Raw genomic sequence first — 72,089 nt, 5'->3', positions numbered from 1 at the left:
GTTCACGGGTCAAGAACCTGTATGCTCTTGAGGTTTAATATGCATGCAAAGCCTTGAGCAGTGAGGCAACTGATGGAGACTTGGTGGTTGAGAGGGAGCGTATATTACCTCTTAACATGTAGAGCTAGAAGAAGTCTTAGACGATTGTGGAGGAGCCACGATTGGTGCAGCAGCTTCAGGAAGTTGTGGAGCAGCCACAACAAGGGAAGCTGAGAGGAGATCGAGTAGAGACATCTACTCATGCAGAGACCTCCAGTAGGGGGAAACTTCGAGCCAGGTGGGCTGAGAGATCACATGCAGCCATACCTCCAGGAAGGAGGTGGGGCAATATAGAGTGATCGTCCCAAGGAGGAGGGGAAGGATCCTTGAGGTACCCAACCTCTTGGATGAGACCTTGCTACGGGAGCCCCGATGTGGAGTAGCAGGAACTGACTGATTGGGTAGAGACAGATGTGGATGGAGCAGCAGAGAGAGCGACAGTGTAGGAAATCCCAGGACAGCGCATAGCTAGCAAGCTGCAGCAATGCGAGAGGGACAAGTGTTTTGCACAGTGCTATGTGGCACAGAGAAGTGTGCAATGGTGCGAGATGCATGGAGATGTTGCAGTAGCGCAGATGTCAGAGAGGGAGCACTTGTTAGCAGCAGGTAGAGCTTCAGCATCAGAGTATGTTCCTAGCCCAACAGAGTGGTCAGCTGGGAGTGTTTTTGTTCCAAGTGTTGTTGGAGCAAGTGGACCGGCAAATGTGTTGCATGCAGAACATTCCAGAGTTGCAAGATAGGGGTTGCAGATAATCCATATCTTGTTGAGAGGGAGTGTTGAGAATGCAACAAGATGATGGAGCTTAGTGGAATGGAGTCGCCTTCACTAAGTGGGCCCGCAAGCTATTTTTGGTGCAAAGTCTATTTTTAGACTATGTCTATTTTTAGACATATGGATCATGGTCTATGAGTTGCAGTATGTTATTTGTGGATGATTGGTCATGTTGGTAAAAATAGATGGACTTCTATTTCTAGACATATGGGCAGTTTCTATTTTTAGACTGCCAGGCTAAAAATAGAACAGTCGAATATTATTGTCTCATAATAATATTTGGACTATAAACATTATCTTATCCTCTTGGAGCACTTCAGTTTGAGCTACAGATGTGCCACATGCAGCTGTCAGAAGGAAATACGCTTTTCTTATGGGTTAGTTGAGTTATTGCATGATGGACTTTAGTTAGAACTCAAGTGGTTGAGTTTGGTGGAGTTGATTGAGGAGTTGATGGAGTTGTGTTCAGTTTGACTTAATTGAACTAGTTGTATTTAGTCTAACTGCAGAATACACTAGTGATGAGTGATGTGAATTAATTATTAATTAATTCACTAATTATTAACTCATAAAGCAACTAAAGAATACATCAGTTAACTCAGTGCATGGACGGTTCAGTGGAGACAGGTGTTAGAGGTTAGTGAAAGGGCAAGACAGTTGTCAGTTGTGACTATAGTTGTGCATGAGATTTGCACAATCAATGGATTGAGTATTGCCAATGAGGATTGCGTGGTTCAGCCAAGGAAATATGAGTTTGCTTTAGCCATTCTCATGCAGGATTGCGTAGTGGAGGCAGGCAAGCAACGGAGGAGATTTGAACCTGTGATTGATTCAGATCTGAGCTAGTTTGTGTGTAACAGGTGGAGATAGTACTGAGTACTTGTGAAGAGTATTGTACTATGTATTGTTACATGTTCTCAATCATTATAATATACAGATAGTGTGGGGTTTTCAACTGTATGCTTTCCCCGGGTTACATACTATGTTAATGTGCACATGCAATTGATGTTTCATTGTTTTTAATGCTGCAAAACTTGATGATCAACGTAGAGGAGGTTATGTATTATGCATGCATTCCGCAATAGTGTATAATCAAGATAATCTTTGTGAATAAGTGTCATATTATTCAAAATTTCTACAATAACAAGAAACAATAACACTTTAAAATGATAACCTTGAAAACTATAAAACACATAAAATAATGATTAAATTCCTAAATCTCAATTTCTTAACAAAAATTAAAATCTCAAATTATGAAAATACATATATATTCAAATATATAAAAATCTATTTCATTAAAAACTATACTTTACCTACAGTGAAAACAATATTAAAAATATCTCCTCATTAACTTGTAAGATGGTGATAATAGAAATACTAACCTTGAAAACTATAAAACACTTGAAATGATGATTAAATTCCTAAATCTCAATTTCTTAACCGAAAATTAATTTCACAAATTATGAAAATACATATATATTCAAACCTATAAAATCTATTTCATTAAAACCCATACTTTACCTACAGTGAAAACAATATTGAAAATATCTCCTCATTAACGTGTAAGATTGTGATAATAAATTTTAATAGTGATAAAAACAAATCTGTACTTCATTATCAAAGGGTTAGTATTGATGGCAAAATTTCATATATTAGTTTGATTGCTTTAAAAATGTTAAATCAATTTTATCAAAAATCACTTTGGCTTGAAAAGGTGAAAATGTCTTTTCCCCGGCTTATGAAGCTTCAGTCATAAATTTATTCAAAATGCTAATAATCCCTGAAACAGAATGGTACTTTTAGGATTGAATGGTCAGCATTGTTGGATGAAATTTATAGAGGATAAATTAATGATATATTAAAAGAATTATTTTATATATTTTTTGATAAAAAAATTCTCGAAAATTTCAATATAAGGATAATATAGAAAATTTATGAATATTAGATGTTAATTTTATATAATTAAGTTATAGTAAAGATATTTTAATATATGTTATTTGTTTTTATAAAAAATATAATTTTATCAAACTTAAATTAATGGAAATTATAATTTTAAAATGTTTATTTTTTTATTTTTATTTTATCTTAAAATAATTTAAATTATTATTTTAGTTGTGTTTACAAAGTAAATTGTTAAGTTGTCGGTTTAAATTTATGTATAGAATTTGGATTTGGTGTAAAGTAGGAATATTTAGAGGTTATAGTGGTAGTCATTAGAATCAACCTTTGTCATGTTTTACAAACTAGATTCCAACACAGAATTTAAATTATAAAAAAATCAATTAAATTTTGAAGTTAAAGTTTATGTAAAATTAATTATAAGGTGAATTGTTAAGTTGTTAGTTCAATGTATAACTATTGGATTTGGTACAACATAAATTATAGTTGTAGTGATCAAAATCAACCTTTATCATATATGTTTGGACACTATAAAAAAAATTCAATTAAATTTTGGAGTTAAAGTTCATGTAAAATTAATTAGAAAGTGAATTGTTAAGTTGTTAGTTTAATATATAGCTATTGGATTTGGTAAAACATAGATATATCTGGAAATTATAGTTGTAGTGATCAAAATCAACTTTATCATATATGTTTGGAAATTATAATTTTAGTGATCAAAATCAAACCTTACCATATTTAATTGGATTTCGTACAATATAAATATATTAATAAATTATAGTGATAGTGACTAGAATCAACCCTTATCATATTTAATTAACAGGAACCAACTTCCAATGTTAATCTAAATTATGAAAATTCAATTCAATGACAATGTTGTAGTCATAGGTAAAAAAGATGGGTAGTGGTAAAAAAAAACTGCAAATGGTCGATCCAAAAAAAAATGGTGACAGAAAACTACAACTTCAAGTGGCGGGTCCTCCATTTCCTTTAAGCCCTGTGTCTTCTCAGCAAACATCTACTCGTTGCTCACCCTGTATTTGTTGATTAGGTTGAGAGTGCGTTGCTCTCGAGCTCTCAATTCCTCTGTCACCCCTGCATGCGACATGTGAAAAATCTCATTAGGGAGTGTTGTTATGTTCAACCCAACATTCTTGAGTGTGCTTAAGATGATGTGATCATCTATTGATTCCGCGCGAAGGGACCCTTCTAGTAAGGCAATAGTTCTAAGGTTGAGGGTCCTTACCAGCTCGGCTGCTTGACTCGTCCTAGGTTCCAGGCTCGCTTCTTTTGCGCTCGCTTGACCGGCGCCCACCTGTATTCTACTGCCCTGGATGTACAACTTGCATAGATCCTTTTGGACGCTCCCCAGTGTCTACATATATTATTTCTCGAACTGCTGCAACACTTCAGTCGTAGTGTCCCTTATTTTATCCCTGATCTCATAAAGATTTCCCTCTGTCAAGACCATGAGATCACCCATTGACTTTTCCGATTTTTTCTTTCTCTGGGGACCTTCCGTCTACCCCTTTCTGAACTTCTTCAAAATGAAGGGGGTGCTCTGCCCCTCATCTCCTCCGCCACCTTGTTCAGACATTTCTTCCTCCTCGGTCTCTAGTGAAGGTGATTTTCCACTTCTTTCTAACTCGTGCTCCTCTTGTTCTGCCTGCTCCTTGGCAGCGTGCTCTTTCTCCATTCGAGCCTTCTTTGCAGCTTATTTCTTTCGTTGTGTGGCCAGGTTCTGCGTAGCCTACTTAGCTACTTCCTTTCTCTTCTACGCTGCTGAAATGCCCACACCCTTACTGGTTCCAGCATCTAACTCTGGGGGGGGCGCCACTCTATTGGCCATCGCGTGATCACCTCATGTACATCCGTCTCCGTCACCAAATATGGAAAGTCATGCCATTTCTGTTTTGGATCCTTCTGCACTTGAATCTAAACTCTGTGGAAGTCAACTTTGAATGCTACATAAGTTGATAGTTGTTTATACAAGGTCGGGGACAACCTTAGCCATTGATTGATGGCCATGCAGAGACTCATTTCCATCAGGACCCAAAATATCTTTGTCTCTATGATCCGTGCGGGGTCCTTTGTAGCCCACAAGGAGGCGAACTGCATTGTGATGAGCCTCATAAATGGGTAATTATATGGGCTCATTTTACCTCCCAACCTAGTCAAATCAAACATTCTCTTAGCTTATTGTATGATTTTCTGATTATATTTATGCTTATGGAGTGAGTTGAGTTAGTTATGATGCCATGTGGTCTAACATGTGTTTAATGCAAATTATTGATGAATTTTGAGGTCAAAGTCAAGGATCCAGTGGAAAAATGGCAGCAATAACTCGAAGTGGACAAAGGAGAGGACTTATAGGAGGGAATCCCCCTCATTTATTACTCCTCACTTCGAATTCCCCTTCATTCAGCTCAGAGTACAAGAATCCAAGTCATGCACTAGAAGGCAGCCGAGCAAGTGGAGGATGACTGAAGACTATCTCGATTTTTGGGAGTCAAACCTCTTTGATTTTAAAGAAGTTATTGGTAGCTTCATTTGTATAAGTAGAGAGGCCTAGGGCCTCACTAGGGTCAGATTTTTGTTGGATTTTTGCTTATGTAAACTCTGCTCAACTTCGAGCTTATTATTTTGTGATAGTTCATGTAATCTTGCTATTGTTTGGAAATAAAGATGGAATCCTTTTTGAGTTAGCATCGAGTTCCCTCAGAGGGATGAAGCTCTTGGGTTAGGGCCCAATCCAAGCATCCAATCTCGTCTTTACTTGTATTTGTATGTTTTATTCTGGTTTGTAGATTAGATTGTTGTTAGATGTATTTCTTTTACGGTTAGGAATAGGTTGCTTTTGATGATTCAGTAGTTTGCTTCCATTTGTGCTTTCTATAGCAGGTTAAGAAGTGATAAAGAAAAGATTCAAAAGGCTAGAAATAGTGCCTTGGCCTCTCTTCCTCCCTTTGGGACCATGATTTGAGGCAAAGACCCTCTTGCTACCCCAAAAACACAGATTTTCCTCATTCATAGGACTTCTAGTGTTTGCAGCTTTTTAGTGGTTAATAGTCTAGTTTTTCTTTGCTTCAGAACTTCTTCATCATGCTCACTTATTTATTTACAATATTCTTCTTTCATGCTTTCCTTTCTTGTAGCAGTTATCAGCATTTCCTTCCATAGATCATAGTTTAGACTATTTTGATGCAAAACTCTGTTTTCCTAGATGCACTCATTTCATTGCTTGCTTGATTTCCTTGGTTGACTGTCAGTTTTGTTATGTAGAAGATCTCTTCTAGTATTAGGCCAGCCTATCAGCCATCCCATCCTCCATCTGATCCATGCCCTACAAGTTTCCCAAGTCTCCCCTCAATTCCGTCTTAGTTTCTTGCATTTTCCATAGAATTTCTTCCTCTCTCCTTGAGCAAATCCAATCATCTTTCTCTCTTTTGATGATTCTTCATAGACCTTAGGTGCCCTAACACCTCATTACAACCTTCACCTACCTATTCCACCCACTCTCACACCCTCAAAACAATGAAAACTATGCTCGGCCTCCTCCTGTAGGCCTCCTGTAGTTCTTTATTTTCCTCCTATAGATTTCCTGTGTCCTCTTGTAGATTTTCCTGTAGGCTTTCTTTTGAAGGCCGAGTGTGGGAAAAACCTCCAGAAGGCCACCTGAGACCTCCTAGGACCCATCCACACCATCCTACATCCTCTCAAGTCCTAAAACCACCCTCCAACGCCACCTATTCGCTGCCACATTCACAAACAATAAATTACATGCATGTCAAATTCACATAAAAATACATAACAATCCAAAAAGAAGTTTTTTGCTCATTTACTTCCATAAATAGCTTTATTAGATTTTTTTTACTTCCTTTAGTAGGTAATGGCATTCTTTTCATGATTTTCATAGTGCTTTCTGCAAAATTTGGATTAGTTGGTTAATTTGGGTTTACTAGTTTTGCTTTACATTTCAGACTTTCTCCTTTCTGCAGTTAGAATAGTATCTGTAGAGTAGTCTTTCTCTCCTTTCATCACATATAGAGATTCTTCTGGAATCCATAGAAGTTGGCTTGAGATCCTAGTGATCTTGCGCCGGCTGACCAAGTGACAACCTGTAGTAAGAACTAGTACTTGTGCATACAGCACCATCACTTCCAAGTTTGTTACGAACTATCAGGTTGATACGAATAAAGTAGGTAGCCCAGGAGTTGCAACATTATTGTTGCAATACTGGTGCTCACCACTTTTTGGCGCCATTTCCGGGGAAGCGTCAAAGTATTCTGTGATTGCTGCTTTCTTCAATTTTCTATTGCAACATTCTACTAATAGTTTATTTCAGCAAAAGTAGACTAGTCATTTCTCTTCTTTCAAGTTCTGCATTTCCTTGCTTTCCTCTTCAATTCTGCAAATTTAATTTTAGCAAAAGTAGACTATTCATTTCTCTTCTTTCAAATTCTGCATTTCCTTGCTTTCCTCTCCAATTCTGCAAATTTCATTTCAGCAAGTTCATTTCAGCTAGTTGCAATTTGTTTTATTCAATCAATTTCAATTTTGCAGGTACTACCAGTGTGGGGGAAAAAGAAACAATAACCAACCAAAACGATTTCCTTTCATGCCTCGTAGGAATAGAGATAACTCAGAAAAAAAAAAAAAAATTCCCAACACCCCCACCACTTCACACAACCAACCTTCTCTCTTATTCGGTGGTTGCAATCAAGAAGAACCCTTAGGTGAACAACCAAACATATTTGAAGAACCTATAGGGGATGAAGAAGAAGAAAACATTCCTTTGGAGCCAATGGCTAAACACAGAAATGCTAGGGGGAATGGAGAGAGAATAGAGGGTACCTTTCCCATTCGGGAGACCAATGGGGACACCAAAATGAAAAATATAAGCCCTTCCACCCTACCTCATTTCCATGGTCTGACTACAAAAGATCCTGACACCTTTTTGTTTGAGTTTGTTGTTATCTATCGAACCTATGACTATGCAGAAGATGAGAAAAAGTTGAAATTTTTCCCTTCTACTCTCAAGGATGCAGCATTGCACTGGTTCATGGGATTACCTGGCAATAGCATCACAACTTGGGCTCAGATGTAGCAAGCCTTTAACAATAAGTATTGAGACTATTGTAGGTCAAAAGATACTAAAGAAGAAATTTTCCAAATGACTATAGGAAGTGATGAGTCCCTGGAAGACTATGAAGAGAGGTTCCAGCTCAGTGACAAAAGGGCCAGGTGTACACTCGAGCCTGAGTCGTTGAAGCTGGTCTTGCTCAAGGGAATTCGGGAAGATCTTTTAAACACCTTCCATCTACTGGCCAAGGGAGACATCTACCAACTTTCCTATGAGGACATAAAGATTGTTTTTAGAAACCATTCTAGAGAAACTAGAAAGAAAGGTAGGGGGAGTCAACCCATAGCCAGTGCCTCTTCCTCTAACTCATCCATTAAAGGAGAAATTGGAAACATGCTGGAAGACTTCAAGAGTGAGATGCTACAAACTCTTGCCATGAAAATGGATACCTTGCATATCAAAAGGAAATAAGAGGAAGCAGAGAGGGCTTTGGCCATTTTTTTGCCCTAGATGCACCAGGAGGCATCCTAGGAACGAATGCCCATTGAACTCTATAGAGGTTTGTTCAGTCTATGAAGAAAATCATTCTACAGATAAGTGCCCTTCCTTACCCGGACTTAAAGCTGTATATCAAGGGGCTGAGGAAGTCACTGAACAGCTCTATTACATAAACCAAAGGAGGTGACATGGACCTAGACCATACTAGAAGGGGATGCAAGGGACATCTCAGGCATAATACAACCCTAACCAAGTTACTTCCATACCTTCTTGGGGCCCCCCTGCTCATCCTTCCTGGTCCACGCCTCCGCCTTGGTCCTCCACATCTCAATATCATGCCTAACCAGCCAACCATTCATTTCAATCATATGCTCAGCCACCACCTCATTGGAATACACCTCATCAAGGGTGGAGGCCCCAATACAACTCTCTTCCCGCTCTTTTGCCTCCACCACCTACCCAACCACAACCGCTACCTCCTACTCCTCCAAAGCAACCCCAAATGCCCACCTGGATGAATCTAAACCCGAACAACAGACAGGCTCAGCAAGTGTATAGTGGGGAACCATCACACCCAACTTATGCTATGGAGATTCAAGAAATTAACTTGCGATCTGGGATAGTTCTCCCAGATAGCCAACCTCCATCTAGGGAGGTTGAGGAAGATAAAGAGGAAAGTGAACCTAAAGCAATTCCACCCTTTCTTGAGAGACTATCTGTGACAGTCCAGCCTACCCCAGAAGAAACTGAACTCCTGGGGGAATTGAAACATTTATGTGTGAAGATACCACTTCTCCAAGCCATAAAAGATGTGCCTATCTACAATAGCTTGATCAAAGTCTAAGAAGGCACAAGAGAGATGCCCCAACCATCAATGTCATAGGGCAACTGTCTAACCTGATGTAGGGGCAGGTAATTTGTCCAAAATATCTGGACCCTGGAAGCCTAGTAGTTGATGTCCACATCAATGGCACCATGATCCCACACACCTTGATTGATCTAGGAGCTGCCATTAACGTGATGAAAAAGGACACAATGCTCAAAATCAACCTCTAGGGCTCCTTGAGGAAGACCACAACCGTGCTGCAGCTAGCAGACCACTCCATCGTGACCCCTAAGGGGATTGTGAAAGATGTGATGGTCTCCATTGATTCTTGGGAATACCCTATTGATTTCTTAGTTCTCCAGCCAAAGGCAAAGCTCACTTGGTATCCTCTCATTCTGGGAAGACCTTGGTTGGCTACTGTCAATGCCCACATCAACTGTCAAGTTGGGAACATGACCATAAAGAATGGGCATATGTCCAAGCAGTTAATCCTATATCCTCCTACCCAACCCTTGTTAGAACATGATCTACCTCTCTGTTTGGAGGAGGAAGATGAGGATGAAGTCTATTCTGCACCGCTTTGTGCATTAGAAATCGCCATGGGGGGGAAATAACAAGATGAGGATGATATGATTCAAAATCTGATTCAAAATCCACCTCCCAGTGTATCACCATTAGAGGACATAGTAAGAGAAACCCAAAACAACCCCTCAACTAATCTTTGTGCGGTCGACTCCACTTCTCTCCATGTTAAGAATATAGAGTTTGGCCCAGAAAGAACCTTGAAAATCAATCCATCCCTATCCACTTCCCAGGAGGAGGAATTGTGTAGCCTGTTGATAAAACACCTAGATGCCTTCACCTGGAGTTATAAGGAGATGAAGGGAGTACACCCTTCAGTATGTACTCATCATTTATACATCAAGGAGGGTTGCAAGCCAATCAAGCAACCTCAAAGGAGGATGATTCCAGCACTTAAATATATTGTTAAGGAAGAACTGCAGAAATTGCTTAATGCAAGATTCATCTATCCCATCTCTGACAGTGAATGGGTCTCTCCTTTGGTGCTAGTGCCAAATAAAAATGGTAAGTGGATAATCTGTGTCGACTATCGGGAATTGAACAAAGCCACTAAAAGGGACCATTTTCCTTTACCTTTCATAGATCAAGTGTTAGACGGTCTGGCAGGGAAAAAGTTTTTCTCTTTCCTAGATGGGTTTAGCGGGTACAATTAGATTCAAATCAGCCTGGAAGACCAAGATAAGACCACTTTCACTTGTCCTTGGGGTACCTTTACATACCGAGTCCTTCCTTTTGGTTTGTGTAATGCTCTAGCCACTTTCCAAAGAGCGGTACTGAGTATATTTTCTGAATTAGTTCATGATGCAGTAGAGATATACATGGATGACTTTACTCCTTATGGCTCTAACTTTCAGGAAGCTTTATCTAACCTAGGAAAAGTTCTAGACAAGTGTATTGAGATGAACCTGTCCCTCAGTCCCAAAAAATGTGAATTTTTTATGACTAAAGGGACCATGCTAGGTCATGCAATATCTCAACAAGGACTACAAGTGGACCCCAACAAAATTACCATCATCCAAAGGGTCCCACCTCCTCAAAAAGTAAGAGATGTCAGAATTTTCCTAGCCTTAGCTGGGAATTACCAAAGATTCATTAAAGATTTCAGCAAGCTAGCCTCTCCTTTGTTTGGCCTCTTAGGTAAAGATGTCGAGTTCATATGGTCGGAAAATTGTCAAGAAGCCCTAGATACCTTGAAGAGCAAGCTCGTGACTGCCCCAATTCTGAGAGGCCCAAACTGGGCCCTACCTTTCCACATTCACACAGATGCCTCGAACAAAGCAATAGGAGCAGCCTTGGGACAAATTGATGAAAATTTGCCTTATGCCATATACTTTATAAGAAAAAACTTGTTAAAGGTGGAGTTAAACTATACAGTGACCGAGAAGGAACTCCTAGCTATCGTGCATTCCTTAAACAAATTCAGACATTATATCACAAGTTATCAAACATTTGTGCACACTGATCATGCTCCAATTAGATATTTAATAAACAAACTGGATGTAAATGCTCGCATTATTAGATGGTTGCTTTTACTGCAGCAGTTTGATTTGACCATTATTGATAATCCTGGTAAAGAAAATGTTGTTGCTGACTTTTTGTCTAGAGTAAATTTGCCAGCAGGTGAAGAAAGAACGGTGGATGACCAAATGCCAGATGAACATCTATTTGCTATCTCAGTACTCTCTCCATGGTTTTCTGATATAGCAAACTACTTGGTTTCAGCACAGTTCCCACCACACCTGTCCTCAAAAGAGAAGAGCAAGATAGTAAGGAAAAGCGCCCCTTTCACCTGGATTGGGGGAAATCTCTTCAAACTTGGCCCAGATCAGATCTTGAGAAGATGTGTCAGGGAGGAGGAAGTCTTTGACATCCTCCTGACCTATCATGACGAGCCTTGTGGAGGTCATTTCGCAGCAAAAATAACTGCCTTCAAGATACTGCAAGCAGGCTACTACTGGCCCACTCTTCATCAGGATGTGAGGAGATATACCAACCAGTGTGATCGGTGTCAGAGGATGGGGAAACCTACTCCAAAGGATGAGATGCCCATGCAACCTCAAGTGACCTTTGAGCCATTTGAGAAGTGGGGCATGGACTTTGTGGGGCCTATCAACCCTCCTTCAAAGCAGAAACAATACATCATTGTGTGCACCGATTACCTAACAAAGTGGGTAGAGACAAAAGCAATCAAAGCAGTGACAAAGGAAAAAGTAGCTGAATTTTTGAGAGAGAACATATTCTACAAGTTCGGGTATCCAAGAGAGTTGGTCACAGATCAAGGTAGTCAGTTCACTTCCAATTTGATTGAAGACCTGCTCACACATCATAGAATCAAGCACAGGACTTTGACCCCTTACCATCCACAAGCCAATGGGCAGGTGGAGGTCACTAACAAAGCATTGGAAGGGATCCTGACAAAGGTAGTGAGTAGCAGTAGAAAAGACTAGGTGGACAGATTAGTTGAGGCCACTTGGGCCTACAACACAACATGGAAGACCACCACAGGATTCACACCCTATGAGCTGGTCTATGGGAAGAAGGCTTTGCTGTCAATAGAATTTGAATTCAATACCCTAAGGATGGCAGCTCAGCTAGACCTAGACCTCAACCATGCATAGAAAGAAAGATTACTTCAGCTCAATGGATTGGATGAACACATAATGCAGGCCCTTCTCCATACAGAGGTAGTTCAACTTCAAAGAAAGGTATGGCATGACAAAAATATCAAGGAGAAGAAATTCTAAGAGAGATTGGGTACTACTCTATGATTCAAGATACAAAGATTTCAAGGGCAAGTTAAGGACAAGATGGCTGGGACATTACACTGTGGAGAAATGCAATGACAATGGTTCAGTTCTAATCAGAACCATTGATGATGAAGCCATCCCCATCCTTGTCAATGGACAATGGTTGAAAGTCTACAAGAAACCCCTCTCCAAGTGAGAGTTCATTGAAGATTTGAATAAGACAGTGGTGATAGTGGAGCATGTCTTAGCCTCCACTTTACCCACTCACTGAAGAAAAAGAAAAAATAAAAAATAAGGACTTAAGTGAAAACCTCCATGAGGTGCTTGAGTCCCATCATTGGGTTGAAAACCTCTTCTGAGGCGGCCTAGTGATGTCAAAAAGAGAGAGAGAGAGAGAGAAATAAGATCCCTGGGTGAAAACCTCCCTTGGAGGTGCACAGGGCAGGCAATTAGGGTGAAAACCTCCCTGAGGCGCCCTTGTTGGTTTCAAAAAAAAAAAAGGAGAAAAAGAAAAATGAATTTTCATTTGCATTGCAGGTTTGCAGGAGGACTAGAGGAAGCAGTAGAAGGTGCTAAGGGAGCCCTGAAACCAACACCAGCACCTATCCTACCTTCCCACACCTTTTTCCATCATTCTTGGCATTTCTTTCACCTCACTATGCTTCTTTTTCAAGAACTGTGTTTTCTACAGGAGGCTCTTGTAGGAATTACAGAGAGCCAAAAATGGGTATAAAAGGAAGTTTGAGGGACAGAGAAGCTTCATAAATAACCTATAAACCCTCCTACAGTCTTCAAACCTCCTTTCCATCATTTCCGAGCCTGCATCACACCCCAAGCATCATTCTTCTTCATGTCCAAGAAAAACACAGAAAAAAACAGTTTTTCAGGAAAAGAAAAAAACACAAAAAATAAGAAAGGAAACAACACCATCCACCTCACCTGAAGCCTACCTATTACCTCTCCATCTCTATCTACATCTTTGGCATCATCCTCATAGCTCCAACCATAGAAAGAAGCTGAATTTTCAAGGGGAGAAGCAACTACAGGAGCTCCTGTAGGAATTCCAGTAGCATTTGATCCCATTAAAATCTAGCATCAGCAGCAAGTGAGTGAAAACATGAAGGTTGAAGAAGACACCTGAAGCTCAGATCTAGCCATAGAAGAACCTGCAGAAGACACAGCCACACATCAACAAGCATACAAAAAGCATCAAAAGAAACAAAGGCATTCAGCAGAGAGAGAGAGCCACATCACCTCACAACAAATACATTCGGATCTCAGGTAAGTAACTAACCCACTCCTCTATTTGCATTTGTGTAATTAGAAGGCATGAAAAAGCAACGAGATGGTTGAGGTTGAATGAGGGAAAGGTGGCTAGTTAACTTGGCCACCTTCATCTACTTGACTCCACTCATCTGAAGATGTCACCCACATGTGCGCACAATCAACTCAAGAAAGATGTCAAGGACAGGTAGTGGAGGAAGTGTGAACTCTGATGCAATCATGAGGGATGATTACGAGGAGGGGCCATGATGACAAGGTAGGTGAGAACCAACGGTCCGAATATGGCCAACGTATACTTTTCCAGCTCACCCTCCATCACCGGAAATGTCCATAAAGGGCAATAAGTACTCCTCCCCGAGCACTCTCGCCACCTTTTCCTTCATTCTCTCCTTGAAACTCAACTACATTAGTCTCCTCGTGCCCCCATAGCCTCATAACCATCATTCTCCATTGATCTCTCCCATATTCCTACTCTCGGCATTTTCTATAGGAGCACTTACAGGTTCTATAGGAGCTCCTACAGGAATTCTACAGGAGGGACAACAGTCTTCTACAAGAGGGGCAGTGAGTTGTTTTGAAGGGAGAAAACATGGGCTTTAGCACGATTTTCGGTCTGAGGAGGTAGGTTCTATGATGTAGGAAAGTGTTCCCTATGTAGACAGAGGCAACCCCTCTAGCCCTAGAGTGGGTCTAGTCACAAACAAGGACAGATCAACACTAGTTTTCCTTAAACAGTCATAGTTGGAGGCCTACCTCAACCGGTGGTCGATGGAGTTCTGTTGCGCTGCTCCAGCTTCCGTTTCCTTCTTCTAATGAGTGATCAACCTGAAACATTGCAAAGGAAATACAACAAAGCACGTAACCGGAAAACAACAATGATCTATTTACTCACAAAGTCAAGAAGTCATGAGCTATCAAGTAAATTACATACAAGACATAGGAAAACATCATTGATTGTATTAATAATGAAATAAGAGCAAGCTTACAACCAAAGTCTTGACGTCACAAGCCTTCTCAGAGGGATCCAGCGAGCATGTTATTCAAGCATTCACTCTTTGAAGATGGATCTCCCAACATACAAAATCTCTCTCACTCATAAGTTTTACACAAGATTAAGGGCACTTCACAACCTTCCACAAGCTATCACAATCCCACACTTGTCACACTCACACCAGCTATCTAGCAAACTCACAAACACTAACAGCACTGCTCAACTAGCCAACTATTAGAAACTAGCAATGAATAGCAATGGTGAAAGTTTAAATAGGAGAAGGAGTCTCCATGAAAGGTGGAAGAGTGAGCTTATCTCCAAGGAAGGTAGCACAAATGATGGAATAGCCACGCCAGAGAAAGGAGGGCGATACAAACTATGCCAACAACCAGTCTGGAGTCATCTGGAAGGCCGACTGTTGGAACAAATTCACCCAATCTAGATCATCGGGGGGGCATAACTGATATATAGCACTGACATTTCTAGTGAGTAATGTAGCTAGTTAGATCATTGCTAAAGATTATAAGTAGCCTCGCACTGGGACATGAAATCAGACCATCGTGGGAATCAGATGTACTTCTGCGCTAGTAGTGCATTTGGACTATTTATGAGCGCCCTTCAGCGCATATATTTATTCCATAGTCGCGATGAGGCATATAACTTAGGAAAAGTGGGTCATTTGGCAACATCAGAGAGCATTTGTTTAATATGAGCATGTTTGACTTGGACACATGACACAGTAGAAGGACTGGAGTGAAGGCAGTGACAAATTACTGTGTAACAGATGCCCCCTAAAGTATGAAGCCTGAGAGAGTGGGAGGTGTGAAATGCTTTACAAAACTGACTGAGCTAGAACACCATCTGGAAGAACCTGCACGCAAGTACAACTAATATCTCTGATAATGAAGTACATGTAGTCTAGGCATGGGCACAGCCATCCAAAAGACATATGAAATAGGTCTGTGGCATGGACGCAACCATCCAGCTAATGAGACCATGATAATGATAAAGGTATGGTCGCATCCATCCATCAATGAGTCATGTAATCATAAACCAATCCACGCATCCCAAACATATGTCATCTGAGTTCGGGGTCTTGAACCCATCCGATCATAGTACAAATTCTAGCATGCGAATAGATGAGCTGAGGTCGAGCATGATAGAAAGTCACTTGATTACCGGTCAATGATGAAAACCATTAATAAGCGTGAGAGAAACCACCAATAATGCCAATAGTTCTCAAGGTACTGTCTAGCACAATCCACGAAGTGTGAAAAGGAGCTGAAGTCGAACACTCATGGAATCACCCAATCGACGACCAATGATGAAAGTCGACCGTCAGGTGCGAAGAACTTGGCATTGAGGCATGCAAGCTCTAAGGTACCAAGAGGTATCTCTAGATCAATCTCCTGGAAAATGAGCTGATGTCAACAGGAGATGACCCATCGCAGGAGGGCCATAATGTTTCCCCCATCAATGACACAAGATAAGGAACAAGCAGTAGATGGAAAAATAGAGTATCAGAGGAGAAGGAAAGGATGTAAACTGCAGAAGGATTATACTCTTGAACATGTCAGTGACATGACTCCGGAGGGTGGCAACATTCAGGTACCAAGGGATTAGAGGCTCGATGGAAACGGCATGAATCAGATGGAATGAGACTAAATGACAACCCAAACTCACGGAAAGCCAAATGACAATGTATGGATGTCCCAACCCGACAAGAAGCAAAAGTGTTGATGTTTAAGAGTGACTAGCTGCCAATGATGATTTCCAAATTTCCCCACCATTGCTAGCGAGTACCCCTATTATTTTTGAAAACAAGCTTGAAGGGGATAGCATATGCTTTTAATGTAAGCTCGACCGTTGGTTGAATCCAACCTAGTAATGGTTTAATGAGCCCTAGGGAGGAGAAGCTCGGGTCTCGTCATGGTGACGATTCCAATGTCGTTAGGGTTTAATAAGTCCGACATAGGTAAAACTCGGCGTATTTTTCATGTTTGGGGAGTTTGAAAAAGACACAGAAAAGAAAACTCCAGGGGGGTCCTTTTTCGTAGATTTGTGTCTCTCGAGCCCGAAAAAGTATAAAACGATACTCGAAAGAACTACCTGATCACTACGATCGAGGAGGACTTTTCGTAACTAGTGACCTCGACCTGAAAAAGTAGAAAAGCGATTGAAATCACGTCGTTTTGTAACCAATAACGAGCTTGAAATGACAAAGGCCCGGCAATCTTTTCATGTTTACACGGTCGGAAAAGAGATTAAAGGCAACCGCCTCTTATTTCTTTTAATGATTCAAGAGGAACAACTCGGCTATCTTCTCATTTTTCAAGTCGGAAAAGAGCGTTAAAGACGACTTTACGGATCAAGTGTACATGAAGCTGACATAACTCCACTACCTGTAGCTCTACACAAAGCATGTCAAACATAAACCCATTCGACATAAAATGAACAATATACATAGAAATATAGTTAAAAAAAGACAACTTTAACTAATCATGTGATAAAAAATGAGAAAAAACCCACATTGATAAAATATAATTTTTTAATTTCCAAAAATTACTATAAAAGGGGAGTAATTCATTCATTTTTACCATTGGTACTGTTCATTTCATGTTGGAGCAACTTGGAGAACCAAAGTTGGCGAGCTGATTTCTGTCCCATTCGTCCACCATTCATCCTGAAACTTCTTCCAGGTAGATAGACTTCGTCCTGTGCTTCAATTCAGTGTTTTTTTCATGCATTTTGAAGTTAGATGTGTTAGTTTAGGCAGATTTTTTGAGTCGGGTTCCGCCGCTCGGTCATCGCAGGTATACCACTCGGGTCCGCAATGACCGAAAAAAATTACACATAACGTTCTCCGATCATCGCGTGAAAGTGATGTACTTCCGCGATGACCACGAGAAATTTGAACTAGCAACCTCGCATCATCGCGTCTGTTTTAAAAACAAACGCGATGGCGACGCAAAATTATGTTTTCATGCAAATTATGGATTAAAATTTGGAAACGAAGTGCTAATTCATTTTTTCTCGTCATGCAAGCCATAATGGCGTTTGTTTGGCAAGAACGAATGCATGATGATAATGATGTGGAAGCTTTTGCTGATGTTGGATGTCGAAATGCATTACGTGCATGCGGATTGCTAAAATTCTTCCTTACTCCGCACCTTCGGTCTCAACCCGATTTACTGGAGCTACTGATTCGAGCTTGGAATCCCACAGATGGGAAATTCATTATCCAAGGCCGGGACATCGAGTTCGATGCCACAGACATATATTTCCTGACCGGGCTATCCCGTCGTGGTGAGAGGCCCATTCTAGAGGGGCAGCAACCCGGGGGTGATTCTCTAGAGATGCTGATGGCTCAAGTGTGCCCACGGGCACACAAAACGAGGAGCGGGAAGGTGGAAATCCCGACAGTGGAGGACATGGTTCTTCACACTATGCTATTCATGGTGACACAGGCAGCGGGCTCCCAAGCCCAACATGAGGCATCGAAGACCCATCTCCGGTTGGCTCTCGAATGTCTCAATCCAACCATGTTTAACTAGGCAGAGGCAGTGACGGCCAATATGAAGAGGCAACTTACCAACTGCCATCGAGGAGAGATGAAGCAGTTTGGCTACGGGTCGATCTTAGTCTCGCTCATGCTGGAGCGGGTGCCAGCATTGCAGTTACAGGACATGGATTTGGATTTGCCCAGACCACGTGAGACTAGGGCCACACGGTGGGCACACGTTATGCCCCGAGGAGGTGGCGGACGACCAGTGTCGTGGGGGACACTGTTTCGAGAGTGGTTGGGACACCCGACGATCTTCGTTGAGGATTGGCCATATGCTGGCATGGACTTCCGCAAAGATCCTGACATGCAGCTACCCGCTAGGGAGCAGTGGGATGATGGTGGTAAGACACTTGATCACATTATTTTTGCATTTTATTTTTTATGATGTTTTTTTTTTTTCATGTATATGTCCTAATGACGAACTCTATGGTATGCAGATGTGGGACCAGTGAGACCCATCGGGCTGGCTCCAGAGGCACGAAGGGATGCGTAGGGTATTGCAGCATTGGACTTGGCTCCTCCAGCTGATGATCCAGTGGAGACAGTGGCCCGAAACCTTGAGGGCCTGATGGCGGGGATCCCTAATTACATGGGGATCGAAGAGGTCCCCATAGCGTTCCAGATTCACACAGTAGGAGTGGTACCCAGGGTGCACTACCTATTGAGGCGGGTGGCATGAGTGGTGGTGTGTTATAGGGAGCATAGCTCGCCGCAGTAGATGCCTAGGTTTCATTTCCTGCTGATGATTTTTTGAGAGACGTGTCTCAGATGTATGGAGAGCACAGAATCTATTTGGACATATACACTTATTTTTTTGAGCACCTCGGTGTGCCACACGAGATATATATATACATACATATTCCTATGGTTTATTATTGTGTTTTACATGCTTCTTATATGCTGTTTTGATTACATGTTATGCAAATGTCTGTCTAATACATGGTTTGCCAATGCATCAGTGAACGTGCGTAATCTTCATGGAATGTACTGATATGTGATAAAATCAAAATTCCTTTCTAACAATTTAACACGTAAATACAACCTTAAAATCCGATGGTCTCTGATGGAATATCGCCCATTGAGCTGGTGGATGACAAGCTAAGAATCCAGGTTCACAACCAATGTATGAATACCGAGATTGATCGCCTCGGTCAGTAACTCAATAACAGCACTATATTCAGTGACATTGTTCGTGGTACAACCTAGACAAACACCTTGAAGGTCTACCAACTCACCGTGAGGATCGTAGATCACCCATGCCGCAGAAGATAGGTTGCGGGTACTACGGCAGGCACCATCAGTGAAACCAACATAAGGTGCACCAAACATCTGCACAAGAAGCAAAAGACACAATAAGCAGCAATACGCCTACACACCAAGCCAAAACATGAAAACACACACACACTTGCTAAAAACACACGTATGTACAAATCAGAGTGCATGAAGTTCACACATAATACTTTTTCAAGTAAAGCCCATTTTGGGGCTTATCCAGAGGGTTCCCTTCATAATCAATCAGCTCGTAGGCCCCTTTTTGCAAAACTCGCTTTACAATATAAGGCCCGTGCCACATGGGCTTGAATTTTCCTGCCCCCAGCTTATCATTTGCTTGATCGTAGAGCAGGACTAAATATCCTTCAACAAAAGAATGAGGATGGACAGTATGATCAAAGTGAGTTTTCACTCTCTTCTTCTGTGCTTCAATAGCTAGAGAGGCTAGTTGACGAGTCTCGTCCAGCCGTTCTAGGTAAAGAAGGCATTCTTCTACCGGAGTAGTGTTGGGGAGTAATTCGACGGCTAATTTCAAAGAAGGGATCTCGCACTCAATGGGAAGGGTAGCCTCCAGTCTATAAACTAATTGGAATGGGGTGAAATTAGTGGCATCCTTCACAGAAGTTCGGTAGGCCCATAAGGTAGAGAACAACATCAAGTGCCAGTTAGACTTGTGCATGCCAATGGTGCGTTGAAGCATCATAACTAGAACCTTGTTGATAGCTTCTACTTGACCATTAGCCTGAGGATAGTATGGTGTCGAGCTATCGTGCCGCAAGCCTAGCTGGGTTGTTAGCTCAGTCATCATATGATTATGGAAATGCTTACCGTGATCAGTGACGATAGCCTGAGGGACTCTGAACTGTGAGATAACATGATTAAAAAAAAATTGTGCCGCTGTGTGACCGTCTTCAGAGAGTGTGGGCATCGCCTCACCCATTTTGTGAAGTAATCAACGGAAACGATGATATACCCATGCCCCCCGGCTGAGCGAGGGTTATAGGTCATATAATCAATGCCCCATTTGGCAAAAGGGCCGACGGTAACAACAGGGTGCAATGGAGTGGGAGGCGCGCGCATCTTCCGCTGGTAGATTTGGCACTCGTGACAGGAGCGGGCGGAAAGAATGAAATCCTAGAAGATGGCCAAAAGTAACCGACACAGAGGATCTTTTGAGCAGTAGCATGTCCAGACATGTGACCACCACAAGCGCCAGAATGGCAGTCATTTAGAACTCGCTCAGCTTCCTCGAATGTTAAGCATCGGCAGAGAACAGAGTCGGCACCGAGACGGTACAGGGTGTCCCCAATAATATGATAGGGCTGAGATTGATGGTGAATCCATTGCTGAGCATCCTTAGACACATCGAGACGAAAAGAGGACGTCTATAGATACACAATGATATCCCCGTACCAGGGATCGAGGGTGCTGATTAAGAATAGAGTTTCATCTGGAATATGGTCCTCCAACCAAGAGGGCGTGGTAAGAGATGGCAAAGAGCAAAGCAACTCAGAAAAGACAAGGGATTTCTTAGACTTGGCAGTGGTGAATTCCAATTCGAACTCTTGGAGGATAATAATCCACTTTGAGTACTTGCCCCCCAGCAACTGACACGACAGGATGTACGTCATCGGGTTGCAATCAGAAACCACTGTCGTAGTGTGCAATAAGATATAATGGCGAAAACGTTGGACAGCACAGACAGCGACCAATGCCAACTTCTCGACATAAGCATATCAAGTTTCTGTATCTAGTAGATTGTGGCTGAGATAATAAATGACATGCTCAGTGTCATCGTCATCATCTTAAATGAGAACCATGCCAATAGTGGTATCGGCAGCGGCCAAATACAGAGTGTAGTCACGATGATAATTAGGAGGACGCAACAACGAAGCAGAAACAAGGAGAACCTTGAGGCGCTCGAAGGACTCTTGAGCAGCGGCATCCCAAAGAAAAGGGGTATCCCGCTTCAGTAACCGCGTAAAACCTTTGGCCACTTCGGCATAGTTCGGAATGAATTGTTGTAAAAAATTCGCTTTGCCCTGCAAACTTTGCAATTGCTGCAAAGAAGCAGGGGGAGGGAGATTCAGAATGGCCTCGACTTTAAGGGGATCCAAACGGATGCCCTCTCGGGAGATGATGAACTCGAGAAGTCTTCCTGACTCAATGCAGAAGACACACTTATGTGGATTAAGCCAGATGCAGTAATGTTGAAAGCGGAGAAAGATTTTGCGAAGGTGAGCAGGATGGTCCTGGCGTTTTGCTGAATGAGCTGTTAGATCATCCAGGTACGGTTGCACAATGTGTCGAATATCATGGAATGCATAAGACATTGCACGTTGGAAGTTGGCGCCGGTGTTTTTCAAACCGAAAGGGAGCTTTTTGTAGGCGAAAGTTCCCCACGGACAGATAAAGACGCTCTTGTGTTGGTCTACGGGTGCAATATTAATCTGGTTATATCCAGAAAAACCATCCATGAATGAATACATTTCACTCCCGGAACACTCATCAATGAGCTGGTCAATGAAGGGTGTGGGGTAGTTATCTTTGGGACATGCCCAATTAATATCACAGTAATCAACACAGACCCTGATAGTGCCCTATTTTTTAGTCACAGGGATGATATTGGAGACCCAATCTGTGAGTGGGATGGGGTAATAAAACCAGCCTTAAGAATCTTTTCAACTTCCGCTTTAATAGTCGCAGCCTTCCAGGGGTGCACGGGGCGTAGACGCCGTCGAACAGGCTTAGCACCCGGATACGTAGGTATCTCATGCACCATGATGGTAGGATCGATGCTGGGCATTTCTTCGTAGGACCAAGCGAAAACGTCACGGAATTCATGAAAAAGATCAGTATAGAGCTGAATCTCCTCAGGAGTACAAGTCACTCCAACATGGATGTGCTCGACAACCCCTGGTTTAACAGAGATGTTAATTGGCTGAGTTTGCATGATGTTTCCCATGTTCCCTTCAGAAGACACTTGATAAACTTGAATGGGTGTCTGAAGGGGTTGGGATGGGAGACAAGGAGCAAACCGCTTGAGACAGGTAAGCATTTCCTAGTGGGTAGGGAGAAACGAGGAACAATGATGATGATTGGACCAAGGGGGTTCCTCGAGAGACATGGTCTCGATAACGGCTTCATCAGAAGGAAAAATTTCCTTTAAAGGGTCTAAAGAAGTGTCATCTCCAAGCTAAGGGGAATGAGCGTACGAGTCGAGAGCTCTACTCAAAGGAGTAGATTCAGAGGGTGGAGATGATGCAGAGACAATTTCGACGTAGTTGAGCTCGACAGGACTCAACGGCATCTCATCGCCCTAGGATTCTATCTGATTAGTGGGGAGAAGAACTCACGGATCAGAGCAAACAGAAATCATATTAATAGGAGTGACGTTGGGAGGTGGGAGTGAGAAAACACCCATAAGGGTAGGATCTTTAAAGAGTCCAGCTCCCACACTCTCACATGGGATGGAGGTATGCTCCACAAAGGGCACATTGCCATCAGAAGAGGAGGTGAAGAAAGACAGCTGGTCTACTGTGACGATCTTCCCCTGATGAGGGACGTGAATGACATGAAATAGAGATGAAGCCACGGTTCGCATGGCATATGTCCAGCTCCGTCCCAAAAGGAGGTTGTAAGTTAGATTGGCATCAACGACTTCAACTTCCACTTTGATTGTCTTCCCTTCCAAAGTAATAGGCAAGCGTTGTAGTATACCATAAGGGCGAGACTCTCTCCCGTCAAAGGCTTCCAAGGTTGTAGGAGACTGGCTCAAAGTCGGGGAACCAATAGCCTTCCAACAAGCAACAGACATTATGCAAGTCAAAGTGCCTTCATCAATGATGGTACGATGAATCGTTTTAGAATTGATGATGACTTGGATGAGGAAGGCAATTTGATGAGGCAGTCTGGGTATATGGTTGTCGAGGTCAAAAGTGATCAAATCCGAGTCGGCCGGGTCGATGCCACTGATAGCCAATAGCAAGGACTTCCTCTGAGAGGGGTAGCTCTGGAGAACTTCTAAAGCGGACATAGCTAATAGAGCCTGGGCTAAGTCCTCAACAATGCTATAGTGCTGAGAATCATGAGCATTAGGGTTGTAAGACGATTTCTAGAGTACACCTTTAGGAAGGGGTTAGATGGGCGTCTCAGTGCTAGGTCTCTCAATATGGAGGGGACCAGAACGGGATGGAGGAGCGCTAGAGGGGACCTCAGGCTCTTTCCCGGCAGGCGACGGATACTCTTTTGCTCGAGTACTAATGTGGACAGGAATTGTCCTAGCCATAAACACTTGAGAACCAAAGGGATGAGAGGATTGAGATGGAATAGCCACCATTTGCATTTTCTGTGAGGGAAAAGGCTCTTTGAGCATGGCAGGAGTTCCGAGAGCACCTTTCAACAAACAACTAACTTCAGACCACCTCCGGCAGTCTTTGGTATAGTGATCCTCATCACAGATAAGGCAAGGATACTTGGGCTTGCATTTGGTGCCTTCCTCAGGTGGAGGTTTAGGGGAATCCCGCTTGGGTTGATCAGCTTTATTCTTTCCATTTCCCTTCTTCTTTCCTTTCAAGGCGTTGTCTGCTGTGGTGGACTGGACGGCGTTAACCTCAGAAGTATTACCGGAATTGGATACAGCCTGTTATCGCAAAATCACTACTAAGGGCTGCAACCAAGTAAGATTTTATGTAACTCTTTCAACCAGACTTTAGACTAGGAATTAGCCTTCCTAGTCAGAGAGGGCTCTCTCACAGACTTATAATAGAAATCAATCCCAACAAAAGATGGCTAACTCTTCACTCATTCATGAAAACAACAGTTGGTTGAACACATATCAAATTGGTCTTCATTGGGCTATGGAGTCTTATACATTTAATAAACAAAAGCACAGTCCTTTCATGGAAGTCAAGGCTCTTTGCATTAGATGTTCAAACATATTTCACACAAACCACAGCTTGCCAAACATACAGGAAGTCAGAGCATTAGAAATGAATTCTGAGTGATTATGTTATAACAAGGCTGTACAAGAACATATAAGATAAAATACCACCATCATATTTGAACAAAATAATCCATTGAGAATCTTGAGAAGAAATAACCACTGTTTTGCTATTACTGTAACAAGTCTTACATTGGCCCAAATAACTCTGTTTTTGTATAAAATGTCCAACCCCTTTTACATCAGAGTCATTTCTATATATAGGAAAACCAAACTATAACTACTTGAGACTCCTCAACAAGCATGAAGGGAGCTCGAAATTCTATCATTAATTGCCTTATCCATATCTAAACAAACTAATTAATTACAAAAGTACTGAGCTATAATTACATAAAGTCCTAATCAAACTAAAACACTAATTCCTTTCTCCTCGTAATATGATTCTTCTTGGATGCTGGACAGCTGTATGATTTCTGTTATGGCTAAGATATGTTGAGGGAACATTCACCGAGCAAGCTGGTCTCGGATGCTAGCTGTATAGACAGCTTATTAATTGATAAAGATGATCACCCTATATCCACGGTCCCATGTCTTCCATTCCTCTTCATCATTTAAAAAAAAAACACGCTCCAAGCTCTTTAAACCTTTAATGACAACGCATAATCACCATATGCCATATGATCTGGATGCTTCGTGGACCAAACAGGTGTACCAACCGAAAATTCTGGTAACCCTACCAATACCCTAGTAGCTCGGTCATAAAGTGCCTTCTAGAAAACTTTATCAAAGAACAAAATATTTCACTTTCCCTTCAAAACTTACACCTGTCACTATTTGAGCTGCTATGAAATCCATGTATGATCTCCCTCCTGTGTTTGAGACCTTCTTTTTAACATTCGCTGACCTCATCATCAAAATTCACTATTTTTTACAAAACAGCAATCTACAGCAGTTTCGTAGCGCGCTACGAAACTGCTGTAGATGTCAAAACAGAACATATGTATTTGAAATTTTTCTACTTAAACTCATGATCTCTTCTGACACTTGCAATGGATGTGATGAACCTCAAGAGCTTCAAAAAGATGGAGCTTGAACCAAAATTTACCAAAACTTGGAAAGCACCTTTGTTTTTACCTCAATGAGCTAGTTTACCTAGCTAGCTTCCTCTTCAAACTGCTAACCTCCTCCTTTAATGCTTTGATTTCTGATCTCAGGCTCATGTTCATCTTTCTGACATGTTTGGCTTGTTTGATGGCTGAAACTGTCCAGGTGTACACCTCAGCCACTGCATCTACCTGACTAGCAAAGCTTTTGCTACCTTTCATTACAGCTACGAAACTGTTATTCTGCCTGAAAAATAGCTCTTGGGACAGAGCTCATAACTTCTCACAGCAAACGTATTTGGAAAAACTGAAGGAGGCTTTTGTGAACCAATCCGTGCTGAACAAAAACCTCTTTTAGTTTTTTGAAACCTTACTCCAGCTGCCCAGAATCGATCCTTGAAGACTATGTATAAAACAGGAAATTAAAAACTGCATCTACAGCAGTTTCGTAGCGCAACTTTAGTCACTCGATTCTCCCAGCTCATAATCAATCTGAAGAAAATGAAAGAGTTTTTTCTAGTTCAGTATGTTAGGAATAAAAACCTCTTTCCGTTTTCGAAAATATTCTTTCAGCCGCGCTAAATACCTCCTGGAAGCTAACTGCTTAAAACAGAGAAGTATGCCTGTAACAAACATCACCTAAAACATTTGTAGCCAGTGTACCAATATGGAGATCTCTCATTTTGAACCACACCACCTGAAGGTGGTCCTGTAATCAATGTATTACCATCTCCATCACCATTGCTCCTTCTATGCCAGGTTCATGCAATTCAACACAATTCCACAAGCCTGGGCTTTATTCTGGGCTAAATCATCAAGGCTTCCCGTCTCTAGAAATAAACCCAAGTGTGTTGCCCGCAAAAACCATTTTCTTTGACTGGAATCAATAGGCTGGCCCTTCCATAAAGAAAAGCAAGCTGGATCGTTTTCAAGATTGAGAAGTTCAAATGACAAATATGATGACTGTATAAAAATCAATCTTTCAACATGAAGTCTTGCTCTTGTGAAGCAGTTATCAACAATTTTGCAAATGTCTTGATCTAGCTTTGCTACATCTACCGGAATTGCATCAGAAGCAACTAGCACTTCAACATCTCATGCTCTAAATGCATCCAACGCTTTACTTCGTGAATATTGATGTTGTAGGCTTGAATACTCAATCATCCTTAGACCAGCCCTTCGAAACAGTGCAATAAAGTACATAACCTCTGGGTAGAAACAACAGAAGATGTGAAAACAATGGTCTGTTCCCCTTGCACTTGCAACAGTGCCAAAATAAATGATGTGATATCCACAGTCTGATCCCTTGTTTAACCACTGATTACCACAGAAGGCTTCTTCCAAGGAAAGAGTGCTCCAGATAAACCCAATGAAACACCATCTGCTGGGGTACTAAAAAAAACCTTACAAACTGACAACTGTTGATGCAAACCCAATGGATTTTGATAAACATGACAGCTGGGAAAGAATAACTATAGATCTGAACAAATCCCCAATTTCGTAGCGCAGCCAGTGCAAAATATGAATTATGCGCTACGAAATCACCTAAAACATGCTGCGCTGCGAAACTGCCAAAAGGATTTATGTGCTACAAAACACTTTGTCCTCAAGCTAGTGTGAGCTATTTTGGCAATCAATTTTTCAGTGATAACAGTGGCTCCACTTGGGATAGTGTGCCCTTGTGGTACACTAAGAACATGCAGCTCCAGTGCCTTATCCATTTGTGACAAACAGAAATTTGCTTGACAAGCATAACTGTAGGAGAAAGAAAGCTACATCTACTGAAAAATGCTCAGTTGACCTTGAGCTTATTTGTATTTACCTACCTACCTACCTACCCTAACAATTTCAACTTCCTTCTACTCAATCAATATGAAATTTCCAATGTAGCCAATCCTCTGTTTTATCTGACATTTGTTTTCTTTGACTGCATTGGAGTTCAGAGCCAATCTGACAGTATGATGACCGCTGCCACTGAAATTGTCTCTGATCTTTATAGGAAAACTGAAACACTGAAGAGTAGAACTCTTCCATGTAATCAACTACAGGATCCCAGAATACATGATCAGCTTGTTTTTCCTTGTAACTTTCCAGCTGTGCAAACTGATCTTCAACCACAGTGTTCAGTTCCTCAATCGTGAAAGAGAATGGAAGCAGCATAGTCTCCTTGCGTTCTGTCACAGCAAACTTCTGAAAATAATGATCATAATCATGAAAATTATATGCCTGAATTTGTCCTTCTAAACCTTCAATTTCTTTCTCAATGTCTTTGGCCAATTCATCAAAAAATTTCATCTTATCCTCTGACTTGCAGTCAAAGGATTTTAGATATGAGGATAAGGACAAAGAAAAAGATTCATTTGTTTCTTCTTTACTATGATCATCATTCCATTGTTTAAAACCTTCAACTGAGAGAGAGTCTACCACCAACTCTGACCTATCTATCCATTCCTCCAAAAACATGAGCCAAAGGTCGTGAAATGACTTAATGGATTTAGCAGGCAAGCATTCAACCCACTGTTTGCACTTCCCTTGAAGTGAATCATAGAATAACCTTATACAAACATCCTCATGTTTAACTCTCAGAAGCTCTAAAAATCCACAAAAATCTGATATATGATTCAAGGTTAAACTCAAATCTTCTCCGTTGTATTTGGGACCATTCCTTAGAAAATATGCATCCTTGGGAAAATAATTTGGGAAACCATGAATTCCTGAGAAATCTATGCATGCATACCTTGAACAAAGAATGGCTGCTTCTGGGTCCTTCATAACTCCAGTGGAATCACCATGAATGTATAAACCTTGAATTCTTCAACAATGGAGTCGCCAAGGTAGTTTTGCAGCCACAAAAATCATTTTGAACTCCTGCTACCTTCAGAAATCCAATCTTCAAATTTCGGGAGAGAATAAGCTTCAGGCTCCCGGCAGACGCACCAAAATGTTATCGCAAAATCACTACTAAGGGCTGCAACCAAGTAAGATTTTATGTAACTCTTTCAACCAGACTTTAGACTAGGAATTAGCCTTCCTAGTCAGAGAGGGCTCTCTCACAGACTTATAATAGAAATCAATCCCAACAAAAGATGGTTAACTCTTCACTCATTCATGAAAACAACAGTTGGTTGAACACATATCAAATTGGTCTTCATTGGGCTATGGAGTCTTATACATTTAATAAACAAAAGCACAGTCCTTTCATGGAAGTCAAGGCTCTTTGCATTAGATGTTCAAACATATTTCACACAAACCACAGCTTGCCAAACATACAGGAAGTCAGAGCATTAGAAATGAATTCTGAGTGATTATGTTATAACAAGGCTGTACAAGAACATATAAGATAAAATACCACCATCATATTTGAACAAAATAATCCATTGAGAATCTTGAGAAGAAATAACCACTGTTTTGCTATTACTGTAACAAGTCTTACATTGGCCCAAATAACTCTGTTTTTGTATAAAATGTCCAACCCCTTTTACATCAGAGTCATTTCTATATATAGGAAAACCAAACTATAACTACTTGAGACTCCTCAACAAGCATGAAGGGAGCTCGAAATTCTATCATTAATTGCCTTATCCATATCTAAACAAACTAATTAATTACAAAAGTACTGAGCTATAATTACATAAAGTCCTAATCAAACTAAAACACTAATTCCTTTCTCCTCGTAATATGATTCTTCTTGGATGCTGGACAACTGTATGATTTCTGTTATGGCTAAGATATGTTGAGGGAACATTCACCGAGCAAGCTGGTCTCGGATGCTAGCTGTATAGACAGCTTATTAATTGATAAAGATGATCACCCTATATCCACGGTCCCATGTCTTCCATTCCTCTTCATCATTTAAAAAAAAAACACGCTCCAAGCTCTTTAAACCTTTAATGACAATGCATAATCACCATATGCCATATGATCTGGATGCTTCGTGGACCAAACAGGTGTACCAACCGAAAATTCTGGTAACCCTACCAATACCCTAGTAGCTCGGTCATAAAGTGCCTTTTAGAAAACTTTATCAAAGAACAAAATATTTCACTTTCCCTTCAAAACTTACACCTGTCACTATTTGAGCTGCTATGAAATCCATGTATGATCTCCCTCCTGTGTTTGAGACCTTCTTTTTAACATTCGCTGACCTCATCATCAAAATTCATTATTTTTTACAAAACAGCAATCTACAGCAGTTTCGTAGCACGCTACGAAACTGCTGTAGATGTCAACACAGAACATATGTATTTGAAATTTTTCTACTTAAACTCATGATCTCTTCTGACACTTGCAATGGATGTGATGAACCTCAAGAGCTTCAAAAAGATGGAGCTTGAACCAAAATTTACCAAAACTTGGAAAGCACCTTTGTTTTTACCTCAATGAGCTAGTTTACCTAGCTAGCTTCCTCTTCAAACTGCTAACCTCCTCCTTTAATGCTTTGATTTCTGATCTCAGGCTCATGTTCATCTTTCTAACATGTTTGGCTTGTTTGATGGCTGAAACTGTCCAGGTGTACACCTCAGCCACTGCATCTACCTGACTAGCAAAGCTTTTGCTACCTTTCATTACAGCTACGAAACTGTTATTCTGCCTGAAAAATAGCTCTTGGGACAGAGCTCATAACTTCTCACAGAAAACGTATTTGGAAAAACTGAAGGAGGCTTTTGTGAACCAATCCATGCTGAACAAAAACCTCTTTTAGTTTTTTGAAACCTTACTCCAGCTGCCCAGAATCGATCCTTGAAGACTATGTATAAAACAGGAAATTAAAAACTGCATCTACAGCAGTTTCGTAGCGCAACTTTAGTCACTCGATTCTCCCAGCTCATAATCAATCTGAAGAAAATGAAAGAGGTTTTTCTATTTCAGTATGTTATGAATAAAAACCTCTTTCCGTTTTCGAAAATATTCTTTCAGCCGCGCTAAATACCTCCTGGAAGCTAACTGCTTAAAACAGAGAAGTATGCCTGTAACAAACATCACCTAAAACATTTGTAGCCAGTGTACCAGTATGGAGATCTCTCATTTTGAACCACACTACCTGAAGGTGGTCCTGTAATCAATGTATTACCATCTCCATCACCATTGCTCCTTCTATGCCAGGTTCATGCAATTCAACACAATTCCACAAGCCTGGGCTTTATTCTGGGCTAAATCATCAAGGCTTCCCGTCTCTAGAAATAAACCCAAGTGTGTTGCCCGCAAAAACCATTTTCTTTGACTGGAATCAATAGGCTGGCCCTTCCATAAAGAAAAGCAAGCTGGATCGTTTTCAAGATTGAGAAGTTCAAATGACAAATATGATGACTGTATAAAAATCAATCTTTCAACATGAAGTCTTGCTCTTGTGAAGCAGTTATCAACAATTTTGCAAATGTCTTGATCTAGCTTTGCTACATCTACCGGAATTGCATCAGAAGCAACTAGCACTTCAACATCTCATGCTCTAAATGCATCCAACGCTTTACTTCGTGAATATTGATGTTGTAGGCTTGAATACTCAATCATCCTTAGCACCAGCCCTTCGAAACAGTGCAATAAAGTACATAACCTCTGGGTAGAAACAACAGAAGATGTGAAAACAATGGTCTGTTCCCCTTGCACTTGCAACAGTGCCAAAATAAATGATGTGATATCCACAGTCTGATCCCTTGTTTAACCACTGATTACCACAGAAGGCTTCTTCCAAGGAAAGAGTGCTCCAGATAAACCCAATGAAACACCATCTGCTGGGGTACTAAAAAAAACCTTACAAACTGACAACTGTTGATGCAAACCCAATGGATTTTGATAAACATGACAGCTGGGAAAGAATAACTATAGATCCGAACAAATCCCCAATTTCGTAGCGCAGCCAGTGCAAAATATGAATTATGCGCTACGAAATCACCTAAAACATGCTGCGCTGCGAAACTGCCAAAAGGATTTATGTGCTACAAAACACTTTGTCCTCAAGCTAGTGTGAGCTATTTTGGCAATCAATTTTTCAGTGATAACACAGCCTAGGAAGTATTTTCATTCGGAGCATTCTACTTTTGCTTCCCAGGGTTCACGGAAGATTTCTTAGAAGGCAGATTAACAGAACCAATGACATCGTCAACAGTTGGTGTTGGCAGGGCTTTGGAAGTTCCAGGCCTCGAGGCATCAGGAAAATAATCATATAGTGTACCAGACTGGGAGTAAACCAAGTCAAGGTACTGAGCACGCGCGATAGCCAGCTCTTCAGTTACACATGCCCCCATAGCAATATCCCGTGCTATCGGACCGACAAATGAGGTCGTGAACCAGTCGGTCAGAACCTGATTGGGAACCCAAAACTTAATCAAACGGAGACGCCGTCTCCATTCATGTATATGATTAGAGATATCCGTAGCTATTTTTTTTTTAAGGATGTCAGGAGATGTGTGCCTGTTTCATATCGAATCGGCAACTGAAAATGAGTTAAAAATTCCATAGCCAACGAGTTAAAATCCTGAAAAGATCCGTGAGCTAGCTCAATATACCATTTAGCAGCAGAGCCAGTGAGGGTCCTTTGAAAAAGGAGAAGCTGGATTGAATCATCAAGCCATGAATTCGACGAACACCATAGATGATAAGTCATCACGTGGGCCTGGGGAACTTCTCCAGCTTTACCATCAAACTTGGGACAATCACCGGGAATCTTAGTTGGAACTAGCGGCCAATATGGATTATGATGAATAGGATCATTGGTCAGTTTGGACACATCCGGTAACTCCAACATTGCTAAAAAGGGTAATTGAGGGTTAAAGGACATCTAAGGCTACGGGTAAGAGGTAGCACCAGAGTTCCATCCAACTGCTTATCGCCCCCATTGATTCTGTCCAAACGGACTTGGCCCAGGAGGGTTCTGCCCGTAGGGATTTTTTCCATAGGGGTTATAGCTATAACTAGATGGCTGACCCTAGATTTTCCCCCCAGCATTCCATTGATTACCAACTTGGCCTATAGGAGCAACATATGGTTGCTGATAATTCTGATAAGGACTCACCTGTAGTTGTTGATAATTTTGGTACGGGGAAAATTGGGTTTGCCCTTGGGATTACTGGAAACCATAAGGCGGCTGGGTTCCAAACTGAGCTTGGGAGCCAGGTTGCGTTTGATAAGCAGGTTGAGCTTGGGATCCAACCTACATTTGAAGACCGAATTAGGTCTGGAGCCCAGACTGGGGCTGAAAACCGAGTGGAGCTTGAGAAACAACAATCATTTGAGTGCCCGGTTGAGCAGGCCCAGATGGATGTCCTTGAGAGAACTGAGGTTGAGCCACCTAGCCAGAAGGTTGACCTAGTTGAGATTGAGATTGACCCATGCCCAGAAGGTTGAGCTTGGTAGGTATTGGGTTGTCCTTGCACCATTGAGGGCTGTCCTGATGGACCGGATGGCTGAGCAGACTGGACAGTTGGTTGACCTAATTAGATTTGAGGCTGACCAACTTGTCCAGATGGTTGACAAGACTGGATAGTGGGCTGGCCTTGCTGAACGTAAGGCTGACCGACTTTCCCAGAAGGGTAGCCTTTCTGGACACCAGGTTGGCCTTGTTGCATGTAAGGTTATCCCGGATTACCAGAAGGTTGCACGAGATAAGTAAAAGATGAACCACCAGAGGCCGAAGGTTTTCCCTGGAAGGGTTTTCCTTGTGGGCCTCCAGGTTGCCCTGGATAAGGCTTTCCGTAATACTGTTGCCCATAGGAGGGCTGCGTGTAAGACGGCTAACCTTGATAAGGTGGTCCTTGAAAATTTGCAGGGGGTACTTGGCCACCATGATAACTGGTGGTACCCCAAGCAATAGATAACAGGACCGTGACCTCAACCGTAGGCTGAGATGGCAAAGGTCCGGTGTAATAGATATGAGCTCCTTGAGAATCGTAATAATGAAATGGATCTTGGGGGTCCAGATTCTGAAGAGCGTGCAAATATTGATCATATGCCCCCCCTGCTGGAATGGAACCAGAAGAAGGTGGGGCATTTAGTGTAGGATCAACAACTCTGGGTGTAGATGCCGACGGGCCACTATTCGCAGATCCAGACGAAGGTCCAGCAACAGTGGTCACAACTGAGGATGCAGTGATGGCACCAACAATAGGGGTTGAAGAAGCCACACAGACAGTTGGAATAGTCAGGACTGAGGTGACAAACACATTGTGAATTTGAGGAATAAAAGACTCCGAAGTCGGAGTGACGGTATGAGACCACATGGAACTCATAAGGGAGGTCCTAGAACCCATAACATCCCTCAAAGCCTTATAGCGTAAAGGCAGTGTGACACCAAGAGGGGTGACACAGAAGGGTGTAGTTTCCGTTGAGATAGGGATTTCACCGCTCGTCACAGTGGATTCTTCACTCGTGATGGGGGATGTGTCATCCATATCAGAAGAAGACATTGGGACCGAAACACTAGGAGGAGTACCGGGAATATCTTCTTTGAAAGGCTCCCAAACAGGGTTCCAATGAATATCATAAGACTCGTCTTCTGGAGCACGAGAGTTAGTCAGTTGGATACTCATAATTATAGGGAGAGTATCACTAACAACTGGTATCTCAGGAGTAACAGAAGAGCGAGACCCCTGGTCACTTGGAATGGGAGACGAGATCGGTGATTCCGCCAAGACAATTTAATTCAAAAATCTTAGGAAAACTAACAAGAAAGAACCCTACTCAAGCTAATGCAAGAAAGATCTAACAGGGTAAATGTGAAGGTGGCCAAATAAATTTTAAGACACAGGAACAGAACTTGACCTTTTCATCTTTAAAGAGTTGAGAAAAAAACAAAAAGATGACTCTAGTAGCCTTCGAATTTTTAATGAGCCTGAAGTGACAAGTGCTCAGATGGACCTTTTCTTTTAGGGAGTCTGAAAAGGAACGAAAGTGACTACTCTGGACAACTAGGCAAAAGGTTTACCAGAAAATCGTAAAACTGTATATACACCTTGGTAGTCATATGAAACCAAGGACTTTCCGTACGGCAATCAATCTTCCTGAATGTTGTGTTCGATGCGTTATGGTTTGCAAGGCGGCAAACACGGCTTCCTAGGGATTAAGGATGATAAACTAGTGGGGTCTCCCAACATATACTCGACGGTACATGGGAGCACAATTCCGTACTAGACCACTATTGAGTCACAGAAGGAGGAATCACCCAACCTTGAGTGGAAACAAAAGTGACTAGGTTTAATGACGTCGGAGCACGTCTCTAGCCTAGACCTCTAAATAGCGTGCGTTATGTTCCAATGCATTGTTAGATTTATTCAGTTCATTTTAGAGTTGATCTTGAATTATGTTTCAGTTTTCAGGCCTTACCATATGTATAAAACAAATCCTAGGATGCAGCTAGAATGAATGAAAAATCCTTTTTCTTCAATGAACACCTACCTACGGGAGGGTAGAGAGATCAATCCCAAACCAAGACAACAAATGCAGTCACTCAATGCATACATACATCAATTCCTGAAGTGCACGGATACTACTAATGAGAGATCTTATCATTCGCTTTCCAATATGCAAACTTGAAATGCAAATTCACTTTCACTTTCGTACACTAAATGAATGCAATCTTTTTGATTTTGATGTCTTTAAATCTAGAAGAAACAAATAAGCAACAAGCAAGTGTGGAAAAACCCGGTTGATCCAAACAATTGTGATCTATGTTCGGTAGTGAAAAGAAATCGAATCAATGCCAAAGATTGGTTCAATAACAATCACTAAACAATCAACCAAAAGCAAGCAAAGGGGAAGGCTCAATCAAACCAACAAAAAGTTGTAAATGAACCTTGGGCAAACAAGCAACCAAGAAAGAAACTTGAAATAATGAACTAGGTCACATAGGCAAAAAGCAAGATTCATTCAATAGAGCTGACAAAAAAGTGCCTCAACTATAAACAGTGAAAAACAAGTAACTAAGCAAGTGAGAAAAGCAAGGGACCAGCAGGACTGATGGACTCAGGAGGTAGAATTGAGAAAATCAATTCTACAGCAATCAGCGCAGGTAATACACAAGCAACAAGCGCTGATAAAGAACTAACCGCAGCAACAGAGTGATGTCAGCGCGGAAGTACACGACTTTTCTGCGATGGTCGGATTTTCAGAACTGTTGCGACTGTGATGCACATGATATTACAAAAGGGTGAGCGCGATGACAATGCGACTGTTAAATTTAAATCTGCGATGATGTTCAAAACAATGACAGGCAAACCAAAATTCCCAAATCAAAAGCAGTCAATCCTTCAATCAAATAGAGGTACTTCCCAGATCAAGCCAAGAAACTCAAAACACTGGTAACTAATCCCCAAACTTCGAAAGAGACCAAATCAAAACCCAAAACAAGAGAAAACAAATGAAGAACAAAGGCCAGGATCCCGAGTGGAGTCACCAATTTTTGATGCAGGAAAGTGTTCCCTCTGTGGACAGAGGCAACCCCTCTAGCCCTAGAGTGGGTCTAGTCACAAACAAGGACAGATCAACATTAGTTTTCCTTAAACAGTCATCGTTGGAGGCCTACCTCAACCGGTGGTCGATGGAGTTCCGTTGTGCTACTCCACCTTCCATTTCCTTCTCCTAATGAGTGATCAACCTGAAACAATGCAAAGGAAATACAACAAAGCACGTAACTGGAAAAAAACAATGATCTATTTACTCACAAAGTCAAGAAGTCATGAGCTATCAAGTAAATTACATACAAGACATAGGAAAACATCATTGATTGTATTAATAATGAAATAAGAGCAAGCTTACAACCAAATTCTTGACGTCACAAGCCTTCTCAAAGGGATCCAACCAGCATGTTCTTCAAGCATTCACTCTTTGAAGATGGATCTTCCAACATACAAAATCTCTCTCACTCATAAGTTTTACACAAGATTAAGGGCACTTCACAACCTTCCACAAGCTATCAGCAATCCCACACTTGTCACACTCACACCAGCTATCTAGAAAACTCACAAACACTAACAGCACTGCTCAACTAGCCAACTATTAGAAACTAGCAATGCATAGCAATGGTGATAGTTTAAATAGGAGGAGTCTCCATGAAAGGTGGAAGAGTGAGCTTATCTCCAAGGAAGGTAGCACAAATGACGGAACAGCCACGCCAGAGAAAGGAGGGCGATACAAACTATGCCAACAACCAGGTCCGGATTCATCTGGAAGGCCGACTATTGGAACAAATTCGCCCAATCTGGATCATCGCAGGGGCATAACTGATATATAGCACTGACATCGCTAGTGAGTAATGTAGCTAGTCAGATCATCACTAAAGATTATAAGCAACCTCACGCTGGGACATGAAATCGGACCATCGCGGGAATCAGATGTACTTCCGTGCTGGCAGCACATCTGGACTATTTATGAGTGCCCTTCGGCGTGTATATTTAGTCCATAGTCGTGATGAGGCAGATAAATTAGGAAAAGTGGGTCATTTGGCAACATCAGAGAGCATTTGTTTAATATGATCATGTTTGACTTGGACACATGACACAGTAGAAGGACTGGAGTGAAGGCAGTGACAAATTACTATGTAATAGGTTCCATGCATGCCCCCATTGAATATCAATATATGCAAGTAGTGGTTTAAACTTGAGGAGGAAATAAAGCCTTTAGGAGGAGGAAATGCATAAAATTTTCTGCTTTAAAAAATAAATAAAAATACAGTCTCCTATGTTTCTCTGTTTCTCTCCAAAAATCATCGTCTCCATCTCCACATTTGGTTTCCCAAAGGAGTATAAACAAAATGATAGGAGGATTTATGAGGAAGGAGCCCACCAACTCCTCCAGGCTCCATGCACATCCCCAAGTAGTGGACATATTCACAAGAGTAAATTGGATGAACTTTTTTGAGAAATTTCGAGGGTTTGATGAGGAAATTGCCCAAGAATTTGCCCACTCTTTGGTCCCTCACACCAGAACACATGCCACTGTCACCTTTAGAGGTCTTTCCATGGAGATAACCCCTGAATTTATCAATAGGGTCACTACCCTTCCTCTTGGGCTGCCTTGGAGTAAGGATGAGAAACCAATTGGCCAGGCTACTAAGAAAAACTTTTTCCAAAACAATGAAACCCCTGTAGAGGATAAAAATGGCATTAGAAGGGCTAGCATACCATATCCTTGGGATGAAGTTAGTTATCAAATAATCAAATACATTTCCTGTGAGGGGAGGTACAGCATTGTCTATGGTTATCACTTTAGAATCCTCCATGAATTAAGGTATGGGATGGACACTCCAGCACCTCAGAAGCTCAACATCCCCTACTTCCTCCTACAGTCCCTCATTGACTCCAGCACTAAGGTTCAAGCAAGGAATTCAGAGCAGCTAGCTCACCATGGGTTAATCAAAATTTTAGTGGAAGAAGCCCTCCATACATTTACACTCTCTATAGCATGGGAAATCTTCTGAAACATGACAGCTAAAGATGACATAAAGACCCTAACCTATGATATTAGTCCTACTGGCAGTGAGGAGGAAGAGCAGTAAGGGGGAGAAGGTGAAGCGACTGGTGACTTAGCAGAACAAGAAGGGAAGGAGGAAGAAACTGAGATAGAAGAGGAGAAAGTTGAAGAAACAGAGTAGGAAGAAACAAAGCAAACAGAGACAGAAAAAGAGACAGAAGGAAGAGAGAAAGAGGCAGAAAAGATAGAACAGGGAGAAGTGTCCCTTGAGACCCTGAAATGAGAGGCAACAACTTCTCTCACTGCCCTCAGTACACCAATCAAGCCAAAACAAAAGAGGAAAAGGCAGGCCTCCATGTATTTCAGGGCTAGGAAGAGCACAAGAATCAAAACAGGGAAACCTCAGCCCTCTTCAAAAGTGCCAATTACAATTGAAGATTCACCCTCTGCCCAAGGAAAAGAATCCCCTTCCAAGGCACCTATCACATATGAAAGGGGGACTCCTAGATCTCCCACATGGAAAGAAAAGGTAGAACTACAAGACCCAAAAACAGTCCTACAGGAGGCTCAGACAGTTCTACAGGAGACACTGTCAAAACTACAGGAGACCCAAAAGCTTGAGAAAGAAATGGAAGGATAGCCACAGGTAAAGGAGGAAGAAACAGAGCTACAAGAACCTGATCCCCAGCCTAGTCTTGCCTCCTACTACAATCTACTTGAGGGAGGAAGAATAATTCCACAAAAATTTGCAATTCCACTATTCTTTGAATTAGAGAAAGAGAGAATAAGAACACATAGGTGGATGCAAATAGCCAAATCCAAAGGAGTTGAGGATATTGGCCATATGGAGAACAAACTAAGAGAAATGGGTAGAGAGTTGAGTGTTATCAGAAACGAGGAAGCAATTACAAGAAGCCACCTTAAAACTAAAAATGAATTGCTAAGGAGGAAGCTGCAAGAGAAAGAGACCCAGCTGGCATGCATGGCCAGCTTATCCATGGAGGCATTGCAATGTAGAACACCAACAAAATCCTATGGCCTATATCTCAAGGACCAATGATTGCAATTTCAGATAAAGACTTTGGCACAAAGAGGCACAATGTCTTTCCAAGATTACAGGCAGTTTATGGACCTGTGTGACCAAAGCACATCAGAGGATAAGGCAAAGATGGCAGAATTCTACCTACATAACATGGCCCTCATAGAAATGAATGTGTGGGACCCCAATGCCAGGCTAGGGGACCTGCGACTAATGGCCATGGCCTTATGGATGAACCATGAAGAGTTGAGGGCAACAGAAATATTAAGATTGATGATAAAAGAGTAGAATGAGACATTAATGATAAAAGTTGAGCCATCAGATCCCATGGCACTCATCAACACACACAACCTACTTGCTAATAATCCTCAGATTGCCCCTAGATATATAAGTGATCAAGCACAAGCCATTGCACACTTTGAGGATATGCAAAGGCTACTTGGGGATGACTATGTGCATGCATGCATGAGGAGATGGAACACCTTACCACACAGTCTGTAGATCAGGGAATATCATTTCCCCATGAGGATGAAGGAGGCATTAAGAAGAGTGCCAATGTACAAGTGCTCCATGCAGAGGCTGAAGGTCAACTGAATTGGCCTCAAATTGAGTCACCCACTGCTATTAGGCATGCTGGAAGGCAGAAGAGAAGAAGAAGAGGAGGAGCAGTTAGAAGAGATAGAAAGGAAGGCATAATTCTATGACAAGGAAGAGGAGACCACATCAGAGGCTTGGGATGCTAGGAGGCCACCAGGGCCATAAAAGATGAGGAGATGGACTAAGTTTCTCAGAGGATGAGCAACACTTTCAGTAGGGGGGTGATGATGAGCCTCATAAATGGGTAATTATATGGACTCATTTTACCTCCTAAATTAGTCAAATCAACCATTCTCTTAGCTTATTGTATGATATTCTGATTATATTTATGCTTATGGAGTGAGTTGAGTTAGTTATGATGCCATGTGGTCTAACATATGTTTAATGCAGATTATTGATTAATTTTGAGGTCAAAGTCAAGGGTCCAGTGGACAAATGGCAGCAATAACTCAAAGTGGACAAAGGACAGGACTTATAGGAGGGAATCCCCCTCATTTATTACTCCTCACTTCGAATTCCCCTTCATTCAACTCGAAGTACAAGCAGCCAAGTCATGCACTAGAAGGCAGCCGAGCAAGTGGAGGATGACTGATGATTATCTCGAGTTTTGGGAGCCAAGCCTCCCTGATTTTAAGGAAGTTGTTGGTAGCTTCATTTGTATAAGTAGAGAGGCCTAGGGCCTCACTAGGGTCAGATTTTTGTTGGATTTTTTCTTATGTAAACTCTGCTCAACTTCGAGCTTATTATTTTGTGACAGTTCATGTAATCTTGCTATTGTTTGGAAATAATTATGGAATCCTTTTTGAGTTAGCACTGAGTTCCCTCAGAGGGTTGAAGCTCTTGGGTTAGGGCCCAATCCAAATAGCCAAGATCCTCTTTACTTGTATTTGTATGTTTTATTCTAGTTTGTATATTAGGTTGTTGTTAGATGTATTTCTTTTATGGTTAGGAATAGGTTGTTTTTGATGATTTAGTAGTTTGCTTCCATTTGTGCTTTCTATAGCAGGTTAAGCAGTGATAAAGAAAAGATTCAAAAGGCTAGCAATAGTGCCTTGGCATCTCTTCCTCCCTTTGGGACCATGATTTGAGGCAAAGACCCTCTTGCTGCCCCAAAAACACAGATTTCCTCATTCATAGGACTTCTAATGTTTGCAGCTTTTTAGTGGTAAATAGTCTAGTTTTGCTTTGCTTCAGAACTTCTTCATCATGCTCACTTCTTTATTTACAATAGTCTTCTTTCATGCTTTCCTTTCTTGCAGCATTTATCAACATTTCCTTCCATAGATCATAGTTTAGACTATTTTGATGCAAAACTCTATTTTCCTAGATGCACTCATTTCATTTCTTGCTTGATTTCCTTGGTTGATTGTCAGTTTTGTTATGCAGCATATCTCTTTTAGTAGTAGGCCAGCCTATCAGCCATCCCATCCTCCATATGATCCATTCCCTACAGGTCGCCCAAGTCTCCCCCCAATTCTGCCTCAGTTTCCTACATTTTCCATAGACCCTAGGTTCCCTAACACCTCATTCCAACCTTCATCTACCTTTTCCACCCACTCTCACACCCTCAAAATAGTGAAAAATACTCTTGGCCTCCTCCTGTAGGCCTCATGTAATTCCCAATTTTCCTCCTGTAGATTTCCTGTGTCCTCCTGTAGATTTTCCTGTAGGCTTTCTTTTGAAGGCCGAGTGTGGGAAAAGCCTCCAGAAGGCCACCTAAGATCTCCTGGGACCCATCCACACCATCCTACATCCTCTCAAGTCCCAAAACCACCCTCCAAAAGTTGGATTAGTTGGTTAATTTGTGTTTACTAGTTTTGCTTTACATTTCAGACTTTATCCTTTCTGCAGTTAGAATAGTATCTGTAGAGTAGTCTTTCTCTCCTTTCATCACATATAGAGCTTCTTCTAGAATCCATAGAAGTTGGCTTGAGCTCCTAGTGATCTTTTGTCGGCTGACCAAGTGACAACCTACAGTAAGAACTAGTACTTGTGCATACAGCACCGTCGCTTCCAAGTTTTTCACGAACTACCGGGTTGATAAGAATAAAGTAGGCAACCCAGGAGTTGCAGCATTATCGCTGCAATACTGGTGCTCACCATACTGCCTCCATTAATCCTTCTTCTAGCGGAGGAAACTGGATATCCTCCAGCAATTCCCACTCAACCAACACGATAAACAACAACAACCAAGCATAATGAAACGTCTTGGTTTCATCCTGGGCCTCGTGACAGTTTGCCAAGAACACTTGACAAAGATACCTAGACCAATTGAATTGCACACCCTTCGCGCACTGTGGGCGCTGGAATTTCATCCGCACGACACTTTCTCATTACCTTCCTTGCTAATATTTGCATTGCAATTTGAACTGCAGGGTCATTTATAGAGGTGATTGAATATCCTCGCACCTTCTTCACGAGGTCAAATTCCTTATTCATTCTTTTTGCCAAATCCTTTTATCTTGTCTTTCCACCAAATTCCTTGGTCGGATTCAATCCCTTGTATGGCAGATGCGTGATCCTATGAATGAGCATGTTAGTGATGGGGATAGGCCCTCCTAGCCATAAGCACCCATGTGCACCAGAGTGAGCAGTTGGCGCATACAATCATGTTGATAGGGGTGCGGTGATAATGGGGCACCCACAACAGATTCAGTAATCCCAAATTCTCCACATCATAGATCCATTCCAATGTCTCTACCGCGGTAACACCCAACTCCACGTAGTAGACGCGCTTCATATACTTATCTATGGCTAAGTGTGGAAACCTAGCATGATCTACAAGGTCCCAATATTCCATCTTTAGCAATGGGATCCCTGCAAGCCGCAGACCTTCAAAGGGAACCTGCTCAGGCAGCAGGGGAATAGAAATGTAAAAAAAATTGAGTCTGGGTCTTTTGTGACCTTCACCTTCCCCTTGTGCAGAGGGATATAGTCAGGTAGCTTTGTGATGGGCTCCACTTCTTCAACATATATGTCTTTGGTACCATGTCCTTCCTCCGCATCCAGATCGACGACCTTCTCGAGCTGCTTGTCTTTCTTTTATTTTTGTGCTGCAGAATGCTTCCTGGGGGATTCACACACTGGTACCAGCTTTTTCTACTTATCCTTCTTCGGTTTAGCCATCTAGGTTTCTTTTGTAGGAGTAGGCTTCAGCCTAGGTGACCTCGGCACCGTAGGAACAGGATCTGGAGCTTCCATACTCACAACTTCTGGGGCGGATCCCTTAGAAGAAACATCTCCACCAGTAGTCACAGTCTCTGTAGGGCTTGGTCTAAGCATTTTTTTGAGAATGAACTTCTGATTCAACTCTGACAACTTAGAAAACATAGAGCTCGCAACTAAATCCTCCCAACATGATCGGTTCACAGGCGACAAACAACAAAGCTCAACAAAAACTATAAGGGAACAAAGTGTTATCTCTTAGACTGACATGCGTAATTTATAGGGGTTTTGAATTTGAATCTGACCATTCCCCCCAAATTTTGACAATTAATTCTATTTTGGCAGCAGATATTCAAATATTTTGGCCTTAAATGTTGCCACGCCACTCCCCTCAACTATCTCTTGGCTATCAAGTCATGAACAGTGACCTCAACGGTCACTTTTCTACTGAGTTGCGCAACACCTTTCTCCATGGCGCAGCTTTTTGCGTGCAGCTCCCAAGATGGCATCTTCATCATCTTCCTCATAACCCACCTATTGCATAGTCCTCCAACCTTGGTAGTGTGGTTTATAGTCCCACGCTCCCTTACAACTGCCTGGAGCACTAAGACTTTCCTATCGCCATATGGTCATTGTGCAGGTTCCCCTATATACAGCTTCAATTGGTTCCCATTCACTCTCTGCAGAAAAGGTTCTCCATTCAGCTTCACGAGCTGAACTGCTCCTCCATCTGTAATTTCTTTGATAATATATGGCCCCAACCAATGCATCTGAAATTTTCCTAGAAACTTAGTGAATTTTCTATCATACAACAAGACCCGATCGTTTACCTTAAACGTACGAAGCTTGATGTGTCGATCATGTTGTGCTTTTTCATGTTCCTTTTGTACTTGCTAATGGAATCCAGCCAAGAATTAGTCCTCTTCAAGCTCCATCAGTTGCACGAGCCATTCCTCCAAGGCTTCACGATTTTCCATACCTGTAAGAACTACTATATGCAGATTAGGAAAGATATACTCCATAGGCATCACAGCTTCTATGCCATTAACCAATCTGAATAATGTTTGTCCTATCAGCTTCTTGCAAGTAGTCCTATACACCCATAGTACTATAGGTACGTGCACATCCCAATCATTTCGCTACACATTGCAGATCTTCATTAACGCTTTCTCCAAAATCTTGGTGATGGCCTCAATAGTTCCATTGGCTTGTGGGTGATATGGTGTACTCTTCTGGTGATAGACCTAAAATTCCTTTGTTAACACGATGATTGTTTCATTCAGAAAGTGCGTACCTCGATCGATCATCAACACTTTCAGACAGCCAAATTTGTTCAAGACATACTCAAACAAAAACTTCGCTATCGTAGCCCCTGTATAATCCTTAACCGATTGTTCCTCTACCCATCTGGTTAGATAATCCATTGAGCTGATGATGTAGCATGCACCAATTTTCTTCCCTAGGGGTTGAATTGGCCCAACAAAATCAATCGCCCATTTTTCAAATGGCTACACCGATACTTGAGGTTGTAATCACAATTCATCCCTTCGTGATGGTCTTCCCATTCTCTCACACGCATCGCATGCCTTACAGTATGCTTTGGAATCCTTATGCAACGTTGGCCACCATAGACCTAGGTGCAAAACCTTTTGCGCAGTAACTTTTCCTACATAATTTCCTCCCACAACCCCTCCATGAGTTTCAATGAGAATGTTATTTCTCTCAAAATCTGGCACATATCTTTGCAATATCTCATCAACAACAATCTTATACAAATGTCCTGCAATCACTGAAAAGTTCATCGCGTGCACTACGAGTTTTTTCTTTTGCTGACCTATATACCCTACCAGTGCCATCCCCATAGTCAAAAAGTGAATAATATTTGCAAAATGATTGTCCGCTATGCACACCGCAAAGAGTTGCACATCTGGCAACCCTTCCTCCAAATTATTAGGCTCCTCACTTGTTTCGATCCACGACAAATGGTCAAGTCCCTCATTCAACCTCCCTGGCTTCACAATGACCTCAAAGTCATACTCCTGGAATAATAGAAACCATCGACAGATCTGCACCCCCAACACAGGCTTATTGACCAGGTATTTCAAGGCAAAATGATCCATGTACATCTTGAAATACCCTCCTAATGGATAGTGCCTGAACTTCTGCAGCGCATACACCATGGTTAATCCTTCATGCTCCATTTTTGAGTAAATTTTCTTGGCCTTCGATAATTTCCTACTCGCGAAGGCTATGGGGTGGTCCATTTCTCCTTCACCGGCCTGCATTAACACTGCACCCAACGCAATGCAAAAAGCATCCACATGTATGTGAAATTCCTTTTTCCAATCAGGGAATACCAAGATCGATGCAGTGACCATATTTTCTTTCAATACATCCAAGTTGCACTGACATTCTTCATCCCAACAAAATGTTGCTTCCTTCTTCAGCAATTTCTCCATGGGCGCGGTAATATGAGCATATGCCTTGATAAATTTCATGTAGTATCCCATATGTCCTAGCGTCGCCTGAAACTGCTTAACACTTCTTGGGGCCTCTAGATTCACTATCACTGCAATCTTAGCAAGGTCCACCCTCAACCCTTACTTGCACACCACATGATCCAACAAAATTCCAAAGGGAACATAGAATAGGAATTTCTTTAAATTCAGCGCGATCTGATATCTACGACACATATCCAACATCAAGCGCGGACTTGCTACATGGAACTTCACTAAACCGAACACCATCCAATCATCAAAGTATACTTCCAAGAACTTATGGATGAACTCTTTAAATGCTGTTATAACTACGCGACAGAATATTGCATGTGCATTCTTGAATCCAAATGGCATCATAGTATACTGGAAACAACCCTATTTCATTGCAAAGGTTTTTTTGCTCCTATCCTCTAGTGCGATCTTGATCTAATGATACCCTGAAAACCCATCAATGAATGAGTAGGCCTCCTACCCTCCTACATTATCTAATACTTCATCGGTAAACAGCGTTGGGAATGGATCATGGACACATGCATCGCTAAGCTTCTGCAAATCTATGCAAATCCTTATCTTGCCCTTCTGCTTCTTCTCCTGAACTACCATTGGGCTCACCCAATCAGATTCTTCAACTGGTTCTATGATGCCTGCTTCCAACATTTTATCCAACGCTAAGTGAACCTTTTCCTTATGTTTAGGATTCAGGCGATATGTCCTCTGCTTAACGGGCTTCGCATCTAACTTCAGAGTGATTTTCATAATGCCCAAACCTCCTACTATGCCCTTCAAATCCAAAAACTTGGTAGGGAAAAGATCTTGATATTTGCGGAGTAACTCAACAACTTTATCCATAGTGGCATCATCCCAGTAATACCAGATCTTTACAAACATCGGTTCTACTTCAGTACCAATGTTTACTTGCTTTGTCTTCAATGGCGTGGCGATGTCCAAGTTTTCTATTTGTGGACCCTCAACTTCGCGATGCCCTTCGGCCTCTAGAATATTAATATTTCTTGGATCTTCATCCTCCTCTTCAGTGGTCACATTATAACATTCCAGTGCATAGCGCAGCTGGGTGCCCCAATCTGGCTGGATCCATTCTAGAGGTTCTTGCGACATTCTAAAGATAACTGCCTTGATCTCCTACATAGCGTCATCAATGCTCTCGAAACCATTTTCAAAATTGAAGGTCAATAAGAACCCTTCTCTTAATATATCCCACTCCGCGGTGCCATGGCGGAGCTCCGTCTCCAAATACCAGTTCATGGGCATTGTGTCTAAAGTATGGAAAAATAAGTGTACCCACTCCGGCTGCGGCTCCATTCCATAATCTTTAGTCCACTTTGCTAGGTTATCAAGTGTTAGGACGTCCAAACCAAAATCTCATCATTCTTCTATAATCCTACCATCCATCAGAGCTATCCTTGTGCGTACCCCACCATCGTGCAGGCGTAGCGTGCAGTTCCAAATCCAATGCTTGGAAGCGTTGATGCTCGAGGACTTCACACACAAACGCATCCAAAAACTTATCCATGTCAGTTAACCCATCATAGTAAGGTAAGTTTCTTACCTCCGATGAGACACAGTGCAACGATTTTGTCATCATATTACATCGCAGTGTGGATACTTCATGCAACCGATTCTGCCAATGTTCCAACTCTTCATCAGAATCAGAGGTGCAGGAACTCCCCCAATCCCATGCGATCCTCCCATCTACCATTGAGTTGATCTAGTCTTGATCTCGCGCCGTTATTTTATAGATCTTATCTAGCTCATCCTCACTTTCTTCATAGTCAAGGACTAGTTCAGTGTAGTGCCCCCCTTCTGTAGGGTCCAAAGGCACTACAACCCGAAGTAATTTCCTTTCAAATGGAATTTTCCTATTCTTCAAGTTGATCACCCCATTCATGTCAATGGCCCAGTCAATTCCTAGGAGTGTAGGATATGGGTTACTGTCATCCACGATCTCTATCACTTCAAAGTCAGTCATCACACTCGCACCTTCTATATCAACTGTTACTCCATAAAGTTGTCCCCTAGGAATGGTCTTCTATTGGTTTTCCATCCTGAGCTGAATCATAGACCACTACAACTCAAGTCTCCCCATCCTTTCCCATGTTTGTTTTGGCAACATGTTCGCATCAAATCCTAGATCCAAAATGACCTTATCCATTTCACAGTCTCCTATCTGCGCGGTGAGCCTCATCTCCTGCCCTATTCGCACCTTATGTTTGCCAATTTTTCTAACTATACGGTGTCTGTCAAGGACTTTCTCTTTGCTAGCGCATTTGTTTATTAACTCTTGCAGACCTTTCATAGCTTTGCTATCACGCAGAAGTTTCATGCAGGTCTACAAGAACGTGGTAAGGACAGAGGGATCAACCTCTGTAAGTGTGCTGGTTTCTTACACTTTGTTCTGGCTTCCTGAGGTGGAGGCCTCAGCGAATCTTTTCTTGGCTTCCATAAAATTTTCCTTCACGCACTCCAAATCAAAACCAACTTCTTTTTCTAGGGCCCTACGAACCCATCCGTCCTCTTAAGGTTGTTTTCCTTTATCATCGCCAGTTGTTATTCCACTTCTCAGCACTATATTCACACTTTGATCCTCCTCAAAAGGCTCAACTCTCATCATCTGTAAGTTTTGCATCAGTTGTTGAGGTTGCATATTATTTTTCTACATTTTAGCTATCAGCACTGGGTGTTCTTCTATGGTATGGTCAAACTGACTGCAATATTGACATGACGGGCGTGCCTAATTCTGACACTCCTGCACGTAGTGCCCTGGTGTTCTGCAGTTGTAGCAGATAACCTATCCACGGCCTCTACTATGTCCTCCTCCTCAACCTCGTCCTCTTCCCTGATAACCTCCGCGCGCTTCTCCAGTGCTCTGCTTTGGGGGTCGAGTTTCTGCTTGCATCCGGTATGTAGGTGTTCTATCCATCATCAGCTCATAGTTGTGATAATGGTGCTCATCATGGCCTACCAACTTACAAAAGTCACAGAACAACTGCTGGGGTGTCTGAACGAATTTTTGAAGCAAATGACAATTATCCGTTCCATATTTTCCAGCAACCTGACAAATAGCGCACCATAGCACAACCCCCATGTTCAGCCTTTCTGGGGCCTCTAGCTTTAGGGGGATTGGTCCCCCTCTTGTAATATAATTCGTGAATACGGGACAGTGGTCTTTATCATGCCCCTAGCTCTTACACTTCAGACACCAGACTTCCGCGCGCACCTCTGGTTTAGCTTCCTTGTCTTTCTTCAAGCTTTGCAATTCTAAACAGAGGCTCTATAACTGGGAGTGAATCTGTTGTACCCCCAAGGTTGGATCCTGAATGGGCATTGCATGCAACCTCTTCGCAATTTCCAAGGCTTCTACTTGAGTTCCTATCTTTTGTTACGATAGAGCAATCCTCAGGTGGGGCAGAAGCAAAGCTATAAACCATTCAAGATGATGATCATCTGTGAGCTACATGTTACCTTCTCGAATCACACATTTCAACCTTTGATCTAATTCCCAAGGTGTCTCATCAACCCTCATCATGATTTCCTTAAATCCAACTATTAATTACGAGTTAGACTTAGGTGTACTAAACTCTTTGTTTAAATTGGCCTTAATATCTGCTAGCGATGCCAGAGGATTATCATAACATTACTTAATGTACCATGTCAACATGTGATCCTGCAGAGCAGTAACCAACTGTGCCTTCTTTATATTGTTTTCAGTAACTTGTTGCGTTGTCCACACAACATTCACAACAAACCAAAACTGCTTTGTATCTTCACTCCCAATGCCTTTGAAGATCAACAACTTCATCGTATTTTCTATGGCGGATGGTGGTGGTGGAGGTGGAGGTGTGGGTGGAGGTGAGGTGGAGTGAATGGTTGATGTGTTCATGGAAAACCCTGTGTTATCAGCTGAATAACACTTCACGGCGGTGTTCGTTCTACCCCTTCATCATTACTCAACAGAGGTCCAATCAATGGACTATACTCCGGTCCTCATCCTTAACGATTTCTAAAGTGTCTTCCACTTTGCGTAGCTCCGAAAATCAAGGCAATGGCATAACCCGCTTTTCACACAACAACATTTTAATCCAAGTATTCGAAGATCTTAAATATTTACCTCGTGGTCCTTTAAAAAACCTTCGCTCCGCTTCGCTCTAGCTAACCAAGGTATCAATCGCAAACTCTATAACAAATCCTCCTATAATTCGATCGAGCCAGTGATCAACAGCCTGTGTGATCTTATCTTTATAGGCTTCTAATCCTCGTACCAGTTTTAGAGTCCACACTATTGGTTCGTCAAGATTCCACCTCCCTTGTCCGTCAGACAACTTAGCTAAACACTCGTATAATTCGATCAGGAAGGTGCAGAAGAAAATTTCGTGTATCTCCGTATACAAATACCTATCCAACCACTGCTCCTTTGATAAGCGCATATTACTGCTTTCCTGCACCGCGAATTTGTGAATTTTTCTATCCAACCACTTTTTAAATGATTTCTTCGTCGGGTTCTAGTGATGCAACATCACACATCTCATTCAGACAGATCCCAGTCCCGACAACGCAACCATTTGTTGGCTTTTTGGGGTCCTGACCCAAGTTCAGAGTTAGTTGCGCCAACCAACAAAACCTTACACTATTGTCCCTTTCGGCAACAACCCACATAGCGCAAGTTGCAATCTCACCCGAAGCAGTATGGGGGGATGCTAGAACCAAGTTTCCACATCCAAAGATCAGTGCAATGTCTTTTTGCACCCTAGATCTACCTTCGCATAGATCTATAAGTCCCTAGGGCTCGATACTACAACTTTATTCAAATAGTCTTCAGACATTCATGAAGGTCTACGATTGGCTTTTGCAAACCCTTGTCAGTTGATTTGTCCACTTACGCGCATTAGAGAACAATCCTAGATTAGTGTTCACGCATATCTACTTAAGTTATTTAGAAAACATAACAGAATTCAACACAATCTTTGCGAAAGAACTTAACATGCATTGTGTTCCTATATTAAGACTTATTCAAGTGAATTGCACATCATTGGATCAATATTTCATAAACACATTATTCATCCACAACATATATTGTAAACAAAAGTAAACATAGATAAACAAATATACATAGTGTTTCTTTGGTAATCTTCTTTATTAATCTTTAGTTCAACTTTATAGACTCAAAACTACCCTATGCACTTAGTTGTAGGGGTCCATGGACTCAGCTGCGGACTCTACTCAAGCTCCTGCGCACTCAGCTATAGAGCCTTTCTTCTCCTATATTACCTACTTCCTTGCGCTAACACCTCTCTTCTATTGACCCATTACATCCATCACTATCTTTAATCATGCCTTAGACTCTCTAAGACACACCTATTTATACCTTTTTTCATGCAATCCCATGGTCTGCGGACCATGGGTGGGTCTCAAAGCTAACTTAAACTTTTCATAAACAAGGGGCTAAAACCCATTTTTCTCCTAATCATCTATGCGCTCTGCATCCACAAATCGTGGAGACTTTACATCATTTATAGAAAATACATCAAAACTTGGGTTTTTAACCCCAAAACTGACCCTGGGGACCCCATCCCAACACTTTATATCTCCAAACTCAACACTTTTGGTCTTTATTATCTTGCGATGAGTATTGACATATATGAAATTAGGAAAATAACTATGGTATTTACCAGTGATACCCTCTATCGTCATGAAGTTGACTCAGTCTTGTGTCAATTACTTACTCATTAGAAGGATAAATATGTCCTGAATTATTTCCACCCTGGAGCATGTGGCATTCATCTCTCTAGTTTTGCCACTACCTAGAAGATCTTGTGCACCGGTTAATTTTGGCCCTTGATCTTTAAATATTGTATCAATGTGGTCTAGAAGTGTCACCCATGTTAAATATTTAATAAGAAAAAGTATGTTGACCATATTCCACTTCATAACTATGGTTGACATCAGGCCCTTTATGAAATGGGGCACTGATTTTATGCAATATGTGCCAACTTTGGAAAATGGACATTGCTACATCATCATGGCTATCGAATAGTTTGCTAAATAGGCCTAAGCTATGAATATCTTATCTAACACTGGCACCACTACGTCACTATTCATGTTCACCAACATAATTGCTAGGCTTGGGGTATCTAAAATGATCATGAATGATCAAGGTTCTCATTTTGATAATAAGATGATGACAAAACTAACAACCAAGTTGGGTTTTCATAATAAAAACTCAAACCCCTATTATCCATAAGCTACTAGGAAAGTAGAGGCCATAATAGTGTCTTGAAAACCATGCTTTAATGAATGGTAGGGCCTCAAAAGTAAAAATGGAATTTTATGACCTTTTGTATTATAGGCCCATCGAAGCTCAATTAAAACTACTATGGATTCAATCCTTTCATGTTGGTTTATAGGGTGGAGGCCGTGTTACTAGTTGAATGCAAATGCCATATTTGAAACTAGCCATGGAACTATTGCCTCAAACTTATGCTAAGGAAGAATGTCTCCTATATTTGATCGACCTTGATGAACAACATTGTTATGATGCAATAGCCAATGAGACTCATAAAAAGTGTATTAAATCCAAATAAGACACATCAGTTCACCCTCATGTCTTTGTAGAAGATGACTTGGTTTTTATGATCAGGATCATGACAAGTTACGTGTACATAAATTAAAACCTCTCTTGCATGGAATTTATGTTGTCACATGTTTTCTAAAATGAGGGGTCTATGAGCTAGTTGATTATGATGGTAACCCTTTGTTTGAGCTTTGCAATGGGCTCTAGTTAAAAAAAGACTATGCATAGCTTGTATCATTGCATGGTGCTTGTACATAGTTTATATGTGTTTGGATGTGATTCATTTTCCCTTTTGTTTTGAGTGTGTCATTGTTTTCATCTTTCCCTTATGCATGGTGTTTGATTAGCATATGTCAATTCCCTTATCGATCTACATAGCCTTCGCAGATGGTGCTAGTCATAGTACTTGGAACATTGCTTGGGTTCTATTATCACCCACTTGTGAGTTCCGGGGACATTTGATTTGGCCTTGCAACCAACAATGTGGCATAATGCAATGTTCTTATCGAGACCTTATCTAAGGCTATTATCCTTGGTATCTGTCGCTTTCTTGTTAAACTTAACTCCCAACTTGTGGTCTCTCAACTGAATCACATCTATTTTTTGAGGCATCCTATGTTACTTCATCATTTTTTTGGGGCACATATCTTAAATGTTGTTTCAATGCCATTGAATATGTGCACATTTAATGAGACTCTAATACACTGGCTGATTTGTTAGCTAATTATGTTTTAGATTTGGATTTTTTAGATTAATTATTTTCGCCATGCATATAATTTCACATAACCAAGAACATTAAAAGTGTGTGACACACACACACACACACCATCAAACTCACACTTATATTTGTTCACCTTAGAAAGCTCATGATTCCTCTTCCCTTCAACAATTTATGTGATTTGGATCTTATTTTTATGCTTTTTCATGCCCAAATGACCTTTTTGTGAAATGTTATGGATTAGGTTTGTAGTGGTTCGTCTTGGAGCTTTGATGTACTATCATCATCATGGACCTAAGGTGTGTTTTTCTTGACCTTGGAATATAGGGGTAGGTATTTCCCAATCATTTATGATGCATTATTGACCATCATTTCCATCTTCATTGTGCCTTAAGTTTGATCTCGTTAGGTTGCAACAGTAACCCTTCTTTATTTGCACGACATAACATAGATGGTAGAGCCTTACTTTACATGAACGCCCTAGTGTAGAACATATTTGTTGTTTTAGTGCCCATGCTCTGTATTGTTATAGGCCCTTAATCCCTCCTTTCGACCTAGCATGATTTTGCATCTAATTCTCATTATCTCTTCTCTGTCATATTCTGGCCATACCTCGAGAGAATTCAAAAAAAAAATTCTACCTTGCTATTTCTACTATGCGTTTCCTTGCTTGCTTATATATTCCGATTTTTCATGGCCTCATTTCTCATCATTACAATCATATTTCTTTAACCAAAAATCTAATAGTTAGGAACATGTGTTTCTTCCTGAGAGGTCGCACATTCAAATCCAGAGAGGGAGTACAACTTGAGTGGACCTAATTGTTAAGAACATATGTTTCCTCCTAAGAGGTCACATGTTCAAATTCAAAAGAAAAGTAGTCAATTTATTGTACGGGAATGGGTCCCTTGTCCCACAAATAAAAAAACTATAAAGCATCTTGAAATAATAGCCATAAAACTATGAAACATCTTGAAATAACAAGAAACTATCACACACTTTAAAATTGTAACCTTGAAAACAATGGAACTTTGAATTCCTAAATCCCAATTTCTTCACCAAAAATTAATTTCACAAATTATGAAAATACATATATATTCAAACCTATAAAATCTATTTCATTAAAAACTACTACTTTACCTACAGTGAAAAAAAATATCTCCTCACTAACGTGTAAGGTTGTGATAATAAATTTTAATAGTGATGAAACAAATTTGTACTTCATTATCAAAGGGTTAGTGTCGATGGCAAAATTCTATATATTAATTTGATTGCTTTAAAAATGTTAAATCAATTTTATCAAAAATCACTTTGACTTGAAAAGGTGAAAATGTCTTTTGCCCGGCTTGTGAACCTGTAGTCATAAATTTATTCAAAATGCTAATAATGGCCGAAACAGATTCGTACCTTTAGGATTGAATGGTAAGCATTGATGGATGAATTGAATGGTCAGCATTGATGGATGAATTTTATAGAGGGTAAACTAATATATATTAAAAGAATTATTTTAATATATAATTTTGATAATAAAACAATTATGAAAATTTTAATATAAAATAATATAGAAAATTTATGAATATTAGATATTAATTTTATATAATTAGGTTAGAGTAAAGATATTTCAATATATTGTATTTGCTTTTATAAAAAATATAATCTTATCAAACTTAAAATAATGGAAATTATACTTTTAAAATGTTTAATTTCCTTTTTATGTTAAAATAATTTAAATTATCATATTTTAGTTGTGTTTATAAAGGAATAAAATAATGGAAATTATACTTTTAAAATGTTTAATTTCCTTTTTATTTTATGTTAAAATATTTTAAATTATCATATTTTAGTTGTGTTTATAAAGGAATAAAATAATGGAAATTCTACTTTTAAAATGTTTAATTTCCTTTTTATTTTATGTTAAAATAATTTAAATTATCATATTTTAGTTGTGTTTATAAAGGAAATTGTTAAGTTGTTGGTTTAAATTTATGTATAGAATTTGGATTTGGTGCAAAGTAGGTATATTTAGAAGTTATAGCAGTAGTCATTAGAATCAATCTTTATCATGTTTTACAAACTAGATTCCAACATTAAAATGGGAACTTAAATTATAATAAAAAATAAAAAATAAAAGAATTCGGAGTTAAAGTTTACGTAAAATTAATTGTAAGGTGAATTGTTAAGTTGTTAGTTTAATGTATAGCTATTGGATTTGGTACCACTTAGATATATCTAGAAATTATGGTTGTAGTGATCAAAATCAACCTTTATCATATATGTTTGGATATTATAAAAAAATTCAATTAAATTTTGAAGTTAAAAGAATATGTAAAATTAATTATGAGGTAAATTGTTAAGTTGTTAGTTCAATGTATAGCTATTGAATTTGGTACAAACGTAGATATATTTGGAAATTATAGTTGTAATGATCAAAATCAACTTTATCATGTAAGTTTGGAAATTATAATTCTAATGATCAAATTCAACCCTTATCATATTTAATTAAATTTGATTCAATGTAAGTATATTAAAAAATTATAGTGATAATGACCAAAATTAACCCTTATTATATTTAATTACTACGAACCAGCTTTCAATGTTAATCTAAATTATAAAAATTTAATGGTATAAAAATTCAATTCAATGACAATGGTGTGGTCATAAGTCAAAAAGATTAGTGGTAAAAAAATAAATGCAAATGGTCGATCCAGGGAAAAAAACGGTGACAGAAAACTACAACTTCAAGTGGCGGGTCCTCCATTCCTTGGAAAATTGTGTCCATCGTTGGTTGTTGCAAGTGTGAAAGGTCATTGTATGTGATGAATGGAGTGGTGAAATTTGGGAGTGGTAGGACGCTATAATATATATATATATATATCGGCCTGCCTTTTTAACAAATACACAGAGAGCAGGGAATTTATCAGTAGCCCACTTCCTCTTGCTTTGTATAAGTTCTCCCTATTTTCTTTCCAAATGGAGGACAAACCCAGAGAATCTCAGCCACGGCTTCCTCGTCCACAAGGTATGCAGGCTCATGGGTTTTCTTTTGTTAAAGAATTGATGGTTTTGGCACATATTTCACATTTAGTGATTAGATTTGTGTTTGTTTCTGTATATAATATGAATGAATGGTGTCAGGGTATCCCACTGAAGAGAAGAGCACACAAGCTTCTCTGCAACCTCCACCTCCTGTCTTTCAAAGCAGGGAAACAAGGAAGAAGAAGAAGAGTCCCTCTGGGGAGTTCATGAAAGGATGGTACTTGCAACCTCATTAATCTGTTCTCTGCTCTTCTATTTTTTTGATAATAGTGAAGTGAAAATTTCTTTCTTCATTATCATGACTGTTGAATGGATGAATTTATTGAACATTGTGGTGAATGGTGGGTGCAGCATGGCTGCCCTCTGTTGTTGCTTCATGATGGACGAGTGCTGCTGTTGTGATCTCACAGATCTGTTTGTACAGGCCTGATTAACTCACCCACACGGAAACTTTCTACATGCAGGGTGTTGGGTTCTGAAAATATCTACTTCATCAACCAGGGGTTGTATCTGTTTGATTCGGCTTGTACAGGCATACTACTGGAATATATGGATGAATCCCAAATTTCTGAAAAGGGTTTGGTTATGTGTGTATGGAAAATAAACAAGATTTGAGATCAATATCTGTTTGTATATGCTGATTTGAGTTCAAGATCTGCTTGTAGTTATATCTGTCTGAACACTAGTATATCTATATGGGTTTACAGTAATTATATCTGTATGAACACTAGTATATCTATATGAGCTTACATTAGTAGGAGGATTAGGAAACAAGTCACACCATGCATTTTTTTCCATCATGAGTCAAGATTTTCGACTAAAAATATAAGGATTGTATGTTAAAATCCCAACATGAGGGATCACAAAGAAAATACAAGGAATGTCTTTCAACTAAACAGTCGAGAATCATTGAAATGGACATGTTTCACTTTTCTCCTTTCCTTTTCCTTATTTCAATCTAACAAAGAGATATTGCTTTGAGGTTAGTGACCAACTCTGAAGGAGAGATATTGCTTTGAAGTTAGTGACCAACTCTGAAGGCCTGGCATGACGATGGTACTTTTTTGGATTCAATTAATCTGTATCATGTCTCCACTTCACCTTCTTAAGGACTATTCAAGCAAAGAAATTGGTAAAGTGGAGGGAGGTTCCTCAGTTACGATTGTATTAATAGTTTTAAACTCCATTGAAGCTGTGACAGAGTCATTTGAAGCGTTATCAAATTCCAGAAAGAGTGTGGCAGCTTCATTTGTAGGGCTAGACTTACAGGCAGAGTGGGATAAAATGGTTCATAGAATTACTAATTCTAATGATTTTGTTTAACCTTTGGGTACTAACCCAATAGCAACTTGTCATGGAATCTTTTCCTATTAAATTTCCACCACTTTTTATTATAGGATTCCTTTGTTGTCAAAGAAAAAGTTGTCACATGCTCATGTTAGAACGAGAGCCTGCATCATAATTGAATAGTCATTGTCCAATTAAAGTTCTCTCATAGGCAATTTATCCCAAATATCTTTTGTTCAACTTACCGATATAGGGATTTATTTATCCCAAATATCTTTCGTTCAAATTGACCGATATAGGGATTTAAACATAGTGCAATTTCTTATATTTTTAAGATTTGATTCTAAATCAATAGAGTTACCAAAGCCATTTCTAATGGTGCAAAGAAATGTATAATTTTAGTATTTAAAATGAAGAATATGATTTTTTATCAAGCCTTTAACAACAATTTTAACTATAAATCAAAACGAAGTAAAGTATCTACAATTTATAATTCTTCATAAATTAAAAACAAAGTATCACAATTTATAATTCTCCATAAATTGAAGTTCATTATTAAAACAACAACTTCAACTATAAATGGAAACAAAGTTGCCCACGGGGTTTTGGATTGACGGTGAATGGGTGCACTGTTAGGGCACTCCTTGCGAAAGGTTACTGGTTCAAATCCCCCGTGGGTGCTTTCCTACCAAAAAAAAATAAAGTATCCACGACTTCATAATTCTCCATACAATTTGTGTATAATTTGTTTTTGAGAACAACTCCAAAATATAGAAACCCTAAATACAAAAAAAATCAAAACAATAATATCCATGAAAGAACCCCTAGGATTTGAGATTGGTGTCTCAATATTTTCTAGTGATGAGCATAAGCTATTAAATCTGCAAATTAATTTCAAGATTCAAAAAATGATCCTCCTTTTTAGTCCATGTAGGATCAAGCTTAAAAATTAGAAGTGAGATAATGGTCATTATGGAGGTCAATTATTAAAAACTAAGCAACAACTTTTGTAGCACTATTAGTGTTCAACCATTACACAAAAGAGAAACATAAGCTATTAAGTCTGCAAATTAATTTCAAGATTCAAAAAATGATCCTCCTTTTTAGTCCATGTAGGATCAAGCTTAAAAATTAGAAGTGAGGTTGCCTTATTCATGTAAAAAAAAGATCATGGTCATTATGGAGGTCAATTATTAAAAACTAAACAAGCAATTGTAGCACTATTAGTGTTCAACCATACACAAAAGAGCATCTCGGAAGATATTGGTTCATATTAAACTACCCCATCAAAGGGATGAAGCTTTTAGTATTGTTGAGGATGTGACCAACCCTCCCATCTTATATTCATACCACTCCATTCTCATGGATGAAAAAGTTATGATGTACCTTACATGAAGATGAAATGCTCTTCGTGCAATATGAAAAAACCTATAATGAAACCATTCAACCCTTATATTGAAAACCTTTATATTAAAAGGAAGCATAGCAAAAATGCCAAAGTCACCACAACAAAGGTTCCTACTGTTATCACTAAAAATGTATATCTTCAAGGTCTACAAAGACTTGTTTTGTATTATGAGAAGATAAAGGAGGCACATGGAGGGGAAGAGAGAGCGAGAGAGAGTTGAAGAATAGCATAGGTCTAAATGACCAAGTGGAGTGGTTTGAATTGCAATTGAAACCCTTTATTCTATTACTTAGGATCCTATTATAGGTTATAAATTTTGTGTAGTTATTTACCTCAACATACCTCTTATTATATCTAACCTCTATCACACAAAAGTGCATGACTTCATTTGGTTCTCGTGCTTGTATATATAGATATTGATTATCTAACTAAAGGGGTTAGCTCAATTAATTGTAATGAAGATTATTGGACTTTGAACTAGTTACGTGCCAATAGATACCTAGTTTGAATGTACTTGGGTAAAACACATTACTATACATTAATAAGTTTACTAGGGATTCCATCCATAAATGTGGAGAAGCATCCCTTGGGTTTCCTTGCGAGGTTTTTTTTGGATACACACACACAAACTCATCACTTAAGTATGGTCTTCATTTATGGGTACACATATTTAGATAGTTAACCATAAAAATACCATTGTTAATTGCATTTCAAAAAATATATAGAGAATTAAATTCAAATGTGAAAAAATTAGTTTTATAAATTGCATTGAATATTCTAGCCCATGGGGCTTTGGATTGACGGTGAATGGGTGCACTGTTAAGGCACTCCTTGTGATAGCTCACTGGTTCAAATCCCTCATGGGTGCTTACCTACCAAAAAAAAAATAAATTCCAATGGTTAGCTCACCAAAATAGACCTAAACACAAAATGACTACTATGAACCTATGATCGACTATGCAAGTATATTTCTTTATTTTTAGCACTTAAATAAAGGCACACATTCATATTCTTTAACCATTGAGACATATGTAATACATTACAAATGGAAAAAATATGCAATGCGATATAAATATTTACCTTGGAGATCCATATGGGAAAACTAGCATTTAAATGAAACATTGTGCCTCTTGTATTCCTATAATATGTAGGTTACAATACATATTACAAAGCTTTCCAATCGTACTATGGAGCTATGAAACACTATGGTCTTCTATGGTCCTTTACAATATGGTTTTGTCTCTCTAAGCTATTATCATCTCATCCACACTCAAACTATTGAACAATTATCAAGTAGTGAAAAGGATAACTCTTTTCCCTTCTTCTACTAGATTTTTGATAGATAGAATTAGAGTTAGAGTTTGGGTTTCGAAAAGATATTGCAAGCCTCCATGATGCTTCTAGAAGTTTGTACAGATTCCCCTTGTTACTAACTCTACATATTTGAAATATAGTGAACTTACATGGTTGTCACTTGGAGATGTGTAGAATATTTAGGCTATTACATTTCCAAGGCCATAACTTTTACATACAAATTCTATTTTAGGTGCATGTTAGCTTGTTGGAAAGATCTCAATAAGAAACAAAAAATTCCATATTGGATGATGCAAGATTATACTAGTTATCATCTACCACTAAGTCCCAAAATAATTGCTTAGGGCTCTAAAATGTGTCAAGAGTTGATGAACTGAATTTTAAAAATCAACACCATCTTTCAGATGTCCCAAATTCTAATCTCCCTAATTTAAAAATTCAATAAATTCATATAATACTTATATAAATTTAGATGAAATCAATTCTATACACAACCTCAATTAACTTCTAATCCTTTTAATATCAATATATTCAAATAATCATTTCAAACATTTTTTGATACATGTCAAATTCAAGGTTTACCTTGTGAACCATACGATAAAGTATATTGTTGATTATTTATTAATTAGCACAACCATATAAATTAAATGGTTGGTAAACATATATCTCACTGTTGCCACAAAAAATACTGATGAAAATCAATTAAATTATAACTTTATTATTATCATTATTATTACAATAAAAAAATTAATATATGTGTTAAACTTATATAGATTTTAAAAAAACATGTAACAATACAAACATATTAAAATAACAACTAGAGTTCAATGCCATGAATGCCACAAATAAAAACCAAATGAAACATATGTTTTTTTTAAATTGAAAAACAAAACAAAAAAGATATACTTCCCTTTTAAATAAATCTCAATATTTCATCCCTGATTTTTAATAAAAAAGAAATTGTAAATATTTTATGGAGGTTAAATTTCTATTATATACTTAATAATTATTGTTTATTAAATTATAATAAATTATTAATTTAATTATTAATAATTAAAATTTTATAATATCAAATTTTTTTATTAAATTTTTAGCAACTAATTTTTTAATATTATTATTTAAAAACAATTGTTATTATTATTATTATTTTTTAATATTTATCCATAAAACTTTAAAAAATCATAAATAAAAAAATATGAAAACAGCTCTGATGAATATGATAAAGGAAACAGCTATGATGTTATGTATAGGAATCTAATAAAGGAATTGATAGTCTTCGAACAGTCTTGTCAATACACAAGTAATAGTAATAAATCTTTGATCAAAAGAAAACAAGTTATCGAACACAATGGTCCTCTTGAAAAAGGAGTCCGGTCCAAAAACTACTAACTAAACCACATTCTCCTTTTTATCCCACCTTTTTATCACAACTATATGCATGGAGAACGAAACTCCATGTTAAAAAAAATTAACATTTTAACATTCAAATAATTAACATTTTAACATTCAAATGCAAAGTGTGCATTACATATGGTAAATTAATAGGAAACATGGTAATTTACAAAGAATAATAAGATATTTTTAAAAGAGAAGTTTAGTGTAGAGATTGCAATAATAATATTTTGTAACGATATATGTTTAATAGTGGATGAGATTTTATCGATAGATTGTGTAAGTTTGGTTGAGTTTGGACATCCCTTGGGATAGTTTAATTCCCCCAAAGGTGGCTCTCATTCTCAACTTCTTCCCATGAGATTTGAACCTATGACCTAGTAGGAACTAAAACCCACACAAATCAATTGGTTTACAACTCATAGGTAAATACAACATAGTTCTTGATAAGGTAATCACATCTTCACACTTTACATATTCATAAATTTAATACATATGTATTTAAAATAAATTTTATTAAAAATATTTTCCATTATTTGTAATTAATTTTTTATGGAGAAAAATTTTGGCAGTAATCACATAGGAGATTTTCTGTCGACCCATTTCGAACCATCACTTTCGGAAATAATCACATAGGAGACGATCCAGGTGGATGTTGGTGGCCACCCACCTATCCCATTTGGACCCCGACAACTGTCTCTTTCACTTTTTCAGTTTCCTAAATTGTAGCACAGTTTACTATTTTTAGCAGTTTTTCGGGTCCTGGACTTCCGGAGCCGTTTTGGGGCCCTAAATGGCGTTTTTTGGGAATTCTAGGGGCAACATGGGTCCATGGCCCAATATTTCCCTTCCCAAAGTTGTAGTGCTCGGATAGATCTTTCTAACGAGCTATTATGCCTCATTGTAACACAGTTCAGAGGCATGTAGCCGCCACAACTCTTCTCAGAGATAAGCTACCATTGCCCTATCTGGTTTATTTCCATTTCTGTTTGTAAGCATATTTCAGTATTTTACATTAATGAAATGAAGTATTATTTCTATTGCATCTTTGTGTATATGGTTATCTTTGTATTTTGTTGCATTCCTGTTTAAATTCGGATTAGGAGATGTTTTGTCGACAGGTTTCGAACCATCAAGGGATGGTTCGAAAACACATTGGAAAAACATCTCCTATGTGATTATTGCCAAAATTTTTCTCAATAATTCAAGTATGGATCACAGAAACTTGAATTCAGAAATTATTTTTTTTTATAAAAACAAACCTAGAATAATTAGTGTTTTTAATTTATTTTTAAAATTACTTTTTATAACACATTTTAAAAAATATTTAAAAACCATAATTTAACATGATTATTCAACCTATTTCTAATTTTGGGCTTTTATATGACAAGGTTGTCACTCACAATTGTTAATCTAAATTGACCTAACACCTAAAAAAATTAGGAATTTCCAAATCACTCAAGTCTTCCAATTCTCTTTTATCATATCACTTATTTAGACAAGCTTTCACACAATTTCCCATTCACTGTGCGCATATACATAGAGAGAGAGAGAGAGAGAGAGAGAGAGAGTGTGCAAGTGTGCTTAATAAATAAACAAATAAAGGCATATATATTGCTCCTAAAGAAATAAAGACATATATATGCCTCCTAGGTAAGAGGTTGAAATGTAGCCAAGGGTACTATCTAGTCTCATGGATAAGACTAAGGTCTTATGCTATTATAAAATATATGACCCTGTTAGAGGGGCCTCAACAATGACCACAAGGAATACCTGCTTTCTTACAAATACTATCAATGTTGTCTAACAAGGCCTCAATTTCACCCAAATGGAATATGACGACACATTATTCAAGAAATCTGACTGTGGGAGTGTTTAAATTGTTTTTTGATGGTGAAAATGGGTTGTTCACACAATTTCCCATTCACTATGTGTGCATATGTATATATATATGTGTGTGTGTGTGTGTGTGTGTAGAGATATAGAGAGAGAGAGAGAGAACTTAATAAATAAACAAATAAAGGTATATATATGCCTCCTAAAAAATAAAGACATATATATGCCTCCTAGGTAAGAGGTTGAAATGTAGCTAAGGGTATTATCTAGTCTCATGGATAGGACTAAGGTCTTATGATATTATAAAATATATGACCCTATTAAAGGGGCCTCAACAATGACCACAAGGAATACTTGCTTTCTTACAAATACTATCAGTGTTATCTAACGAGGCCACAATTTCATCCAAATGAAATCTGACGACAAATTATTCAAGAAATCCGACTGTGGGAGTGTTTAAATCATATTTTGATGGTGGAAATGGATTGAGAGCCATCAAGAACCCTTGTGGCACCCAAAATTCTAAAGCTTGACAATTGTAACCTAGATTTTCAAAAATTTCCGCCATATTTTCTCAAAATAATCCCAAAAATACTATTGCTTTCCTAATGAAAACGTGTTCTGTTTAGACTACGCAAATGCTATCTATGTTGAAACCACCTATTGGTCCTTGAGTATGACCTGAAATTACATCCAAAACTAAAAAACATTTAACAAGAGTGAAAATGGTCCACCCTCTTGCAAACTAGGTTTTAATACCTATAACCCCGATTATTATAAACTTATTTATATATAAAAATCAAAATAAAATAAATCATTTTAATTTAAAACATTATAACATATATTTTTTATAAATTAACATTAATCGTAATAAATAATAAATATAAACAGATATCGAAAAATCTGCCCTTTCATCATGATGTGAAAAGCCGAAAAAACCGAAAGAAAAAACACCGAGTGATGGCTACCTACAAACAACTTTTTTCCCTCCCCTAAGGTTTTAAGAGATTCTTTTTCATGAAAAGCTGTAAAGCGTGATTTACAAAATTGGGTGGTCCCAATACAGTACGTATGTACCTAATGTTTTAAGTGATGAATGGTATTTATTTCATTCTAAACAAATTGAAAAATAAATTCCTTCACATTCAGATTCATGTTCATGGGAGGGAAGGGAATTTGACTATGTTCATAGAGGACATGGAGGGGTCCCACTCTTATAGTGTACCATGAGAAGTGAGTGGGTGGCACACAAAAGAGAAATAAAGCATGTTCATATTCATGGGCATTGTGATTGTGATTCATATTTATCCACTTGTAGTGTGACAGTGGATGCGACGACAATAGATCAAAGATGAAAATGACATTTTATCAACTTTAAAAGATAGTGTAAATATTAATCATGTGGTGTGAGATGTGAATGTTTATAATATTCAATAAAAAAAAAAGAGTCAACAATATCATGCCTAGAAGTCCAATGAGAAAAAAACAAAATTACAAAGATTTCAAAACTAGAAAATGATAGAAAAGATTGTTCCAGAAAAAAATGGAAAGAAATATATTTTTGGAAGGAAAAATCAAAAGAATAAACATAATTTGGATATCACTTTTTTAAGGATTGTGGTAGATATGAATACCTCATTAGGAGTAAAGAGAGGTCATGAATTAGAGAGTTTTGAGTCTTGATTCATATAAACTTTGGATAGATTTGCTCCTTTAGATGTTGTGGTAGCTATGAATACCTCATCTGAGAAGACTAAAAAGAGTGCATGAATCAAAGAGTTTTGATTCTCAAACACTGTTGGCCATATTCACTCCTTTAGGGGTGTGTTAGTTATGGTGACCTCATCATGAGGAGTGAAGAAAGCTCTTGAATCATAGAGTTCCAACTTGGACAAAAGTAGGTATTTTTGGTATTTAGAAGTTGGATTATATATGCTAATTATAGATCCCTCACTAGGGGGTGGAATGAGACTTAGAAACATAATGGAGAAAAAAGACAAGATTGAAGAATTCTTGAAACCTCAATTTTTTTTGTAAATTATCTTTTATTTTCATATTGGGATCCATATGGTTCAATATTTTAGTAATGTTTTAAGAACACATATTTGTTTTATGCTACATGCACCTCATTAATGTGATTTTCATTTTTTTATGAATAAAAGTTGTCATTTCTTTCTTCGTGGAAATATGCATATTTAAATTAAAATTTAATTTTATTTAAAATTCATCATTATTTATGGAGATTAAAGAATTGAAAATATCATGTCACTAGTTAAGTGGTTGAGTGCCTTGGGTTATATATGGGATATCATGAGATAATCACTATTGAGTCGGTGGATTTTGTTGTATGCATCATGTCATAATTAGGTATGGATATTAGTGAAATGCATCCACTAAATGCAAGGAAATGCACTCATTTCCATGAAAATTTCTTAGGAAAAATAATAACCTTTGACTATATCAACAAAAAGATATATTTAACTTAGGTCAATCATAACAATCTATTATGAATTGGTCTCAAGAGTTTTTCCAACGAAAAATAATTACCCTCGGTAACATCAAACCTTTTTCTTTCTAGCTTTTCTCTTTCTTGTCCCTATATTTTCTTACCTCTTTCTTTAGCTTTTATATCCTCTCCCTTCTTTCTTTCTTTTCACGGCCTTCTCTTTCTCTTTATTTCCTTTTCTTATTATTCCCTTATTCCTTTTTACAATTTCATTAATTTTCCACTTTATTGTATTTCCTTGTTATTTAATTATCCTAGCTTGCTTCTCTCATCATCATTTCATATTTTTTCTTTATTTTTATTCCCTTTCTCCTATTTTGTTGTCAGCGTGCTTCTCTCTCATCTTTTCACATTTTTGGCTCCTTCTTCTTATTCCCTTTCTCGTATTTGTCGGCTTATCTCCTCGTCTTTTCATTTTATCTCCTCTTTAATCTTTTTATTTTTACTTTTTTTTTTTCTTATTCTGTTTCTTTTATTTTAGTCTTTTATTTATCTTGATTTTTTAAATATTCGTTTATATTATTATTTTATTTTTATTTTCCTTTTGCTTTTTCATTTAAATTTTTAATTTTAATCCAATATTATTTTAATTTATATATCATTATATCTTTTCATATTTCTTTCTATATAACTTTCTCCTCTCTTTTTTACAATGGTTGGTATCATGCTTTTTCTAAAAAAGAAAAATAAAAATTAGAAAAATAAAAATTGAGTATTGAAATCACTTGAAACAACATAATGGAAATATAATTCTAGTCACTTGAAGCAACGTAATGGAAATATAATTAAGCTAAAGCAACATATTATAATTGCCTTTTTTTTGCATTAAAAGAAATGAAATAATCAAAATTTCTCTGTAATATTAAAAAATTAAAAGTTTTTTATATTTGGATATTTTTTTATTGAATCCATTAAATCAAAGGATGACCGTCCCAACATTTTTGTATAAATCTAAGTAATTCATGTTATTATTTGCGTATCTTATTTTATTGTGTTAGTTATAAAATCTAAGTATAGAATCGAGTGCATAGTTGTATTCAAGATTTTGTTATCTTTATAAATATGATGCTTCTATCCAAATAATCAATCTGTGATGAATCTATTTACAATGATTTTAAAAATTATAGAGCCTATATTTGTTAAACAGTTGGGTAATTTTTCATTTTTATAAAATTAAATGTTTGAAAAAATGATTAGGCTATTCTAAAACATATTTACAAAAGAATGTAATCAAACTTTTATATTTGTAGTAAACTTGATAAGGTGTGGATGAGGACAATTTTTTATTTTTGTTTTTTTATGGTGACACTATATTCTTTACAAAATTAAATGTCTTGTATTTAGATAAAATTTATGGAGTTTCGTATTTATGGGTACATTATCCGTTGGAGGTTTAAAAAAATGAATGAGGTTGTTTAGTTGTTGCATTCATTAATATATGATGTATGTGATTAGGATTATAAAACAACTAGATTATCCATATGATAGTTTCACATTTGTTGATCAATTAGGAATGTAGACAAGTTTCAATTTGGTCAACCATGTTCTGAATACAAATTATACTATTTTGAAGATGATTGGACATTTAAATGGAATTTGTTGCACGATCTTTTTGTAGACATAGATAACGAGTATGCTAGTTATATTCTACTTCCAATAATAAATGGAATATTTCTTATGTGCAATTATGTCCAAATTCCATTCATGTTTTATAATTTGATAACATAATTGTATATCTTATAATTATCAATAATTTATCCATATTACATATTTTTAAATTTCAAATATTTTTTCACTTACTTCAAATATAAATTCCATTGATAAAATACCACTATAGTATAAATATTATTACTTAAACTATTAAACCTCGTAAAATTAGTTACTTATATACATATAATAGTTGTTTTAAACATTTTAATATTCCAATAAATATTCCAATATTTATACTTTTAAATCATTTATCATATAAATTCTTAAAATCCTTAAAATATATTTAATAGATTAATATCTTTAGTACATATTTACATCATTATTTTTCTAATTTCCTTTTATAAAAATGAATGTGAAAACTATTTTATATAATGTCCATGTAAACTATTTTATATAATGTCCATGTTCAAATAGCTATTTTATATTATTATGAAAAAGATATATTCTATATCGTCCTTTTCTGTCATGTTCACACTATTATATAAAAACTATATATTTTTTATTTATTTTTTATAAAAATGAATGTGAAAACTATTTTATATAATGTCCATGTTCAAATAACTATTTTATATTATTATGAAAAAGATATATTGTATACCGTCCTTTATGTCATGTTCACACTATTATATAAAAACTATATATTTTTTCACATATATTGTAGAAGTGCAGTGGGAAATGTACTCATTTTTCAACATCACATGAGGGGACAAATATACTTCATTATTTATGGTATCAACAAAAAGTAAATAATAAGTGAATTAGAAAAGTCGAAAGTTGTAAAAGGAAAATTAGAATTACTATTCAATACAAATGGCCTATTCACAAAAAAAAATGGATATATAAAAAAATGTTTTTTTTCAAAATATTTTCCAAAGTTAAAATAAGTTTAAAATAAGTTTAATGGTACATAGTATTTTGATAATAATGAGTTTTCTTTTTTTTAAGAAAATATCATAAACATAACTTAGCTACACATTAGAATTTAAATGTTTTTATAATTTAAGTTCAATTTTGGAGCATATAACAAAGATGGCAAGGGTGGAAAACATCAATACAAATTGCCTATTTACCATAAAAATATTTAATATAAAATTTCTTATTAATAATTTTTTTCAAAATATTTTAAAGTTAAAATATGTTTAATGTTACATAATATTCTGACAATAATTATTTTATTTTGAAGAAAATGATCGTAAACATAATCTAGCTACAAATTAGAATTTTAATTTTTTTTTATAATTATAAGTTGAATTTTGGAGCATGTAACAAGGGTGGAAAACATTAATATAATTATTGATGTCGTGTAACAAATAATACCATATGAAGTTGTGGGTGATAGTAATATGGTTGGTCAAACAATTGATATTTTATAACTTATAGATTGTATGTTAAATTTGTTTTCAATCCCTTCCTTGTTAAGAAAATGTCCTCCCATCAACTAAATCAATCATCTCTACAAATTATTTCACTAGAAATAACTAAGGAATTTCAACCATCATTTATGTTGAATTATGTATAAATAGTGTATCATTTATAGTGATTTGTTAAACTTTTGGTCCTTTAAATTAATTGGTTAAACCATATTTTCATTTTTCCTTATTTGTAAGAAATTGTTCAACCTAATTGATTTAGATAAATGGACATCTAATATTCTACAATAACTCACATTGAAAGTCCATGAGGATCATCAAAGTACCTTACTCCAAGTTAACCTTTACCATGAAATTGGTAAAGATAATGTAAATGTTGTGTGTATATTATTTGTTATTTATTTTTGCATTTGTACTTTTGATTTTAAGTATGATTAAGTTTGAAATTGAAGAGTCAATTTTTCTAACCATGGCACAATTTAATGCACTTAATAGAAATAAATCCAATCCATAAATTTCATAAAAGGAAATGGTGGGCCCATTCCTCCTACTTTAAATCTAGGTTAAGTCAAATGGTTTGGGTTTGGATCCGAGTTCAACAATGATTAAATTTGATTTAAGTTCAAATTTTCCAATAAGGGTCAGATGAGGTTTGGCTATATATATATATATATATATATATATATATATATATATATATATATATATATATATATATGACATAAATGTATGAGAAATCAACATCAATAAACATGTAGGAATATTAAACTATAGTCTATAACAACACATTGGAAAAATAAGTAGGACATATTTTTCAACATCAAAATTTAAAAGGATATATGTATAATATTTCCATAATGTCAAAATTTTATAATATCTAAATTGATTAACAAAATATAAATCATGATCACAATTTGAACATATAGTACAAATACAACTACAAGTTTACAAATCATAAAATGAAGTAGAACATATTCATCAAATTTAAAAATTGAATAGAAATTCCATAATTTCAAACAATTATAATCCGTGAAATTAGTGCAAAACATTAAAAACATAGCTAAATATCTATGCTTGTAGCCTAACATCATAAAGCTCTAAATCATCAAGAACAATGGAATAGTGAAGGCACTAGAAGTGTGATAATAAAAATCATCAATAAGCGGAACTATCTCACCACTAGGATCATCTACCGAGTCATTGTCACTATTAAGATAATCTTCGTCTACACTCGGAATGGCTCCAAACCATGGTTGAGAGGAACTATATGTATCTTTGTTCACACTACTCAAGGCCAATTGCAAATTGATGAGAACATAAAAAATGTCTTCCAACCTTGTAGATAGTAATTTGTTTATTTTCTTTGATTGTGTACGGTTAAAGCTACTCCCATTCCTCTCAAAAATAGAGGCACTTGATCCTTGGCTCAAAACATGAATTGAAAAACATTTCAATTTAGGTGATTTTTCTCCATAAAACTCCCACCATTTACTTGGAGGAGTACTAGGCTTATCCTGTGTGGTAGAAGTGCTTACAATTAGGGAATTTTTAAAGGATTCAAGCATTGTGCCTATGTATAGTATTATAGGTGACTAATATGGTTTGAAAAATCATATGTATAGAATGTATGCAAATATTCAATAAAAAACTTGTATTTTACTATTAACACTAGCAAATTTTTGGCAAATACAAATTTAATCATATATATGTAAAAAAATAAGTGAATTTTGAATGAAATGGACAAATATTATTTTAAAGAAAAGTAAAAAAATAATCAATTTCTGAAATTTCACTCCTAAAAAATTACCTATTCCAAACATCCTCTCTTCTGACATATAAGTTCAAAGTTACTCTCTAAGCCTTCTAGATTCTTCTATATCTAGAGTCAATCACTCAATAGCTACATAACGGCCAATCATGACTTCTACATTGTTATTTCTTTTTATTCCTAACAATCTAGGGTCAAAATAACAAGCTCCCACATGCAAATGAATATGAAACATTTTCCATATTTCATCTATTACCTCTCATATTTCCATGCACTCACTTTCCACATTATTAAATGATTTTTCAATAGCTACTTTACAATGATTCTTGTGCTCATAAACAAAAAACATAGAAGGGGTGTTGCTATCAACCATGCAAAGCATATCGATAATTGGTTCACATAGTTCTAAAACCTTCACAACACTTTCCCAAAAAGCATTGCCTTAAATTATTTGTTCCAGCTCCTTCCCTTCAACTTCCTTCAAAAGGCAAGAGTTTTCCTACTCAGAGCTACAGATAACATTTCTTACACGTAGCTTTTCCTCAACTAATATTTTGAGAATAATGTAATATGTGGAAAATATGGTGTCACAAGGACTTAATAGCTCTTTAGATGTGTTAGGGGACAACCCTAACCCACTTATTTATGTAATACGATCGAGTCATAGTTATAGTTAAGTAAAGAGTCATCAAAGCCCATATTAATAATTGTAAGTGGTTGACCCGCATTTAATGAAGGGACCACAGTTAGTTGCAAATGGGCCATGGTATTAGATAGATGGTATTAATAAGAACCATGGTATTGCATGTATGAATCCTATATAAAGGATAGAGACTCCCCTCGAGGAGCATCGTTATTTTGTAATTGAGCTCAGCTCTATTGGAGGTTTCCCCCTCGAAGAGGCAAGTGAACTTTGCTTTCTGAATAATAAAATACTTGTTGTTATTTCTCATTGTTCTATGTTATGGGTATATTTCTTCGCATATTTGGTATTCTAGTATCGTCTTGCAGGTTAAGAGCATAACAAGTGGTATCAGAGCGCTTTCCAGGGCCGGTGGGATCTCCAATTTTTAGGATTTTTTTTTGGCTAGAGACGTGTTCGGGCATCTTTAAACCACGGGATCTGTCATTGAGCGCATAAACCTGCGGATTTGGGGAGGCATGCACACAAGAAATACAAGAGGTGGTCATGCTTGTTGGACTCCCTTGTAACCCCTGTGGGTATCCCTTCAAGTAGTAGCGCATTAGACAGAACCGTGTACAAACTATCTTCCAAGTACCCTCTGGGTATATCAGAAGCCCCCTAGCTCCCTTGAAACCTCACCATAGATAAACTGTTGGCCATCTTGCTGCTACAATACACCGAGAACAACACTCGGGGATCCTCCTTGGTTAGTGCCCTAGAAGATTGGGCTGAGTACTACTGTCAAACCCTTATGTATATTGCGATCCATAGCACCTGACACTCTTGGAGACCATAGTTCCCTTCTCTATCTCTAGATCATGCATAATCTTTGCCAGATCAGATCTCGCAGGTGGGGTTTTGTCACAGTAACAGCAATCAGTTCCGTCGTTCAGATCTATCAGATCAGCCATTCAGATCTATCAGATCCATCAGATCCGCCATCCAGATCTAGTAGTTTGGGCTCTGTAGCCGTCGCAACAATCAGATCCGCCATTCAGATCTGACTAATTGTGTGGGTTCCTATACCTGGGCGTGATTTTCGTAGGGCTTTGGGTAGCATTGAATTTTCTAGTATTCGGCTACTTAGCCCATAAGAATCAAGTCAACGAGCTGAGCAAGGTGGTACCATTCAATTGTTAGTGCCAAAAATTTCAGGCGGTCCCTAATTTCAA

The 72,089-nt window shown here is 38.5% G+C and overlaps 1 long non-coding RNA gene across 1 annotated transcript; it reads left to right on the top strand.

Annotated features, from left to right (window-relative positions):
* Positions 1–55,466: 55,466 nt before the first annotated feature.
* On the top strand, positions 55,467–56,262 carry LOC149228248 (uncharacterized). The gene is made up of 3 exons (XR_016247189.1): positions 55,467–55,624; positions 55,741–55,858; positions 55,993–56,262. It is a non-coding gene; the product is annotated as an uncharacterized LOC149228248 (long non-coding RNA).
* The last annotated feature ends 15,827 nt before the right edge of the window (positions 56,263–72,089 follow it).

Source organism: Pinus tabuliformis, chromosome J (genome assembly GCF_031772625.1).
Source record: "Pinus tabuliformis cultivar Carrire ecotype Pingquan chromosome J, CPIR1, whole genome shotgun sequence".
Classification (NCBI taxonomy): Eukaryota; Viridiplantae; Streptophyta; class Pinopsida; order Pinales; family Pinaceae; genus Pinus; species Pinus tabuliformis.
This window is presented reverse-complemented; position numbering and strand designations above follow the sequence as displayed.